At 48.9% G+C, this 56,951-nt stretch overlaps 3 protein-coding genes across 6 annotated transcripts; all 3 read left to right on the top strand.

Annotated features, from left to right (window-relative positions):
- Positions 1-4,488: 4,488 nt before the first annotated feature.
- On the top strand, positions 4,489-16,586 carry KRT36 (keratin 36). Of its 3 annotated transcripts, none has more exons than XM_043904563.1 (9): positions 4,489-4,625; positions 9,408-9,918; positions 11,565-13,085; positions 13,979-14,061; positions 14,325-14,481; positions 15,032-15,193; positions 15,295-15,420; positions 15,591-15,811; positions 16,198-16,586. In XM_043904563.1, the coding sequence occupies exons 3-9, from the start codon at positions 12,627-12,629 to the stop codon at positions 16,367-16,369; spliced, it is 1,380 nt and encodes a 459-aa protein (XP_043760498.1). In that variant the 5' UTR covers positions 4,489-4,625; positions 9,408-9,918; positions 11,565-12,626; the 3' UTR covers positions 16,370-16,586. The 3 variants fall into 3 exon arrangements, with proteins under 3 accessions (XP_043760498.1, XP_043760499.1, XP_043760500.1); XM_043904564.1 differs by having other exon boundaries at positions 4,517-4,602; positions 16,198-16,575; XM_043904565.1 differs by lacking the exons at positions 4,489-4,625; positions 9,408-9,918 and having other exon boundaries at positions 11,543-13,085; positions 16,198-16,575.
- A 7,896-nt stretch (positions 16,587-24,482) lies between these two features.
- On the top strand, positions 24,483-28,801 carry KRT35 (keratin 35). Its single transcript, XM_043904566.1, has 7 exons — positions 24,483-25,013; positions 25,818-25,900; positions 26,091-26,247; positions 26,499-26,660; positions 26,952-27,077; positions 27,493-27,713; positions 28,296-28,801. Exons 1-7 carry the CDS (start codon positions 24,543-24,545, stop codon positions 28,441-28,443), a joined length of 1,368 nt encoding a protein of 455 aa, XP_043760501.1. The 5' UTR covers positions 24,483-24,542; the 3' UTR covers positions 28,444-28,801.
- Positions 28,802-29,680: 879 nt separating this feature from the next.
- On the top strand, positions 29,681-41,779 carry KRT32 (keratin 32). 2 transcript variants are annotated; one of them, XM_043904570.1, is made up of 9 exons: positions 29,681-30,133; positions 31,978-32,089; positions 33,685-34,027; positions 34,590-34,672; positions 34,857-35,013; positions 36,521-36,682; positions 36,763-36,888; positions 38,465-38,685; positions 41,325-41,779. In XM_043904570.1, the coding sequence occupies exons 3-9, from the start codon at positions 33,689-33,691 to the stop codon at positions 41,452-41,454; spliced, it is 1,218 nt and encodes a 405-aa protein (XP_043760505.1). In that variant the 5' UTR covers positions 29,681-30,133; positions 31,978-32,089; positions 33,685-33,688; the 3' UTR covers positions 41,455-41,779. The 2 variants fall into 2 exon arrangements, with proteins under 2 accessions (XP_043760505.1, XP_043760504.1); XM_043904569.1 differs by lacking the exons at positions 29,681-30,133; positions 31,978-32,089 and adding an exon at positions 32,854-32,918.
- Positions 41,780-56,951: the final 15,172 nt, after the last annotated feature.

The following is a 56,951-nucleotide window of genomic DNA, read 5'->3' as shown; positions in this document are numbered from 1 at the left end:
CACCTGTCTGGTCTTAACTTGCTGGGCAGGTTGCTATGGCCTCCCTGCCTCTGGTTTGAGCTCCCCCTTCATCCATGCTCCACACACTGGCTGGGGCGATTGCTGGAAATGAAAAGTCCTCCTGGCTTAGAGATGCTGCAAGGGCTCCCCATGGGCCACTGAGGAAAGTGCAGATTCTTCACCAGCCAAGAGATCACCTGGCCCTGGCCTCTTCTGGCCTCTCTCTGACCTTGAACTCCACACTAGCCTCCCCCTTGTCCACCTGGAGGTCCTGCCACTCCAAACTGCTCTCAGTGACCAAGCCATGTGGCTGGACCTCTCGGGCCCTTGTTCAGTGAGGGATCTCGGTCTAATCTGATCTTTCACCTCTGTACTCTATTATTGGAGACCAGGTGCCCCTAGTGGTAAAGAACCCCCTTGCCAGTGCAGGAGACATAAGAGACATGGGTTCCATCCCTGGGTCAGGAAGATCCCCTGGAGAAGAGCATGGCAACCCACTGGAGTGGGAAATCCCATGGACAGAGGAGCCTGGTGGGCTACAGTCATAGGGTTGGAAAGAGTCAGACACGACTGAAGTGACTTAGCATGACACGACCAGGTGTTTTATTCAACATTCCGATGGAGATGGCCACCCCTTCCTCCATGGTGCGGGGAGAGAGTGGGGTGTACTCAGGTGTTTGCACATCTGTGCCCCCTCCACTCCACCCCACAGTTGATCGTTGACCGCATGCGCCGAGGGGGCAGGGCTGTGTCCAGCCAACTGCTGGGCTTGGCCAATACTTACTGAAGGGAGAGATCAGTGAATGAACAAGGGGGAGTGCCTCTTAGATGCTTTCTGAGTTTCGTCGTGCGGTTGTAGGCCAGAAGGTAGGGGTGCTTGGTGCTCTTGCCAGCTGCCCTTTCTCGGCTCCCTCTTCATTTCCTCCCTCTGCCTCCCCTCCTCCTATAGTCACTGCCCTCATTCATCATCTTCTTCTTCCTCCTTCACCCCGAGCCTGTCTGAGCTCCGGGCAGTTGGTTTAGTCCACAGTGGTCGCTCAGAGGTGACCCGCCCAGCTTGCTAAGGCAGGGGAAAGCTGTGGCCGTCCACTCATCCCAGATCCCAGCCCCCTGTGGAATGAGGTGCGGTTCCATTCTCGTCCACACACCCAGAGCTGTCCTAGGAGCTCAGACGTCAAAGAGGAAGAGGACATGACCTCCACTCCCAAAACTCGGCTTCTTTTTTTGGTTAATTTATTTCATCAGCAGCTGTTTATGAAGTGCACTGTGTACCAGATGCTATACTGGATCCAGCAGAGAGAAAGATGCACAAAAAGGCAGCCTCCGTCTTCAGGGAGTTCACACACTGACAGGCAGTATGAGGTGACGCCCGCAGCAATAAATTATTTCCATCTTCAAAGCTTAGTTCAGGGTTCAGCTTCCGCCACAGATCTCTGCTCTTTCCCCACCACTGCCAGCCTCCCGGGTCTATCCCCAAGGCTCCCTGGACTGATGGCCATCACAGTCATTTGTAGGAGAGCAGGCTGTGAAGTCCACGGGCTCTGGAGCCACGCTACCCTGGCAGGTGTCCTGACTGTCACCGGCTCCGTCTGTAACCCTGGCCAAGTCACTTACCCCTGTGGGCTCATTTTCCTACCTGCCAAGTACAACCCCCCTCGCAAGTTATGAAAGTCAAATGCTTAGAACAGTCCTGGTAAGTAGTAAGTGCTCAATAAATTAAGCTTTGTCATCCTCTTCCCTTCAGGGCAGGGATGGTTTCATCCTCCTCCTTCTCCTCCTAACTAGGATGTTATAGGAGCTCAGTAAATGTGCTGGGTGGAGGAATGAGAGCTGAATGAAGATAGGTTCTGGGAGATAAAGAGGTGGGCAAGCACTTTGTCCTGCAAGCATGAGAAAGGGGCCTGGACCAGAGGAGACACTCAGAGCTGAGCCCCATTCGCTGGTGCAGGGGCCCCTGGGGTCTGTATCCCAGGTTTGTTGGGCTTGGAGTAACCCCTCTCCCCGAAACCCAGACCAAGGATGTATGGGGGCAGCCTCCTCCTTTTCTGAGCCAGTGCTGGGTGGTCTGGTGGGGTGTGGGGTTAGTTGTCCACGTGAAACAGCAAAATGAACTGAACTCTGGGCCTGGTAGGGGCTCTGGCCTGACCCGTTCATCAAGACCCCAGGGAGGAGACTGAGAAGCTGGGCTCCATCCAAGGACCTCTGTGGCCAATCAGAAATCCTGAGGCAGCTGAGAGGGAGGCTAGGGGAGGGGCTCAATGGGAGGGGGAGGGGTGTTACTGTCAAAGCTGACTCCAGAGTCTTCCTGAGCTGGACAGGAATGGTCGTCCCAGGGCTCTGGCCCAAGATGTGGGAGAGGCTTGGGGGTGTAACTGTGCTAAGTTCCTTTAGTCGCGTCTGACTGTGTGACCCTATGGACTGTAACCCGCTAGGCTCCTCTGTCCATGGGGATTCTCCAGGCAAGAATAGTGGAGAGGTTTGCTGTGCCTTCCTCTAGGGGATTCCAGACCCAGGGATCGAACCTGCGTCTCTTACATCTACATGCATTGGCAGGCAGATTCTTTACCACTGAGATGTGAGAGAGGCTTCAGGGAGGGGAGGGCAATCTGCTCTTTGTATCCAGGACTCATTTCATCCCCTCAGTCATCTGCATGGGGTGACCACTCAAGGGGGGTCAGCTTTATCAGGCCTGTTTGGTCAATACTGCCCCTTCCAGGGATTGGCCAGGTGCCCACCTGCCTCATTGCTCCCCCAGGCTCATACTCCTGCTTCCCAGAGCTGTGACTGTGAGGAACAGCCCTGTCCATGGAGCCTGACTAACCTTTATGTCAGTGATTGGCAGTGAACACAGTTAATACAAAAGATGCCAAAACAGAGAGGGTGCTAATAAAGGAGAAAGTAATAATGTGTCCAGCATTTGTCTAAGGCTCCTTTTTAACCTTTACTTTGTTTCATCTTTACAAAAACCTGAGTTGGCCCAATTGTACCCATTTTATACATCTGAAGACTGAGGCTCAGACTGGTTAAGAGACCTACTCAGCAGGGTATCTGGGATCCATGTTCCAACATGCTTTCTGAGACCATGGCTGACCCTTTGCTAAAGTCGAGCACTCAGGTCTGGAATCTGGGGCAGCAGCCAGACTCTCACCTAAGCCCCAACACTTAGGGGTCAAAGATGTCCCATGGAATGTGCCTGTGGTGTCCCAGTGCCTCAGCTCAGAAAGGATGCACCTCCCCATGGCGCTGATGCACAAAGGTGGCTAATTGCTGCATGACTCTGGGCTGACAGTCACATCCCCAACCAGAGGTGCCTCCCTTTCCCAAAGCCTCTGCCCGGGGTGGAGGGACCAGTGCACTTCTGCCCTCCCTAATACCTCTGCGCTCCCTAATGGGGTTGTGTGTCCTGCCTGGGCCCTGCAGGGGGCAGGCTCACTCCAGAAAGCTGGTCATGCCACTTTGGCCACTGGCTGGGACAGAGTGGAGGGTCAGGGCACTTGACCTAATCCCAGCATGAGCCCCTATCCATTCTCTACCCTTCATGGAGCAGTGGGCCAGCAGGGCATGGCTGAGGGCAGAGCCACAGCCCCAAGACCCTCGGGTGCCTGTTGTCCCTTTGTTTGGGAGGGTAGCCTTGAGGCTCCACAGAAGACCCTGAATATGAGATGAGCGTGTCCGGGGCTTCCTAGCAAGGGGAATCTTGCTTGAGGGAAGTGGGAGAAGAGATGTCACAGGAGGGCTGTGGTCCATGGAGTGTGATGACGCACTGTCCCAGCTTCCCCATGTCAATGACTGGTCCCTTCTTTCCCCCTGGCTTGGGTCAGTGCATCTTGGGATGGCTGGGACCTGCCCCCTGCTGGAAGGTTTTCCTGGGGCTGTTGAGGGCTGGAGTGGAGAAGGGTATGCAGGATGCATCACTCTGAGCAGCTTGTCTGGGGGGAGGTGCTCTCAAATTGCTGAGCACACATCAGACTTTACATCCTCCTGCAGAGCTTGGGAAGGATCATGTGGGTGGGCACCTGTTGGTGGGGGGAGGGTTCGGGGGAGTTGGCAAAGAGCTGATATTCACTCTTTTGGCCCATTTTTATGAACAACCATAATAACTCTGTGGCTTCTTTCATCTGAGGATCTCAGATGAGTTTGAAAGTAGAACCCCCAGTATAAAGCTTGGTTAATTACTGCCTGGAGCCCATAGTCTGCTTTGCAGACACGCTGTTAGCAGGAAGAGAGTGAGGCCGACTGCACATCAGCCCCTGTAAATGCAGACGCTGGAATCCAATCAAACAGGGTGTTTGAGGAATTTGCTTTGTGGTCCAGTTAAGTGGTATCTGAATCAAGGGGACGCGGGAGACTGCAGTACCAGCATCTCTCCCATTGGGTCTGGCTCTGTGTCTCCCACAAACCACAGATTCTCCAAGGACTTCAGGGAGAGCAGTGACAGCTCTGGAATTCTCCATAAAAGCTGGGTGGGGGGAGTTAGGGACTGAGTGGATTTGAGCGAGAAGCTCTGGACTCTTCCAGACAGGAGCAGTCAGCCAGTGCAGCCATGCAGGAAGAGCTGGCCCGTGGGCAAGAAGGAAGTGGCCTAGGATGCGGAAGGCAGAGGTTGGTATGAGAGAACTGGAGAGGTATGGTTTAAGATCGGGGTCAGGGTGGCTCTCTGGCCCTCCCACAGGGCAAGAGCAGTTTGGAGCAGATTCCTAGACAATTGTCAAAACCATATTCCAGGGCAAGAGAAAGTACTTCTGTATTTTGGGGGAGATGCGAGTTCCACCATGAGACCCTGTCCAGTCTCCAGCCCTCAGGGGGGCAGTTGGGCAGCAGGGCATGTCTGAGGGCAGAGCTGCAGCCCTAAGACCCCCTTGGGTGTCTGCTGTCCCTCTGTTTTGGGGGGCAGCCTTAAGGGTCCATGGAAGACCCTGAGTATGAGATGAGGGTGTCTGGGGCTGTTCCAGGGTGATGCTGGGCCTGGTAACAGGATTGGGTCCTGGCCCAGCGGGGATTCAGAATCATCCACAGAGCAGCATGTTGGGAAGTTGGGTGGCCAGGAGCCTGGCAGAGCCCTAAGTCTGGGGAGGAACCAAGGGTCACCTCGCCTGCTCTCCTGAGGCCCCTAGCACAGGCTCTGGGCCCTGGAGAGGGGTGGCCAGGGAGTGGGGATGACCTCCATGGTCACTGATCCTGTGCACTGAGTCTGGTGAGGCCTGGAGACAGCAGGGGGTATGTACAAGTTTGGGGCACAGGCTGGGGGAGCAGGAACTGATCTTAGAGAGGGACTGAGCAGAGAGGGACTTGTCAAATCTTGCCGAGGAAGGTCTGAGTCAGCCGGCTGAAGGCAGTTGCCATCAGGTGGAATGTCACTGAGGTGGCCATGAGGGAGAAAAGACACCTTAGCTCTCTTCTGAGTCCTGCTCACTGGGCCGGTGAAGGCAAAAATGGCAGCCACTGAGACTGGGGTACAAAGGAGAGAAAGTCACGATTTTCTAGGGGAAGCTGGATACGCCTGTTCCTGAGACCAGCCAGTCATGGTGACAAGTCACAGGGGGAGGAGGGAAGGAACAGCTGTGTCTTGTTGGGCCAAAGTTCTCCACCAGTGATGCTTCCTTATGGAGGATTACCAGAGAAAATGTAGGACGCCTAGTTAAACTGGAATTGTAAATACACTTGAATAATGTTTTAGTATAAGCATGTCTTAAATGTTGCATGTATTTTTATTTGCTGAATCTAGCAACCCTACCCTCAGCAGGCTTGCTAACTGCCCTGAGTCTTCCACCACCAAAACCAAAGAGGCGAGACCTTTCTCTGATTAAATTGGTGGCTCAAAATGTCATAATTGAAGGTTTCCCCCCACCTCTCATAATGCTTCCTCCAGCTTTGTGGACCTGTCCCTGCCTGTCTGTACTGGAATTTAACATCAGCTGGCGGCAGGTTTGGCAGGAGCTTTTGATGTGGTTACTTGACACAGAATATATAGTCACCCTGCTTTTCAGGGAGGAGCCAGGAATCCTGAGTACTTGGTTGCTGGGACAAATTCTTTGTTCCAAGGAAAAAGCACTTGTGTTGAAGGGGGTGAGATCAGTGGGGGTGTCCCTGTTTCTGGGTGGGTTCTGGGTAGGAGTCTAAAGAGGTGAACACGCCGACTGGGTCAGCCTTTTTTAGATGCCTCTTATGGTGGGAAATCTGTAGGACTTGCGAGTGTGGATGCCAAAGATGGGATAGGGAGCAGGAGAAAACCTGGAAGATGAAGCCTAGGCCACCAGGACACTCTAAAAAAGACAGTCATTGGCCTTTTTGAATGGTCTCATTCCCCCTTGCCGCCCAGTGAGCTGGCTGTCCACGTGGTCCACGGTTCTGCTTCCGCCATTGCCACTGGGGCATTGCGGGCCCTGGCACTTCTGGCACCAGCTCAGAGGCGCAGGGCTCCTTGGGCACACTGCGACAGGTGGTGCTTTCTCCGTCAAAGGGACAGGTCAGAGCTTGGGTAGAGGAGACTCAGGCTTGATTCCTTGGGTCTCTGCCTGCAGAGAACTTTAGCTTTCACATGGAGGCTCATTTGAAGGTGGAGATCTCTTCTCACCAAAGAAGGAGCTGCAACTCAACCCCTGATTTTGAACTTGGTGCCATCCAAGGTGGGCTTGGGGAAAGTGGAGGTGTTTTCTGTCCCCGTAGCAGCATCTTCCCTCTTCCCCTTGCCCCCCAAACTAGGGTCATGGTGGTCAGGGAGCATCCTGTCAGCTCTGTAGCCCCCAAGGTGGCATTTGTGCCTGCAGTAGTGGGTCAGGCGGCTTTTAGGAGTTTCTAGAGTAGAGGTTCCTTGGTAGCTCAGCTGTTAAAGAATCTGCCTGCAATGCAGGAGACCCGGGTTTGAGCCCCTGGGTTGGGAAGATCCCCTGGAGAGGGGACAGGCTACCCATTCCAGTGATCTTGGGCTTCCCTGCTGACTCAGACGGTAAAGAATCTACCTGCCGTGGAGACCTGGGTTCGATCCCTAGTTTGGTAAGATCCCAGGAGGAGGGCATGGCAACCCACTCCCGTATTCTTGCCTGGAGAATCCCCATGGACAGAGAAGCCTGCTAGACTACATACAGTCCATGGGGTCACAAAGAGTTGGACACGACTGGACGACTAAACACAGCACACAGACTAGAGACCAGAGGCCAGAGAGTCCTGGACACAGGATTGGGCTCCTGTAGCTCTGGAAACAGTCCCAGCCACAGTCTCTCACTCTGTTTTTTTTTTTTTTTGGATGCACTGTGGGGCATCCACAGTTCCCTCACCATGGATTTTTCAGTCTTGCCCCTTGCAGTGGAAGCACGGAGTCCTAACCACTGGATTGCCAGGGAATTCCCCCAGCCCTAACCTCTTTAGGTGGCTGTCTTTCCTTGAACAGCTGGGCTAGGCCTCTGAATCAGTATTCTATGAAACCAGAGTGAGTGGTTTGTGCCCTGGAAATAGCGTTCATCTGAGGCTCAGACCACATGGGATATAAGGAGAGTTTTGATCTCTTAAAATCTGTGAAGTGAATTCCTGTTTATCAAGCATGTTTCAATTTAGTTATCACAGTCCTGTGAATATGGCATTATGAGCTTCATTCACCTTTTAGAAAAATGGAGGCTCAAAGGAATTAAGAAGCTTGAACCATGATCTGGCTGAGCCCAGGCCCAGGGCTCCTGCTGTCCAGCTCAACTCTGTCTAAGCCCTTCTTCTGCAAAGCCAAGTCTCAGTTGGCTTCATTAGCCAGCAATGTTATTTCAGCCTGGACATGCTGGGACTCCTGACAAACGTCCTAGTGACACTGCACCTCTGAATGGGCCCTTCTGGCTACCATCTAGGGAGGTGGGTTTGCATTGCCTCTGCCTATGAAGGGATGCTGGGAGGAAGCCACACCATTGTGCTCTCCTGGTTTGGAGGTGTTTCGGGGTGGTGAAGGATGGCAGGAAGGAAAAGTTCCTTCCAAACTGAAAAGGCATCTTGAGACCAAAAAACCAGGCAGGCAGCTCCAAGTAATCAATGGATCGGTTTATAATAGGGTACCTTACTCACAGCGTGGGATGGGGGCTGACAGCCATCTGGAAGCATCTGCAGCTATATTCCATACCACTGAGGGGCCGTTGGACAATTTTATAGTTTACTTAGGGCATGCGGGGAGGTACTCAGAGACAGGATGGGCATCCCTAAGGCAAGGTTTATGAATGGGTAACGTCTCATGGACGCTGGGAATATGTCAGTGAAGGTTTTCATCATTGAGGTCATCTGGTTCAAATGATTATTAAGCAGTAGCAATTAGCTACAAAGTCCTTGACCACAGAGAAGTGAGTTAGTGTCCAGTACAGTCCTGGGTAGGGTCAGCGGAAGGACAGGAGGAACTGTAAGGGCCCAAGATGGCATCAGTTCAGAGCCATAGAGAAGACCTGGAGGCAAAGTGAGACTGAGATCCATGCAGGCTTGCAAAGAAGAGAAAACCCAATTGTGTTGTGGGCTGAACCTCTGCAACTTGTCTTTGTTATGTGGTCAGTGATAGAGAGGGGACAGTGGCTGGTGAATGAGTCACAGACACATCCAGATGACATTTGGCTGGCTCCATGGGAAACACTCCTCAAAGCCTACACTGTCTGAGATGGAAGGGTCTTGAGTTCACGTTGTCCAGACTCTTCCTGTTCAGATTGGGGCTCTGGAGCCCAGAGAGTTTGAGGCAGAGCTCAATCTGGAGTCCAGGTCCCCTGACACTTAGCCCAGTATATTTTTAGAAAACTTTTTGATTTTGTATTGGAGTATAACTGATTAATAATGTTGTGATAGTTTCAGATGAACAGTGAAGGGGCTCAGCCATACACACAACATGTGTCCATTCTTCCCTAAACTCCCCTCCCACCCAGGCTGCCACATAACATTGAGCAGAGTTCCAGGTGCTACACAGTAGGTCCTTGTCCATTATCCATTTTAAATATAGCAGAGTGTACATGTCCATCCCCAACTCCCTAACTATCCTTTCCCCCCACCAGCAACGGTAGGTTCGTTCTCTAAGTCTGTGAGTCTGTGTTTTGAAAGTAAATTCATTTGTATCATTTCTTTTTAGATTCCACATACAGGGGGTGTTATATGCTATTTCTCCTTCTCTGTCTGACTTACTTCACTCAGTATGACAAACTCTAGGTCTATCTATGCTGCTGCAAATGGCATTATTTCATTCTATTTAATTAGCCCAGTGTATTTTTGATTCAGGTTGGAGAAGACAGTCTCAGAATAGAACCTTATTTTGAAACAACACCTGGTGCATGGGCACCCCTGATGTATTTAACATTGTGCAGCTGGATTTTCTCCAGGGCTGGGCCACCATGGGAAGGGGTGAGCTGAGGTGGCTTCAGGAGATGAACAGACCTGTGAGTCCTGGGTTCTCTCTTCTGATACAGGAAGAACATTTTTTCCAGTGGGGCCTCAATCCATCCCGTGATGGTCCAGACTTCTGAGGTGAAAGAGAGCAGAGGAGTTTCTCCCATGAGACCCCTTCCACACTTCCTTCTGAGAGCTGTCCTTGCTGCCTACACCATGGAGAAAAGCAGCAGACCAAGGGCTTCCAAAAGACTTTCTCTGGGCAGCTTGTCACCCACTCCAGGAGACGTCTGTGCCACCCCTCGCAGCCCTGGGGACACCTGCCTGGACTCTGACCCACAGTGGCCCTCTGGATGTGTGTGCTGAGTGATGGGGACACAGCCAGAACAGCAGAAACCTGCTCATTCAGTTGTCCTGAGAAAAACCTAGAATCAGTTTCAGATACGGATTGCACAGTGGAGGGATTTAAAAAAAAGCACATGAGAACATTAACTTCAGATGTCCAGCAGCCAGAGACCCCAGTCAGAGATGAGCTATGTTAGGGCAGGGGAGCAGCTGCCTTTTGGACCGGCATACTGTGTCACAAACAAGGTGAGTTGGGTCATGCGTGCATTAAGGACCTGCCTGATTGGGCCCTACAGTGACAGTCAGACTCTGCACTTGTCATCCTAGAAGACAAAGGAGGGGCTGACAGGGGGTCTGGTCACAGCCTCAGTCCCTGTCCTAATAGTCCAGTGGGTGTCCACTGGGAGCAGTTTTTCCATCAGGAGACATTGGGCAGTGTTGGGAGAGTTTCCGATTGTCATGACTGGGGGAGGGGTTGCTACTGGCATCTGCCCAGGGATGCCGCAAACACTGTATGGTACACACGAGGCCCCCACACTAGGAATTATGTAGTCTACGATGTCCACAGTGCTGAGCTTGAGAAATCCTGAGACAGCCCCATCCCGGGCCCTGCAGGGAAGGTGGGCAGCCCAAAGGCACCCTTGCTGGGCAGTCGAGCTCTGGAGGCCTGGAGCCTGGAGGCCGGGAGTTGAGCTCCTTCCCTGGAGGGGCAGCACAGCAGGTGTACCCCCGGGAGCCCATCAGGTGGCTCTCGGGCATCCCATCTAGGTATCCACTGGACCAGGCAAGACTGTGCACCATAGCCAACCCTCTTGAGTAATTTCAGAGAGAAGCTTATAAAGTGTTTTAAGAGGTTGGTAAATTGCAACTTCAGACGCACATAAATGCTTCTATAAACGCCAGCCTTGCTGTGTGTGTCTGTGTGGACAAAGAGTGAGCAGGTTGCTCAAGCCTTGGGAAAACCCATGTTGAGGGCGGAAGACTGAGTTTACCTTTGTTCCTTAATCCTCAGGCTCTCTTCTTGGGTTGCTTAACTCTCTGTAGTGTCTCATCTGATCCTCTTATTCCTTCTCTGTCTGAAGGGTCTGCATGGACCATTTCTGTACCCTGTTTAAGCACCAGTAAGTCTTAAAACTCAACATTCAGAAAAATAAGATCATGGCATCCGGTCCCATTACTTCATGGCAAATAGATGGGAAAACAATGGAAACAGTAGGAGACTTTATTTTTTTGGGGCTCCAAAATCACTGCAGATGGTGACTGCAGCCATGAAATTAAAAGATGCTTGCTCCTTGGAAGAAAAGCTATGAACAATCTAGATAGCATATTAAAAAGCACAGGCATTACTTTGCCAACAAAGGCCCGTCTAGTCAAAGCTATGGTTTTTCCAGTAGTCATGTATGGATGTGAGAGTTAGATCATAAAGAAAGCTGAGTGCTGAAGAATTGATACTTTTGAACTGTGGTGTTGGAGAAGACTCTTGAGAGTCCCTTAGATTGCAAGGAGGTCCAACCAGTCAATCCTAAAGGAAATCAGTCCTGAATATTCCTTGGAAGGACTGATGCTGAAGCTGAAACTCCAATACTTTAAAGGCCATGTGATGCAAAGAAGTAACTCATTTTTGAAAAGACCCTGATGGTGGGCAAGATTGAAGGCAGGAGGAGAAGGGGACGACAGAGGATGAGATGGTTGGATGGCATCACTGACTCAATGGACGTGAGTCTGAGCATGCTCCAGGAGCTGGTGATGGTCAGGGAAGCCTGGTGGGCTGCAGTCCATGGGGTTGCAAAGAGCTGGACATGACTAAGTGACTGAACTGAACTGAGGGCAGGAGTGGGGGTGGGGTTGGGGAGAGGGGACTGCCCAGCAATCTGATTATTCTACCCTCTTAGGTTCAGGTAACTAGAGGCCACAAAGGAAACTGCCCTCCAAAGCAGCTCCACCTGAGGGCTCACAGCCACAATCCTTTGCCAGCCACAGCCACAAACCATCATCAAAGACTGTCCTCTTAGCCCAACCAACATTTCTACAGCACCTGAGGTGTTTCAAACCATTTTTACTTCTGCCCTGGTTTCGACCCTCCTTGGATCTGCATGAAGCAGGCCCGTGAGGACACTGAGGATGCTCAGGATGGAGTGATGTGCTCAGCATCACAGGACAGATCAACAGCAGAGCCGGGGTTTGAACCTAGGTCTTCTGTCCCCAAATTCTGGGTGCCTGCACTTTTGACTTTGGTTGTGTTGGAAAAGCAATGGGAGAAGAGTGTGGGATTTGGGGTCCCAGAGCCCTGGTTTCAGATCCTCTGTACTCACTACCTGTTCTTCTCAAGCAAGCTTTCTCTTTCTTTCCTTTTTTCTTCCTCCCTTTCTTTCAACCATTCTGAGCCCCAGTTTCCACACTGGTAAAACAGAGATGATACTGGCCATTTCCCAGGACTGTCGTGAGGTGTCCATGAAATAACTATAAGCCTGGCACATGATAGGTGTTCCATGAATTTTAGTTCCCTTTGCTCCCTTCTTAGCATCCCAGAGGTGAGCAGCTATGAGGGGTAGGGGTAGTGGTCAGAGGTGATAAGTGAGCAGCTTGGGCATCTGGAAGAAAGCTTGCAGAGAGGGCAGGTGCCAAATGTCATTCGTGAGGCCACTCCCAATTTATGGGTTCTGGTGCAAGGACTTTGAAGAGGCAATAAAATTCATATTCCACCAGGAAATGACAACAGCTGAGAGTCCTGACTTAGCAAATGAAATTCTACGTTATTTTTTATTTTTACAAGGCAAGGGATTTTGGATGGGTAGCAAAAATCACATTCTAATGAGATTCTCCTGGAATAGGAATGGGCTTTCCCAAGTGTAAGATGGCAACACCCCACAGACAGTGTATATAAATGCCCCAGAGAGGACACGAGAGCCAGAACCTGAGCTCCTTGCTAAGCTGCAACCTCCTCTGCTAGCATCATGGCCTCCCAGCTCTGCTCCCCGATCTTCTCCTCTGGGTCCCTCAGGGGCCACTGCGGCACAACCAGCGGCATCTCTCGGGTGTCCTGTGTCCGCTCCGTGGGCTCCTGCAGGGTGCCCAGCCTTGCTGGTGTTTCGGGGTCAGCCTCCTCCGTCAGGCTGGGCCTCTCCAGCCTTGGGAGCTGCTTGCCTGGTTCCTTCCTGTCCTCTGGGTTCCATTCCTCTGGCTTTGCCGGGACCGGGGGCTGGTTCTGTGAGGGCGCCTTCAATGGCAACGAGAAGGAGACCATGCAGTTCCTGAATGATCGCCTGGCTAACTACCTGGAGAAGGTGCGGCAGCTGGAGCGGGAGAACGCAGAGCTGGAGAGCCGCATCCGGGAGTGGTACGAGTCTCAGATCCCGTACATCTGCCCCGACTACCAGTCCTACTTCAAGACCATTGAGGAGCTCCAGCAGAAGGTAACTGGGGCCTGGTCCCGCTCCAGCCCAGCCACCCCAACCCTGGGAGGGGTCTGTCTCATCTCACTACAGATGAGGCTGTAGCTCTCAGAGGATTCTCTCTCCTATTAGGGCCAGCTTTTCTCTCTAGGGGTTTGGTTTCTTGGGGGACCCAGATCTCTCTCTGCTTGTAAGCGTCCCTCCTTTCCAGCCAGTCTCAGCTATAGGAAGAGCAATCACACTGACCAAGCCCTTACTGGACACAAGCTCTGTGCCTAATGCCTTCCCTTCCTTTTGTTTGTGTATTCCTCATCTTGGAGAGATGGACATTATTGGTTCCATTTAACAGATGCAGAAGTTGAATTTTAGGGAGGTTCGGCCACTTTCTCAAGATCCCATAGCCTGTTGGTGTTGGATGTGGAATCTGAATCCAGGTTGGCCTGGTTCTCTCCGCTCACCTGAGTGTGACCCACTGTGCCTTTGGGGCTTCAGGTGTCAGGCCTGATGGCCACTGTGATGTCCTTCCTGGGACTATTATTGCTGGTCATTTGTTAAGTCGTGTCCAACTCTTTGCAACCCCACGGACTATAGCACACCAGGATTCCCTGGCCTTCACTATCTCCTAGAGTTTGCTCAAACTCAGGTCCATTGAGTTGGTGATGCCATCCAACCATATCCAACCATCTCACCCTCTGTTGCCCCCTACTCCTCCTGCCCTCAATCTTTTCCAGCATCAGGGTCTTTTCTAATGACTTTCTGGGACTGACGATCCCTCTATATCTAGGCTCAGAGCTCAGGGCTGGAAATGCCAAAAGTACTTAGAAGTATGGCCTCTGAAAGCTGGGCTGTCCCCTCCCACCTGCCCCCACACTGCTGAGCCTTCCCCAGCTCACAGGACGGCCCTGATTCCCCAGATCCTGCTGACCAAGGCTGACAACGCCAGGCTGGTCCTGCAAATTGACAATGCCAAGCTGGCTGCTGACGACTTCCGGACCAAGTGAGTGGCCTGATCCCAGAAGGTAGTTCTGTGCTACTCCCTTGCCTCTGTCCTCCTCCTCTGGGAGCTGGGAAAGCGAGAGTGAGGCCAGATGCAGCTGTAAGTGGGAAGTGCAGCATCAGTCCTAAATCTTTTCCGGGTCAAGGGAGAGAACCACAGTGATGCTGACCCCAAATCAGCCACTGCAGCTGGACAACAAGGTGGCAGGCCCTGCCTGTGAGTGGCTGCCTTGCCGCAGACTCAGCAGGGCTCTGTGCTTGCAGGTACGAGACGGAGCTGGGCATGCGGCAGCTAGTGGAGGCCGACACCAACGGCCTGCGCCGGATCCTGGATGAGCTGACCCTGTGCAAGGCTGACCTGGAGATGCAGGTGGAGTCTCTGAAGGAGGAGCTGCTGTGTCTCAAGAAGAACCACGAGGAGGTGAGGCTGGTCCCACATACCCTCCTGATGATTCCCACCCAGCAGGGACCCACTGCTGACCTTTGGGTGTAACAACAGTGACAACCACCTCCATAGTAACCCCAGATGACCTTTACTGAAGGCCCACCATGTGCCAAGAACTCTACAAAGCAGTTTGTATTTTATTCTTGTTTTATGTCATCCTCACAATAATCCCAGGAGGTATATACTATTACAAGCTTCATTTTACAGATGAGGAAACTGAGGCACAGAAAGGTTAAGTCACTTGTCTAAGGTCACATGGATCCCACACTCCTGGGCATGATACTAAATCTCCATTTGGAGGGTAGTGCCTGATAATGATTCTACTTACCTGGTATTTGCATCATCTTCCAAATTCTTCAAGGAGGCAGGTCAGGGTGCATGAGGAGGCTGAAGCCCAGAGAAGTTAAGCATCCTGTTTAATGTCACACAGCTGACAACTGAAGGAGGAGGGTTTTTACCCAGGTCAGTCAAACTCACATCTAACACCCTTGTCACAACCTTATGTCATCTTGCCTGCTCTCTGCAGGAAGTCAATACACTCCGATGCCAGCTTGGGGACCGGCTGAATGTGGAGGTGGATGCTGCTCCCCCGGTGGACCTCAACAAGATCCTGGATGAGATGAGATGCCAGTATGAGACCCTAGTGGAGAATAACCGCAGAGATGTGGAGACCTGGTTCAACACCCAGGTGGGGCTGGGCCAGCCCTGGAAAAGCTTGTGGGGTGGGGACACCCTTGACAGTGGCTTCACTTGCTCTGACCATTCTCTGGGTCCTCTTACACTTTTCAGACCGAGGAGTTGAACCAGCAGGTGGTGTCCAGTTCGGAGCAGCTGCAGTGCTGCCAGACAGAGATCATCGAGCTGAGACGCAACGTCAACGCCCTGGAGATCGAGCTGCAGGCTCAGCACAGCATGGTGAGTGGCCCCCGCCTGAGGGGCTGGCCATGCTCGTGGCAGGTGCCCCGATCCCTGCCTCGGTTATCACGGGTGGTGATCACTAGTGGTACGGAGATACCCAGGACTGTGGGTCTCTGGTGGGGGGCGGGGGTCCCTCCCATTGGCAGTGCTTCTCTTTCCCTTTGCAGCGGAATTCCCTAGAATCCACCCTGGCAGAGACTGAGGGCCGCTACAGCTCCCAACTGGCCCAGATGCAGGGCCTGATCGGCAACGTGGAGGCTCAGCTGGCCGAGATCCGCTGCGACCTGGAACGGCAGAACCAGGAGTACCAGGTGTTGCTGGATGTCAAGGCCCGGCTGGAGTCAGAGATCGCCACCTACCGCCGCCTGCTCGAGGGAGAAGACTGCAAGTGAGTGGCCATGGGTCCCAGGGGTCCAGGCTTGGGGAAAAGGCTCACCTGGACCCAAGGCTTAGTACCACGGTGAGGGTTACTGTGCAGATGAAGGGGGGGGGGGCTTGATCACCGCCTCTGGAGAGACATTCCTTCTAGCTCTGGGCTTTAAGCATTTGCAGGTGGACAAGCTGGCCCCACTCACCATACTTCTCCATCCATTGTTTTTGGCTGGGAGTTTCTGATCTTTGTCTATGCAGCCCTCAAGGGATTTCAGAGAGGCACTGTCTGAGCCATTTGTCATGGTCTCCCACCCATCTCACTTGACCCTCATGTATGTTTGACATGCTGGTCAGTTCAATGGCCAGTGCCAAACATGCCCTGACGTGATCTCATTTCCTCAGGCTGCCTGCCCATCCTTGTGCCACGGAATGCAAGCCTGCTGCTAGAGTTCCTTACGTCTCGAGCGGGCCCTGTGCCCCGGGCCCCCAGCTCAGCACCCAGATCCGCACCATCACAGAGGAGTTCAGAGATGGGAAGATCATTTCTTCCAGGGAGCATGTGCAGCCACTGTAACTGGGCAGGCCCTGGCCCACAGGAGGGAGGACACCCCTGTGGGTCCCGGCTCTAAATGACCCCCACCTCTCCTTCCCTAGAGGGACTCCCCGCTCAGCAGATTTTTCTACCAAAAAACTTCCTAGATTGTGTTTCTGGCTTTGACTGCTTTTACGCCGGGTAAAACTAAGCTTCCCTGGAAATTTACCCAATAAAGTGTGTTCTCTTGGCATAGAAATCTCGCCTCTGTCTATTCTCTGTGGTTAGTTAGTGGGGTGTTTGAGGCTTGTTGTGAACGTGTGGATTTTGGTTTTGGGTCTCTCTCTTCTGGCTCTGAGTGGTAGGAAGTGACAGGGTGATTCAATATATTTCATAACAGGGATACCTGGGGGCTTGGTCCCCAAGAACAGACACTGACCCAATCCAAATGGCTGCTGGCTGTAACCTACAGGCTTGGCCCTGCCCATGGGGACCACCCAGGGTGACCCCAGAAGAGGCCAAGGACCCCAGCTGTCCTCCTCACTAGCCCTGCCCTTCAGTTTATCCTCCCTTGTCCAGCTCCTGCTGTCACCTTGCTGGCCACCTCCAGGCCTGACACTGGGGGACAGTCTAGGAGAGGGGGGTGCCACCCAGAGAGGCAAACTTCAAGCAGGCAGCCTGGGTCAGCCAGTGACAGAGGGAAGTCGGGTGAACTGGGAGATGCAGATGAGAGGGCCGGGAGAGTCTAAGTCCCTAACACTGGATACAGGGCTGAAGTGGAGTGAGGAAGGGGGGAGGGTGGCAGTCAGACTTCATTGTGGAGCAGAGTTCAAAGTGCCCTGGATCCCACTGGCTGAACCATGCTCATATAGGCATCAGGTCTAATAGTGCCAGGCTCTGGATGCCCCTCTGATTAGAGAAGTAAACCTGGAGCAGTCTGAGAGCCCCACGCCTCCTCTGTCCCTGTGACTCATTTTTCAGTTGAGAATATAAGCCTAGAGAAGGCAGTGACTTGCCCCAGGCCACATAGCAGTGAGTGGCAGGGACCAGGCCATCGCTTGGCTATTTTGACCCTAATCAGGTGCTCCTCTCAGCCCACCGGTTCTCTGTCTCTGTCTCCTCCCTGCCTCATCCCCCACCTGACCCCCTTCCCTCTCTTCTTTACCTCTGGGCTCTTACTTGAGCCCAAGATCCAAGGAAAAGAACTAGTCCTGCTCTATGTCACCAGGTGTGCTTAGCTGCTCCGTGTCCAACTCTTTGTGACCCCATGGACTATAGCCCACCAATCTCCTCTGTCCATGGGGATTCTCCGGGTAAGAATACTGGAGTGGGTTGCCATGTGCTCCTCCAGGGGATCTTCCCAACCCAGGATCAAACCCAGGTTTCCCTCGCAGGCAGATTCTTTACTGTCTGAGCCACCAGGGAAGCCCATGTCACCAGGTATTAGTTGCTGAACATCCATCTTTGACCTGCTGGACCAGCCACAGGGGCTTCAGATATCTCCTGGACCATGGGTGAAGATGCTCTCAGGCGAACTGGAGAAGCGGGCGCCCTAGCCGTGTCACGTGACCTCCCTGGTCCTGCATCTTTGAGAAGGAGCTGCGGGAGACTCCATTGTGTGCACAGCACCTGGGAAGTGGTAGCTCCACGTGCTGGTGTTAAATGAAGAGTCCCCAGGCTGAGAGCGGGGGCTGGGAAACCCTACGGTGTGGGCTTAGGCTCTGTGCTCGGTTACACGGTGGTACACCAGTGGGGCCAACACTGCTGGCCAGCAGCACCCTCAGAGCTGGACAGTAAACCCAACGGGCTCAGCTTCAGACCCCCACTCTGCCCAGGACTCAGGTGATGAGAGGAGGGTGGCCGGGAGGCTTAGAGAGTGCACCACACCCTTGTATGCTGCTCCATAGAAATAGCCAGGAGTCGGGAGTGGGTTGAACCTCCATTCTTGCCATGGTTCCAGCTCCCCGGCTCCTGCGTGGAAGCGGTAGACAGACTGTGCAGACTTGTGACCTGATGAATAATCATGTTGTCAACTCCTCAAACCACGCTGTTTATGCAAACTCTACAGTTTGTATTTTCACAGCCTCATCACATGCATTCAGATGGCCTGCGTGTCAGGGGTGCTTGACTTAGGTAGCTTTGTCTAACATTTTATCAAATTGTTCAGAGCATCTGTGTTGGTTAAGGAACCCCTGCTCTCAACCTCACACACACACCCGTTACCAAGTCCAGTGTACCTCTCCAGCCATTCACACTAAAGTTCAACGCTGTTTGGAGTGGGTGTTTGCACAGCAAGTGGCAGACTCAGGACCCCTTCTCAAGTGTTTTCCATCAACAGAGAGATGATAGAAAGTCTTACCTTTGATCAAATTTCCCCAGAGTGAACATAAAACTTCATTTCAAGGCATCTGATCTTGTTTGCACTTTCTAGCTAAGACATCTGGCTGCTTTCTCATTCACATGTACTCAGATCAATTAATCAATCAACAGATAAGTACTGAGCACCCTGGGCCTGGAAGATGCTACTATAGGAGTTTATGTTAGGCAAGCAGGGGTGGGGGGAACAACTGGACCAAACAGTGGTTAATGGGCACTGTTTGCTAGTTACTGATGGTTCCGTTATGAAGATACCACCCATGCACTGCCACACAGCTTCAGGGATGGCAGGTGTGGGTGAAGGGCTGGTTTTCAGGTTCTTAGGAGCAGGGAGATCATTAAGAGCTGGGGAGTCTAGGGAAGGCTTTAGAAGAGATTCAGAATTGATAAAGAACCTTGAAGGATGGGCAGTAGTAGCAGGAAGGAGGGAAAATGGTATTTGAGGACATGGCCAAGTGTCTTCATGGTATGTGCTGGGGATAGCAAGGATCCCAACTGAACAGAGTGCAAAAGTCCTGTAGAGAAAGTTATTAGGATACTTGCTAAAGAACATTAGTTCTTGCTAATGAGGTCCTAAGTGATTATTTTGTTGTATTAAAAAGAATTCTAAGAAAAATGGGAATAGATCAGAATAATTTCATAGCTTTAAAAATATTGATGCTCAGAAGAAACATGCAGCCCAATGTTCATCACAGCACTATTTCAATAGCCAGGACAGGTAAGCAACCTAAATATACATTGGCAGAGTAATTAATAAAGAAGATGTGGTACATATATACAATGGAATACTACTCAGCCATAAAAAAGGAACGAAATTGTGCCATTTGCAGAGATGTAGATGGACCTAGAGAGTCATACAGAGTAAAGTAAGTCAGGAAGAGAAATATAACTATCGTATATTCATCCATATATGTGCAATCTAGAAAAACGGTAGAGATGAACTTATGTACAAAGCAGAAACAGAGTCATGGACATAGAAGACAAGCATATGGACATCAAAGGAGGAAGGGGAGATGGGATGGACTGGGAGATTGGGACTGATATATATATACACCACTCTGTGTATAATGGATAACTAAAGAGAACTGACTGTATAGCACAGTGAACTCTGTTCTACGGTGACCTAAGATGGCAACCCACTCCAGTATTCTTGCCTGGAGAATCCGATGGACAGAGAAGCCTGGCAGGCTACAGTCCATGGGGTTGCAAGAGTCGGACATGACTTAGCATCTAAACCACCAGCTGGGAAAGAAATCCAAGGAAGAGGGGATATATGTGTGTGTGTGGCTGATTCACTTTGCTGTAGAGCAGAAATTAACACAACATAGTAAAGCGACTATACTCCAAACAAATCAAAACAAAACAAAAATACTGCAGCTCAAGGCATCACACAATAAGATGGAAGAGAAGGGGGTTCCTGGGTGGACAAGGAACTTGTGAAAAAGACTTTTCCTTATAAAAATATTACTGATATGTTTGATAAAATTATCTAAAAACACCTATCAAGAATTCTTAGCCACACCTTTGGGGGCGGGTTGGCTCATGGGCCTACCTCCCTTTGGCTTTTGGCCGAGAGAACACTTTGCTCTTTGCTGAAGGGCTGGTCACTCTGGGCAGGTGCTGCACCTCCACAGGAATGCCTGATCTCTCACCATCCTGAGCCTCAGTTTCCCAATCTGTCAGAGCAGGGATAGTAAGGCTGACTCTGAAAGTATCTTTCACTCCCTGCTCTCTACTTACATTTTCCCTTCTTCCTTCTTCTTTCTCTCCTCTTCCTCTCAAAAAGAGAAAACATCCTTTCTTTGCTTCCTTACTTAGCACAATTCACCATACGAAAAGCACCCATCCATCCATTTGCTATGACACATCTGGAAGCCCAGTGCTTGACACTATGGAGATTTCATGAGAAGTACGAGGTCAGCCTTGGCCTCCAAGCACTCACAGTCTCCCTGGGCAGAGAGGGCTGGAACATGAAACAATTAGAAGATATCAATGAAAGTGGAAACAGTGACAGATTTTATTTTCTTGAGCTCCAAAATCACTATGGACAGTGACTGAAGCCACAAAATTAAAAGACGCTTCCTTCTTGGAAGAAAAGCAATGACAAACCTAGACAGTGTATTAAAAAGTAGAGACATCACTTTGCCGACAAAGGTCTGTATAGTTAAAGCTATGGTTTTCCAGTAGTCATGTACCGACGTGCGAGTTGGACCATAAAGATGTCTGAGAGCCGAAGAACTGATACTTTCAAAAGTGGTGCTGGAGCAGACTTTTGAGAGTCCCTTGGACAGCAAGAAGATCAAACCAGTTAATCCTAAAGGATATCAACCCTGAATATTCATTGGAAGGACTGATTCTGAAACTGAAGCTCCAATACTTTGGCCACCTGATGCGAAGAGACGACTCATTGGAAAAGACCCTGATGCTGGGAAATATTGAGGGCAGGAGGAGAAGGCGGCAACAGAGGTTGAGATGGCTGGATGTCATCAGTGACTCAATGGACATGAGTTTGAACAAGTTCTAGGAGACAGGGAAGGATACAGAAGCCTGGCGTGCTGCAGTCCATGGGGTCACAAAGAGTTGGACATGACTTAGCGACTGAACAATAACAAGTGAATGGAGGACCAGTGGGTCAACCACTGGTCACTGCCTTGTGTGATCAGAGCTGGGAGGCACTGCAGGGCTGGGGTAAGCTGTGGGCTCTAGGGGGAAGGTCAGGCTGGGGCTGGGTCCCCAATGACAATGTGGTGGGCCTCGGTCTGGAGCCGGAAGGCTTAGGCTTCAGTCTCCCTGGGAAGACTGTATGAATGTTGGCAAGCAACCCCCGCCCTGGAAGTCAGAGTCCTACTACCCACGCCTGAGTTGCAGGGTGTGTGGGGGGCTAAGGAAAGATGTACCTGGAATGCTTGTACGAATGCTAGTTCTCAGCTGCTCACCAGCTGTGTGACCTCAGGTCGGCTCCTAGAACATTCCAAGCCTCAGTTTACTCAACTGCTAAAGGGGGATATTGGTGATGCCATCTCATGAGGCTGTTGAAAGGCTGAGCAATGAGAGTTTGGTGAACAATGGCTGGTCCCTTTAGCCTCATTAATAACAGGGCTGGCTGGGCAAAGGAACCGCTTCCAGGCGGCACAGCTGTGGGGCCCTGCCTGGGAAGCCATGTGGCCCCCAAGCTGTGTAAACAGCCTGAGGCTTCCTAGGCCTTGGCAGCTGCAGTTTCTCTGGGTCCTGTGGCTCCAGGGCGGCCCTTGCTGAGACAGAGCACGTCTTTAGGAGGCTGCGGCTTAGGAGGGCTTGGGTGGGGCCCTGTACCCCCATGGGTGGGAAAGGCAAACACCCAAGGAGGTGCAGCCAGGCTTCCAGCTCAGCTGTGTCCTTTGCACTGGAGCATGGATTTCCAGACAGGAGAGGCTGAGGCAGCCAATGGGATCCTGGGGCTGTGCCGGGCGGGTGCTGGTCACACCAGGCCCCTGAGTGTGGGAAGGGCACAGTGACTCATGGGAACTCTACACCTGAGGGCCCCAAGCACACACACCTGGCCCATGGGATGGTGGCCTGTGTCCTCAGAACGTGTCCATACTCCCCCATGACATGAGCTTAGCATCACTGGTCTGAGGACAAGACTCCACCCATGTGGGGACTGGCAGTCATAGCAGCTGCCATCACTGAGAACCTACCATGCCCAGGGATTGTTAACTAGTTCTTTAAACTCACGTAGTCCTGACAGCAGTCCTAGGAAGTGGGTATATTATCCTCCTCCCATTTCACAGGGAAGGAGACGGAGAGGTGGAGAGATGTGAAGGCAAGTGGTTGGGGACGTGGTGGGGCTGGGATCTGAACCCACAGGATTTACATGTAAACTCAATGCTGTGCTGCTTCTCCTGGGACAACAGAGGCTGCTGACCATCCCTATGTGAAGGTCATCTCATTCTGTCCTTTCCATTCTGCATGAGCCCAACCATGTCCAAGAGCTGGTTCTAGAGCGGAGGTGCAGGTGGGCAGTGTAGTGGAGAGGGCTCAGCTGGATTTGGATTGGCAGCTTGGCTTTGTAGCTGGAGGCCCTCGGGGGAGCTCTAATTAACTCTGGGTCTTGGTTTTTACAGTTTTGAGATGGAGATGATACACCGGGGCTCACGAGGCAATGTGAGGACTAATGCAGCACTTGGCTGATGGTCACTCTCCTGGTGGAAAGAATTATTTGTCCTTCGAAGAGTGACTGGGCTTGGCTCAGTGGTAAAGAATCCACCTGGCAATACAGGAGATGCAGGTTTGATCCCTGGGTCGGGAAGATCCCCTGGAGAGGGTAACGGCAATCCACTCTAGTATTCTTGCCTGGGAAATCCCCGTGGACAGAGGAGCCTGGAGGGCTACAGAAGGTGGGGCTGCAAAAAGAGTTGACTGAGTGACTAGACAATAACAAGAAGAGTGAGCAGGAACCAAGACTGCAGGGCAACCCAGAAGGCAAGTCCTACAGAGCTCTTCCTGATACTCCCAAACTGACTCAGTTCCTGGTCCCACTTATGGGTCTCTCTTGCTTGCAGATCGGATCTGCTGAAAAGTAATCCACTCTTGTCAAGCTCTCAGCATCAGTCCAGACAACTATGAAATGAAGTGAAGTGAAGTGAAGTGAAGTGAAAGTTGCTCAGTCGTATCCAACTCTTTGCGATCCCATGGACTATAGAGTCCATGGAATTCTCCAGGCCAGAATACTGGAGTGGGTAGCCTTTCTCTTCTCCAGGGGATCTTCCCAACCCAGGGATCGAACCCAGGTCTCCCACATTGCAGGTGGATTCTTTACCAGCTGAGCCACCAGGGAAGCCCAAGAATACTGGAATGGGTAACCTATCCCTTCTCCAGCGGATCTTCCCGACCCAGGAATTGAACTGAGTCTCCTGCATCACAGGTGGATTCTTTACCAACTGAGCTATCAGGGAAGCAGACAACCATAGCAGAGATAAAACCAATAATCAATCTCTATGTGCTTCTGAGGAGGCTGTGAACAAGACCATTCCCCTGTCCCCAGGCAACCAGAAGAAAAGCCTTCTCCATTGTTCACCCAGGGCCTGGAAAGGCATATCTTCCTACACATGGGAGGTGTCACCACGGGCAGGTGCTCAGCCGACTTTTAGTGGTTTTGGCTAGCGCTGAGGCTACACAACCAGAGGAGATTTCCTAACAAGAAAGGGAGCAGGAATGTGTCTCTCGAGGCTCTGCTGTATCTGGGGTGACCAACTGTCCCATTTTGCCCAGGATTAAGGGGTTCCTGGGACATGGGACTTTATCATAGAAAACAGAACAATCCTGGAGAAACTGAGGGAGTTGGTCACCAGAGCCATATTTCCCAGCCCATTCTAGAGCCTTCTGTGTCTCCCTAGGGGCTAGGACCCCGCCTTTCTGCAACCATCAGGCTTGCTCGTCTGTCTCCCAGGAGCCAGCCCGAGGCCTCCTCTATGCCCTAGGGCTCATCAAAGGAGCCGCTGCTGGAGAAAGTTGAGAGGGCGGCTGGACTCCCACACCTCTGGATGCTGATGACAGGCTCCTTTGAAGAACAGATGAAGACTTGGTCCTCCGGGGGACATGGGGAGCTGGAGATGAGTCTTGATGTAGCCCCCGGTCCAACGGGGCTCTTTTTTTTTACGAGGCCGGGAAATGTTCACGGGAAGCTAAACAGGTTAATGAGGGGTTCTGATGGAAAGTGGTATTAACTTTAACAAGGAGAAAATACTTTGTAAAGAACAACGCCCACTGGGGTGGAGATATAAACCCAGGGATAAGGAGCTGCTTCTCTGTATTGGGGGGTTTCTGGGCTCGAAGCTCCATCACGTGTGCTGTCCAAGTCATGGCTTCCAAATGCCTCAAGGCCAGCTTCTCATCGGGGTCTCTCAAGGTCCCAGGAGGGGCCGGCGGGGGCTCGGCTCGCGTGTCCACAATGTTCTCCAGCAGCTCTTGCAAGCTCCCCGGCTTCTCCCGGGGACCCCGGAGTTTCTCTGCCTGTTCAGTCGGGCTGGGCAAGAGCAGCTGCAGGGCCGCCAGCTGCCTCCCTGCTCTCTGCCTCCCCTCTGGAGGCTTTGCTACCAGCTACAGCCTGGCCGGGGGCTGGTTCGGCGAGGGCATTCTTACTGGCAATGAGAAGGAGACCATGCAGTTCCTGAACGACCGGCTGGCCAGCTACCTGGAGAAGGTGCGGCAGCTGGAGCGGGAGAATGCGGAGCTGGAGAGCCGCATCCGAGAGTGGTGTGAGCGGCAGGTGCCCTACCTGTGCCCCGACTACCAGTCCTACTTCCAGACCATTGAGGAGCTCCAGAAGAAGGTGAGTGGGTCTGAGACGGAGCCTGGGGCCACCAGCACTAGCCTGGTAACACTTCAGAGGTCACAAAACTTGGTCACATCTGCGCCCTCCTTGGCTCCTCCCAAGGAGGTATCATTTGGCCATTTTACAGATGAGAACACTGAGGCTCAGGCTGGTTAACTGACTTACTGAAGGTGATCCAGGGGGTGGTTAGTGGAGTCAGAGCTTGAGTACAAACTCTTCGAACTAACTGGTTGTAAGACCTTTAATGTAATACCACAAGCCACCTCTCTGGATTTGAATTTATTTTCTTCTTCCTTTTCTAAGGGGAGGGGATTGGGTTTGAAGTGTTTGGTGCAGACCAGGTTTCCTATACCTAACTCTGGGAGAGCCTGTCAGAAGTTTCCTTCTTGCCCAGCCTGCATCCCCAGAAAGTCCTAGTCAACTCTTGAAAGGGAGCATTTGTGTCCAGGGAATCATAGAGTATGTTCTTGCTAATGACCTGCTGAGAGTGCCCTCCAGTCCTGGGAGACAGGAAGACAGGAAGAAGCCACCATGTCAGGTCTTCCCTGAAGCATTTCCCTGTCTCTAACTCAGGTTACAGGTCCGAGATGCCCTGCGTTGCTAGGGACCTTAGGGTTTCCCGCTCTGATCCCTACAGCAAGCCCATAAGCTTCATGGAGCCTCAGCTGCCAAGAGCCCAGGGATGGGGTGACCCTCTCCCTCCAAAGGCAATCCATGCCAGCTGAACTGGGCGGCAGAGTGGGGAACTCCTGCCAGCAGAATGCCTTTTCTTTCCCTGAAGTCACTTCTTTATTTTCCCAGACCCTGTGTACCAAGTCTGAGAACGCCAGGCTGGTGGTGCAGATTGACAATGCCAAGCTGGCTGCAGATGACTTCAGGACAAAGTGAGTTGTCCTGCTCGCCTGTTGGTTGGGGCTGGTACAGCTGGACGTGGGTGGTGTCCAGACTCAGGGTTTGGGTTACCCTGAATCACTGAGGCATAAGGTAGGAAACACAGCGCCAGGCCAGTCTGGGATCTGACATAGATATAGAAAGAAAAAAACAGCTTCAGGTGCCCTGCTGTGTGCCTGCCAGGTACGAGACCGAGGTATCCATGCGGCAGCTGGTGGAGTCAGACATGAATGGCCTGCGTAGGATCCTGGATGATCTGACCCTGTGCAAGGCCGACCTGGAGGCCCAGGTGGAGTCCCTGAAGGAGGAGCTGCTCTGCCTCAAGAAGAACCATGAAGAGGTGAGCATGGGGAGCCAGGGTAGACCTGGGGAATAGGTGAAGCTGGGGGAGAAGATGAGGCTGGGGGATAGGTAAGCATGGAGAATGGAAGAGCATGGGGGGCAGGTGAGCATGAGGAACAGGTGAAACTGGAAGAGAAGGTGAGGTTGGGGGTAGGTGAGCACGGGGAGCAAGTGAACATGGGGAGCAGGTAGGCATGGGGGGAGGCATCCATCTGGGAGAGTTAGTGCTGAGCCTGGTCTGTGCCACAGGAAGTGAACTCACTGCGCTGCCAGCTTGGTGATCGACTCAACGTCGAGGTGGACGCTGCCCCGCCCGTTGACCTGAACCGTGTTCTGAATGAGATGAGGTGCCAGTATGAGACCCTGGTGGAAAATAACCGCCGGGAGGCTGAGGACTGGTTCAACACCCAGGTGGGTACCTGGAAACCGTCAGTGCAGTAGAGACACATGGTAGGTCACAGAAGTGAGCTTGAGGCTCTGAATCAAAAACCTGAGCTTGAGTCCCCGCCCTGTTTCAGCCTCACTGTGCACCTTGGGCACATTGCTGTCCTGAAGGCGACAGTGATCTCAAGGGTGAGATGAACGGGGTAGACTGGGTGATCTGGGCAGTCCTTCTTGGCTCATGATTCTAAGTGGCTTCTGTCGACTTCTGAAGCTGAGTCCCCGGTATTTCTGACTGGGTCCCATGTGTGTGTGTTTCAGACTGAGGAACTGAACCAGCAGGTGGTGTCCAGCTCGGAGCAGCTGCAGTCCTACCAGGCGGAGATCATTGAGCTGAGACGTACGGTCAATGCCCTGGAGATTGAGCTGCAGGCCCAGCACAGCATGGTGAGCCTGAGGCTGGCTGGGGGCTGTGGCTGGACCTAGCCTCACAGTGCAGGGGCCCGCCCGCCCCAGCCTCCATGCTCTGACCACGTGGGCAGGTTCCAGAGGGTCAAGTTATTGAGTGTCAGGGATTTTCTGTGCAGGGAAGAGGAAGGAGGGCCCAACTCCCTCCAAGGTCCCAGGGGTAAAAGACAGGTAACCAGTAGCACCCGGCCTGTCCTGGCAGCATCTCCTGTATTTGTGAGAACAGATTCATTCTGAGTAATTATCAGTGACTCAGAGATATCATTAACAGGGGAGCTCCTCTCTAGATCAGGAAGCTAAAGGGCTAATTGACTCATCTCAGATGAGATATCTGATTGTGGCTCATCCAGGCTTGAAGTGATTCTTCCTTCCTACACAATCCTTATCCTCACAGAGAGATGCTTTGGAATCCACCCTGGCGGAGACGGAGGCCCGCTACAGCTCCCAGCTGGCCCAGATGCAGGGCCTGATCGGCAACGTGGAGTCGCAGCTGGCGGAGATCCGTTGTGACCTGGAGCGGCAGAACCAGGAGTACCAGGTGCTGCTGGATGTCCGGGCCCGGCTGGAGTGTGAGATCAACACGTACCGGGGACTGCTGGACAGCGAGGACTGCAAGTGAGTACCTGCATGCTCTCTCGTCTATGAAGCCCTGGAGAGACAGTGTGGTGGCCTGGGAAGAGCCGGGCATTTGAATTCAGTGGCCCTGGGTTTTGGTTTAGGTCTTGTTATATAGTCACCATGTGACCTTGGCAATGTCCTTTTCTTTCTGGGCCTCTGTTTCCTCAATGGTAAAATGAGGGGGCAGGATTAGAAGACTATTTTTCTTCTTCATCCATTAACTTAAAAAATTATTAAATTAATTCTTGAATGTAATTTATTATTCTTATGTATTTCATTTTCGTTAAATCAATATTTAGAGTTTTCATCATTATGACTTCATTGTATTTTTCATAGCTGAACTACATGATGCATTATAATTGCTTCTTTCTTTGACAAGTGTGACTGAATGCCAGTTCAAGGCAAAACATCAGAGTCAGGAGCAGAGAAAGGTTAATTGCAGGGCCCAGCAAGGAGAACAGGTGGCTCATGTGCAAAATCCCTGAGCCCCAGGACTGGAGGGATTTTTAAGGGGCTCTGGGTTATTGAAAAACAGCAATTGGAAAATCATAGTGATCTGACTTTCTTTTTTTCTCCTAGGCTCCCTTGTAACCCGTGTGCCCCAGACCACTCGCCCTCTAAGTCTTGCCTCCCCTGTCTTCCTGCGGTCTCCTGCGGGCCTGGCACAGCCCGAACCACCTGTAGCCCCCGCCCCATCTGTGTGCCTTGCCCAGGAAGCCGGTTCTGAGAGTGACTAGTCCAGAAAGCCAAGGCCACTGCATCCAGGGCTTGGATTTGGCCTCGGCCTCAATTCAACCATAACCCTAAAGCCCAATCCCCTGTAACTTTGTGCCTAGCCCAGGCCCAGACAATTACACACTTTATCTTTCTCAAAGCCTGCTACTAAGGTCGGAGGCCTTAGTGGCAATAAGACCTCGAAGGCCTCAGCTCCTCATTACTTTGATGGAGGCCAGAGATTCTGTTCTCAGGCTGCCTCCTAGGTCAGGTTTTCCTATCCGGCGCTGTTTCGGTGGTGTCTGAAATGCAGCACAGGGCTTTTATTGTATGAACAATAAAGCATGTTTACTCTGGTTCTCAATGCCCTAGCTCTGTTCTGATATTGTTGGTTTGGGTCTCTGCTGGGTGAAGAGGGGTGACTCTTAGGCAGATGAATGGGGGAGGTTGGCCATGTATGACCCTGGGGATGACAGGGTCCTTATGTTCCTCTTTGGGGTGGTTAGGGGTATACAGTGGGATGTTTAACTCAGCTTTCTTGTTTAAGACCCTTCTCCAAGGGCTTCTCTGGTAGCTCAGTTGGCAAAGAGTCTGCCTGCAGTGCAGGAGACCCGGGTTTGATCCCTGAGTCAGGAAAATCCCCTGGAGAAGGAAATGGCAAACCACTCCAGTGTTCTTGCCTGGAAAATCCCATGGATAGAGGTGCCTGGTGGGCTGCAGTCCATGGGGTCCTGAAGAGTCAGGCACAACTGAGTGACTAATACTTTCTTTCTAAGGTTCTACTGTGGAGACATGTGTTACAAGCCCCTCATACCCCCTTAGTATACATGGTCTACTTGGGGTTCTAGGGGAAGATGGTTAACACTGAGATCAGTATAATGTGAAGCATTTTAGGCCACTTCATTAGCCTCATGCCTGTGGTTCTTATAAGAGCAGCAGTATGGAATCTCACACCCATGGGACTCCATTAAAGTCCCATGCTTTTAGAAATGTGGTGTCTTCAATCCTTCACACAACCCTTCCAGTTCAGTACCTCTCTTAAAACCCCACAGCCTTGGGACTTCCCTGGTGGTCCAGTGGCTAAGACTCTGTGCTTCCAAGGCAGGGAGTCTGGGTTCAATCCCTGGTCAGGGATCTAGATTCCACATTCTGCATGCTGCAACAAAGATCAGAGATCCTGAGTGCCACAACTAACATCTGGTATAGCCAAATAAATAAATAAACAAAAAAACCAAACCAAACCCCACAGCTCATCCAAAGCAGGAGATGGGGGAGTGAGCCTGCCATTGTGACTTCCTCCCACAGTTCAGAGTCTTGTTCTTAAGAGACTCATCATGCTCTGGAGTTCTCTTGACCTCTGATGAGGTACATGGTACCTTTGGGTCCCAAGGCATTTCCACATGGAAGTGGGGGCTCTCAGTCTCTTGGACCAAAGACTCATTTGTGTCCAGAATGTCTTTCTTCAACAGACGAGGCAAATTGCAAGCTCTGCCAATCCAAGTCGGAAATGGAGAAGGATGAAGGCTAAAGTCTTTGAGACAGAAAGGAAGAAAAGTTGTCCCCAAATAGCCACATGCTCTTCATAAGATGTGAACTTCAGTGAACTTCAGTGAAGATGTGAACTAAGGAACTTCAGTGATGTCAAGAGACATCAGTTGTGACAATGCCAGAGGTGGAGAGCAATTCGATGAAGGATCTGACAGGTGATCCTGAGACTCCCTCAGCCTTTAAGAGTACCCAGTAGAGTCCACCTAATGCTGTGTGTACGTGCTAAGTCACTGCAGCCATGTCTGACTCTATGACCCAATGGACTGTAGCCTGCTAGGCTCCTCTGTCCATTGGATTCTCCAGGCAAGAATACTGGAGTGGGTTGCCATGTGCTCCTCCAGGGGATCTTCCCGACTCAGGGATCGAACCCACATCTCTTATGTCTTCTGCATTGGCAGGTGGGTTCTTTAGCACCACCTGGGAAGCCCCAAACATAGTACCGGCAGGGACATTTCTGAAGTGAGCATTTTCGACATCTATGTGCTTCCCAAGCTGGATGTGTAATTACACTACCTTGTGAGTTGCGCCATTCACACCAAGGTAGTCAGGAATCATTTCTTGTGAAACCTGGAAGGACCAAACACCTCCACTCCCATTTAGACCTATGGAGCTAAGCTAAGCCTTTAAAGACTGAAGAAATACTGTTCTCTGAAAAAACAATAAAATGGAAATTATACTTAACAAAGTTAGAGATATTTATGTTCCTGTCACTCAGTGGTTCTCAAAACCACCTGGAGGATTGTTAAACATGGATGACTGGATCCCATTCTCAGAATTTCCAATTCAGCTGGTCTGGAAGGGACCTGAGAAACTGTGTCATTAACCTGTTCCTGAGTGAGGCTGATGCTGCTAGTCTGGAGGTCACCCTTTGAGAACCACCATTACACATTATTATAATAATGAATACAGGTGGACCTCATTTTCTTTCTTTTCTCTCCTTTTTTTTTTTTTTAAGATTTTTTGATGTGGACCATTTTTAAAGACTTTATTGAATTTGTTACAACATTGCTTCTATTTTATATTTTGATTTTTTAGCCTTGAGGCATGTGGGATTTCAGCTCTCTGACCAGGGATTGAACCTGCACCCCATGCATTGGAAGCTAAGTCTTAACCACTGGAATACCAGGGAAGTCCCTGACCTCATTTTCTTGTGTTTGGCTTCATTGTGCTTCACAGACACTGTTTTTTTTTTTTTTTAAACAAACTGAAGGTTTGTGGCAACCCTGCATCTGGCTAGTCTATCAGTGCCATTTTTCCAATAGCATCTGCTCCCTGCGCATTTCTGTGTCACATTTTCATAATTCTCACAAACGTTTTCAGGATTATTATATTTATGATGATGATCTGTGATCAGTGATTTTTGATGTTACCATTATGACTCTTTGGAGTCTCAGATGATAGCACTTTTTAACGAGAAAGTATTTCTTACTTAAGGTATATACAATTGTAAAAAGACATAATGCTATTGATACTTAATAGACTACGGTATGGTGTAAATGTAATGTTTCCATGCACTAGAAAACCTAAGGGCTTCCCTGGCGGCTCAGCAGTTAAGAATTGGCCTGAGCTTCCCTGGTAGCTCAGTGGTAAAGAATCCACCTGCAGTGCAAGAGACGGGGTTCAATCCCTGGGTTGGGAAGATTCCCATGGAGAAACAAATGGCAATCCACTCCAGTATTCTTTCCTGGGAAATCCCATGGACGAGGAAGCCTGGTAGAGTTGGACACAACTTGGTGGCTAAACAATAGCAGAAAACCTAAAAATTCATGTGACTTGCTTTATTTTGATATTGACTTGATTACTGAGGTCTGAAACTAAACCTGCAATATCTTTAGGATACAACTATATCTTATATTTTGGGAATGAGGATTTTTAAAAAGATTTTTTTGATGTGGACCGTTTTTTAAAGTCATTATTGAATTTATTACAATATTGCTTCTGTTTTATGTTAGTGTTTTTTAAAAACTATATTTACAGTTTTTGGTTTTTTGGCTGCAAGGCATGTGGGATTTTAGCTCCCTGACCAGGGATTGAACCAGAATTGACCAGGGATGTGTCTCCGCATTAGACGATGAACTATTAACCAGTGGACCACCACAGAAGTCCTGGGGGTGAGGATTACGTGGAAAATTTGATGCCAAACATCCAGCACAGTACCTGGTATTTGCACATATTGCATAAGCACTGGTGATGATTTTGAAGGCTGGTCTGATGTGTCTCATTCCATGTAGTTGGTATTTTTATCACCTTTACTTCTGTCTTCTTCAACTAGAATTTCTGGTTGCTGCAAACAAATCAAACTGAGGGATGATTTAATCTAATTCTTTCAATTTGCTGAAGGGAACTGAAGCCCAGAGAGCTAGAGTGAGTTTCCCAAGGTCACACAGTGAGTTAGATCTCTATCTTGACTTTTCTTAAGCAGCACATTTCAGGGAATAGGGCTGGGTGGCATTTTCCCTTTCCTGCCCCTCCACCAAATCTTCTAGAAATACATGAAAAATAAGACAAATACTTATACTTCAATATTATATTGAGAAGGTGCATGAATAAGAAGTGACTACATAACACACACATTAAACACAAAGTGTGTGAGCCCAGGAGTTTTGCACTCAGGCCTAAAAACCACTGGTCTCTCCTTAGCTTGCTTTCTTGGGAAGTGCTCAAGGACTTCTAGAATCAGAGACACCTGCTCCTGGTCTCCTGGCTTCACTCATCCCAGTGCTGCAGTGTCCCATCTTGAGAGAGCAGATTCACTCTGCCTCTGGTCTCTGAGGTCCCAAAGTAAACCACCCCCTCCAACTGCCCAGTTTTTGCAGAAAGTGAGAGCAGAACCTGTTTCAGCCTCTTCAACAAATAGTAATCGAGCTCTCTGTATGTGGAGCAGAGATAAATGAAGAGGAGGATCCAGAGATGGTCTAAATTGAGCTTCTGCTCACAGAGGTACTCATGACATTGACCTCCTTTCCCAAGAGTAGGGTTCTCACCTCTTTCTTCCTCAGTAGTGTCTTGCTGAAATGATGTCCCTGAGTTTGTTCTCTCCTCTCATTTTTTTCTTCCCCTGGGAGGAAGATGATGCTCATGAATGAGACTCAGAGGCTGTTTTTCCTTCCTCCCTGGATTTATATCACTGCCAGGATCCATGCAGCTTCTGTCACCCACACATTTCCTCCTTAAGGGGCCAGGCTTCCTCTTCCCACAAAGGATGCTCTCATTAAAAGCAGGCGCCTCTGCCCCAGAACTGTGGCCTGTCTTTGGGCTGGAGAAGGTAGGGGCGCAGGGGACAAGGTCACTGGCAGCCCAGGGTCAGGCCCAGCAGCCCTGGCCTGGAAATGAGGGCCTGGGCCTGGAGCTGGTCCTTTGAAGATGTATCCTGGAGCTCTCTCCCCTGATCAATGACAGAAGACCAGAGTCCCGCGTTAGCCAAATGACAAGCTTGGCCTCTTTTATGAGGAAAGGAACTCCTTATTGGAAACCAAATTACAAATTAATTAGCAGCTTCCTCTGGGATTGAGTCTAAACATCAACACCCCTCCACAATGATTTGGTAGCAAAAGGCCCCTCACTCCATGAGTATAAAAAGGCTCAAACAGAATGCGGTTGGCAGACCACATTGCAATTCAGGTAGCTGCAGCCTTTCCGACACGCCATCTGACTGCTCCCCAGCTCCCATCAAGAGCTGACCCTGATCCTCCTCTTTTGGCTCCAGCTGCATGAACTGCCGGCCAGAACGGTGTCTGGGTTACATCTGCCAGCCTGGGACGTGTGTACCTTTTCTCCCTGTGTCTACCACCTACCACCCAACCAGCAGAATCTTCAGCTCCATGGGTTCCTGCAGTTTGTACTGTGAAAGTGTCTTCAATAGCAATGAGAAGGAGACCCTGCAGTTCCTGAACAACCGCCTGGCTGCCTACCTGGAGAGGGTGAGGCAGCTGGAGCGGGAGAATGTGGAGCTGGAGAGAAGACTCCAAGAGGCTTTTGACTTTCAAGAGCCCACCTTAGGTCCTAACTACCTGTGTTGTTTCAAGATCATTGAGGAGCTCCAGCAGAAGGTAAGGGCAAGTGGTGAACAGACTCCCTGGGAGGGCGACCGGAAGAGCGGAGATCCAGATTTGAATCTCATTAATTTCTTTAGCTACCTTCAGGGAAAAGAAACTTCCCTAGGGCGCAGCATTTTCTCATAATTCGAGGGCTCAGCCAGAGTCGTTCATGTGGAAAGAGGCTTGGGATCTAGTCTCAGTTCTGTCATCACTTCACTACCTGACTCTAGGAGGTCCCTTCCCTGGGCCTCGGTTCCTCATCTGGAAAATGGGAATAATAAGGGTCCTTATATCTAGAAGATTCTATGGCAAATACAGGTAAAGTGCTTAGCATAGCACTTGATATGTGGTGAGTTTTCAGTAAACGTGAAGACTTGTTAAGGACCCTTCTAACGTCATGTCTAATAAAGTCTATCCTTCCATGGTGCTCATTGCCTCCAAAACAAGGCATTTAGATTCAATGACTATCCCCCAGAGTTCCAGGGGTTTTGTCAGGGGTGGCTGAAGAACTCACTTGGGTTCTTTTTGCTTCTTCTTGTCCTGGACTGATCCCCTCTGTGTGCTGTGGCCCCAGATTCTGTACTCAAAGGCAGAGAACGCCAGGATAGTCGTGCAAATTGACAACACCAAGCTGGCTGCAGATGACTTTAGGAGCAAGTGAGTTTGGCCCAGGGGATGGGGTGGGGTGTGGGGTCGGGGGAGAGCCCTCTCTCCTGGCATGTGCTTGGGGACAGTGTTCTGTTATTTTCATAGACAGTTGGAAAAGTGCCAGCGGCTCCAGGTTGTCCCAGGGTCCAGTATTCAGTCTCAGCCCTCAGTGGCTGACCATGTTCTTACACAGGTATGAGACGGAGCTGGGTTTGCGACAGCTGGTGGAGGCTGACACCAATGGCCTGCGCCGGATCCTGGATGAGCTGACCCTGTGCAAGGCCGACCTGGAGATGCAGGTGGAGTCCCTGAAGGAGGAGCTGATGTGTCTCAAGAAGAACCATGAAGAGGTGAGGCTTGAAGTCCAACCAAGGTGGTCCTGGGGAGCCCAGTGAGGGGAACCTGGGGCTTGGGGTTGGCTAGACATGGGTTGAAATTCCCAGGCTGTCCAAAGATTGTATCTGTGACTTTGCCCAATTTATTAAAACTTTCTGAGCGTCCTCGTCTGTAAAATGGGGCTGACTCTATCAACAAGGCTGCTGTGAGAATTCCGTGAGGTTACGGGTCTTAAGGGCTTCCCAGGTGGTACTAGTGGTAAAGAATCAGCCTGCCAATGCAGGAGACCCAGGAGATGCAGGTTTAGATCTCTGGGTCGGGAAGATTCCCTGGAGGAGTACTTGGCAAACCACTCCAGTGTTCTTGCCTGGAGAGTTCTATGGACAGAGAAGCCTGGTGCGCTACAGTTCAGAGCGCTGCAGAGTCGGACATGATTGAAGTGACTTTGAATGCACAGGTTCTCAGGCACCTGTCCCTTGGTTGGTGCTCAGAAATGCTAACAACCCTCCCTTCTGCATTTCTTGGACTTGTGTGATTGCCAAGGGCTTGTGGTGGCTTGTTTTCTCACGAGAACTGCATACCGGGAGTAGAGTGGCCCAGTAGGGATGGGGAGGGGTTATTTTCCAGAACTGACACGAAATGGCTGTCCAACTCTGCTAGGCTGGATTGTGAGGCGGCCCCCACCTCTTCTAAGGGATAGGCAGTGGTTTTCTTCTGTTTTCTCTCCCCATCGTTCTTCTTCCTTTCATCTGTTTGTACATAATATACTTCATCCAAAAGGCATTGGTCGCCCCTCTGCTTTCTGACTTTTCCTCATCTACTATAGGTCCTTGGTGTGAAACCCCTCTGCCCTGGGCACCTGTGTGCTGCGAAGCTCACCTGAGTTCAGGTGTTTCTTCCCTCGTTCCCTGGGTTGACACTCAACCTCTTGACTTGGGATTTGAAAGCACAAGTGTCTCTGAATCCTGGCTGGGTTTCCTAGGCTGAAGTGAAAAGTAACCACATACTCACCGAATGCCTGAAGGCACCTGACTCACCCCATCTAAATCAGAGAACTGGGAGCTGCCCCAAGAGGCCACTAATGAGGAGCTATCACCGAGTCTTGGCAGCCTCAGCGACAACTTTCTCTCCTTGGCTGCCAAGCCCGGGGGCGCCTTCTGTAACTGGGGCCTTGAACCAAGTAAAGCCAGGCTCCTGCTGCTCTCCTTCCCAGGCAAATGCAGGCTGGGATGGTGGCAGGGGAGACAGGGCACAGCTGTCCCATTTTAGTCTAAATGGATCAAGCAAACCCTGATGCTGCTCTCGGCTTCTGCTAAAGCAACAGGAAGCCTCTCCCATCACAGGGAGGTCCAGGTGGAGCTGAAAGATCCTTGGGATGCTGCAGAGTGGCTGCAGTCCCTACAGGGCCCCTCTAACATGGAGATCTTTAGCATCCTTTGCTTCATCTTCTCACATCTCCCTGGGTAGGTGAGCCAGGATCACGTGACTTCACATTTGTCTGGTGCTCTTGCTTCTTTTCAGGAAGTTGGTGCTCTCCGATGCCAGCTTGGGGACCGCCTTAACATTGAGGTTGATACTGTGTCCCCAGTGGACTTGAACACGGTGCTGGAAGAGATGCGATGTCGGTATGAGGCTCTGGTGGAGACCAATCGCAGGGATGTGGAGGAATGGTTCACCAGGCAGGTGGGTCTCTCGCAGGGGGGCTGGTCTCCCCAGGGTCCCTGAGAGGCACTCCCAGCCTTCTCCTGTCTCCCCCATTGCAGATGGAAGAGCTTAACCAGCAGGTGGTCACGAGCTCTGAGCAGCTTCAGAGCTACCAGTCAGATATCATTGATCTGAGACGAATGGTCAACACGCTGGAGATCGAGCTGCAGACCCAGCACAGCCTGGTGAGTGTGCGGATGGGCTCCTCTCCCCCAGCTCTGGATGCCAAGCAGCATGGAGAGTGGGTGCAGGCTTCCAGGAAGGAGGAGGGGGAGGAGCAGAAGGAGGGGAGGATGGGGAGGAGGTCCAGATTCAGCCACCACTGCTGCTTGCCCAGCTGACCTCTCCTGGAGGAATGTTTCTCCCAAGACCCAGCTCAGAGATAAATGGGCCATGGTTCAAATCTGATGTGGGCTAAGTGACCACTGTCAACTACTCTCCCCAAGAAGGCTTGACCTCTGCTTAGCCTGCTCTTCCAAACCCATGCTTTTCACCCTTATCTATAGAGTTTTAAAAGTGCTCCCTGCCCAAGTTCCTCCCCAGATAAATTTAATCAGAGTCTCTGGAGGTGGGGCCTGGGCCTGGGTGGTTTTTAGAGGCTTCCATGTGACTCTAACATGCAGCCAGGGTTGAAGACCACTGATTTCAGTGATGCTTGTAGGGGAGGAGCCTGGTGAACCTCAGATCTAAGGCCTGAAGCCTAAGGTTGAAGAAGGAATATGGAATTTAGGGTCACATGAATGTGGGTTCAAATCCTGGTCTATAACCAGCTGTTTAACCTTGAACAAGTCACTTGACCTTTCTGGGTTTCAGTTTCCTCAGTTCTGCAGAATGTCCCTGCCCAGTTTCTTCCTGGCTCCTTTTTTAAAAAAATTGAATAGAAGTTTCTTTAAATTCTATAGTGCTTCTCAATTTTTCGTAGTTTCCCACACATGATTTCATATAATCCTATAATAATCCTTTTATCCCCTACCCTTGTATTGCCTCTCACTTTTTTTCCTCTCCCCACTGGTAACCACTAGTTTGCTGTCTATATCTGTGATTCCTCTTTGTTTTTGTTTTATTCACTAGCTTATTGTATTTTTCAGATTCCACATATAAGAGATATCATGGGCTTTCCAGGTGGCACTAGTGGTAAAGAACCTACCCGCCAATGCAGGAGACATAAGAGATGTGGTTTGGATCCCTGGGTTGGGAAGATCCCCTAGAGGAGGGCATGGCAACCCACTTCAGTATTCTTGCCTGGAGAATCCCATGGACAGAGGAGCCTGCAGGGCTACAGTCCATGGGATCACAAGGGGTCAGACAAGAGTGAAGTAACTTCGCATGCATGCATGAGTGAAATCATACAGTATCTGACATATGACTTAGCCTAATGCTCTTCAAGTCCATCTATGGTGCTGCAGATGGCATTATTTTATTATTTTTTATGGGTAAGTAGTAGTCCATTGTGTATATGTTCCACATCTTCTCTATCCATTCATCTGTCAATGGACACTTAGGTTATTTCTATGTCTTGGCTATTGTATGTAATGCTGCTGTAAACATTGGGGTCCATGTATCTTTCTGAATTAGTGTTTTTGTTTTCTTCGGATATGTACCCAGGAGTGAAACTGCTGGGTCATATGGTAGTTCTCTTTTTAGTTTTTTGAGAAACTTCTGTACTGTCTTCCACAGTGACTGCTTCTTGGTTCTTTTTGAGCCAGGCCATGGAAAATAGGCCTATTCTTATTAGTTATTTTGTTTTTCCCTTTGCCTTAGAGAGACTCCCTGGAGAACACTCTGGCAGAGACAGAGGCCCGTTACAGCTCCCAGCTGGCCCAGATGCAGGGCCTGGTCACCAACGTAGAGTCCCAACTGGCGGAGATCCGCTGTGACCTGGAGCGGCAGAATCAGGAGTACCAGGTGCTGCTGGACGTGCGGGCCCGGCTGGAGGCGGAGATCAACACGTACCGGGGACTGCTGGAGAGCGAGGACTGCAAGTACGTGGCATATGTGAGGTTTGGGAGAGGTTATAGGAAGTAATTGCCCATAAGATAGAGCCATGATTAAGAAGCAGTTAGGATGCTGGCATGATCTGAAGACATCAGGCAGGTATTCATGGTGCCATCCCACCCCTGGCTTATTGGGACCATTCTGCTCCAAGCTGACAAACTCCTTCCAAGTGTCCATGTGTGCCAGGTGGCACAGGGGAACTCAGATGGATGATGACAGAGCATCTATTCTCAGGTTGTTTCCATCTCCAGGGAGACAGACAGGCCACTGGAGATCATACGGCTGTGTGTGGGGGATGTCTTTGACACTTGAGAGGGTGATGTAACTTCATGTGATAAGCTGTGGTGGGAGGAAGGACAGGAAAGGTCAGTTGGACCTCATTTGATGGAGAACCACTAATGTCCACGCTCGGGAGGGAGGATTTTATTTAATAGACAGTTGGGAGGGCTTACTTTTTTGTGGAGGAAATGATAAGATTTGCTTAACTGACTAATTCACTTGAACTCGAAGACAAGAGAAAAAAAATATTTACTTATTTTTGAATGCCTATTTTTATTTATTTATTTTTGATTGTGCTGGGTCTTTGTTGCTGTGGAGGCTTTTCTTTGTGGCGAGCAGGGGTGATTCTCTAGTTGCAGTATGCATAGCTTCTCATTGCAGTGGCTTCTCTTGTTGTGGCTCCTAGACCCTAGAGCACAGGCTCAGTAGTTGTGGCTCACAGGCTTAGCTGCCCTGAGGCATGTGGGATCTTCCCCAGTCAGGGATGGAACCTGTGTCTCCTGCATTGGCAGTGGATTGTTTACTACTGAATCACCAGGGAAGCCCAAGAGAAGATATTTTCATTCCCTGTATCTGGTACAGGGTACAATGTACCTGTACCTGGTACCTGGTGTAGTGAATGCTCAGAAAATGACCAAGCCAGTGAGAGCTCAATGCTACTTTTCAAGAAGATGGCAGCAGAAAGGACTGAGTGGAAAGAAGGAGGAGGGGCAGGCAGGGGAGCCATTCAGGAGGCCGTGGGTGTGGTCTAGGTAACAAGAAATGGGGAGGGTCTGAATCCAGGCAGTGGAGGCATCCACTCCCAGCCGTGGTACAGGTATAACTGGCAGGGTTGGTGGCTGTCTGGATGCAGGATATCTCTGGGCCTTGGAAATCAGGTGGGCTGATGACTGTAGGTAGACATTCAGCCCTGCTTTTCGATTATTTATAATCCTGTCCTCCAGAGCAAAGAGTTGCAGAGTCAAATCTTTTTCAAAGACCAGGCTAAGAACATACCGGAGTGATGTGGGTCACTGAGGGATGGTGGAGAACCGGGGAGCTCTATCCTGTCCAACGAGGATGGTGCTGTCCCCCTCAGGGCCATTTCTACCACGTGAGATGAAGATTCAGAATCGTTGGATCTTCCCATTTTTCAAGGGAAGCTGGTTTTCTTTTAAATGTTAAGTTCTCATGATTTTTAAATATTTTCAACAAATTAAAAAAAAAAAAAAAGCCCAGTGCTGGCCAAATGGAACACACTTCACACTGGATGTGGTCCTTGGGCTGCCTATCCAGTCTCTGGGCTATTTGGTCTCCATCCTATGTCCAGTGTATTGTTGCTGGTTTTGAACCCACACCTGTCAGTCTCTGAGATCATCCTTTTGTATTCCTTCTCTAACAATTGATGAATTCATCTTATTCAAAACATTCTTATCAAGTCCAGCTCTAGGCCAGGTATGCAGGGTGGGCATTGGGACTGCTGGTCTCTCTGGCTAGTGGGGAGACAGACAACAGTAGAACAATGACAGAAAACTCTGGAAGGAGGGATATGGTGCCCTGGGGGGATCTCACAGAGATCAGGGGAGGCTTCAGGGTGGCTGTGGCAGTTGGGTTGAAGGAAGCTGCTCTTCCTCCTGGCACAAGGGGGAGCCACTTAGGTTTTGGGCAGAGATTGTTGTGCAGTCGCTAAGACCTGTTTGATACTCCTTGAACTGAAACAGTACTTTGGCCAACTCATGTGAAGATTTGACTCATTGGAAAAGACCCTGAAACTGGGAGGGATTGGGGGCAGGAGGAGAAGGGGAGGACAGAGGATGAGATGGCTGGATGGCATCACCAACTCAATGGACATGAGTTTGAGTAAACTCTGGGAGTTGGTGATGAACAGGGAGGCCTTGTGTGCTGCGATTCATGGGGTTGCAAAGAGTTGGACACGACTGAGCGACTGAGCTGAACTGAACTGAAACATGCTGGGTTTCCTTGTCCTTCACTATCTCTGAGTTTGCTCAAACTCATGTCCACTGAGTCAGTGATGCTATCTAATCAACTCATCCTCTGCCTCCCCCCTCTCCTTGGTCAGGGGAGGGGCAAGTTAGAAGATCACTCTGGCTAAGAAACTGAGGATGCTTGGATGGTTAGGAGGGGTAAGAGTGGGGTTGGGGAGACCAGTTAAGAAGCTGTTTGGCTCACATAGGTGAAGACAATGAGGTTATACTAGGGAAAACAGTGGAGATGGTGGCCACTGGGAGCCCCTGGGAAGCACAAAGGTTGGGGTTGGGTGAGGTGGGAGTGGGGAATGCAGAATTGACAGGACTTGTTGCCGAGCTGGGCTTCTTTCTAAACCTTGCCACATGCCTTTCTTCCGCAGGTTGCCGTGTAACCCATGCTCCACTCCCTCCCAGCCCCCTTGTGCCCACTCCCCCAGTGTGCCCCGGACCCTCTGCGTGCCCCGCACCGTCTGTGTGCCTTGTGTGCCCTGCCACCCAGGCTGCCACTGAAATCCCTCAGCGATGCTGGATCCTGAGGGATGCGAACTCGGTGGCTGGTGCTTCCTGAGGCTGCGCCTGACTGCAGTTCAGAGGCCACAAAAAGAGCAGGGCCAGCCCCTGGGGGCAAGGAAGGCCACTAGCAGTTCCAGGAAGTGAGCCGTCAGCAACTGCGCCCTGATACTGCAGGGGGCGCCCTAGCTCCCGCCTCTTAGAAATGGCTGCTCTTATTTCTACGGGTAAATGGCTCTCTTTGCGGGTGTTTCTGGCGCTCCGTGCTGCACTTTGGAGCATTGTTCTTAGTTAACTAGTAAATAAAGCCTCATCCAGTGTCCTGCACACCCGTTTCCCTCTCCTTGTCACGTATGCTGCTGTATCCACCAGCCAATTCTGCTCAGTTGGGCTCTAGAGGAATGTGGCCAAATTTTATTTTATTTTTATGCCCTTTCTGCTTCAATAGAGACTTGAGCGGCATTTACTAAAAAGACATGCATGCCACAAACCAGTTAAAACCAGGCCACCCATCCAGAGCCAAGTAATAAAAGAATAAAGAGGAGGGGGAGGTGATGATGCCAGAATCCTATGCCAGACTATTGTTAATTGAGTATCTGATAACCCCACCCCCAAACCTCATTACACCTGGTACAATGGGATCATTCATTCATTCAAAAAACCTTCATGCAGGTTCCATATTAGGGACTGACAAACCCACTGTGGTAGTCCTCCAGAACCTTGTTAATGCTTCATTTAACCCTTGAAACAGTCTGTGAAAAATGTACCATTATTGAGGCCAGAGAGATTAAAAAACTCGTCCAAGGTTACACAGCTCGTAAGTTGTGAACCCAGGACTCACATATAGACTTTCAGGTCCCAGAGATACTCAAGCAATTCATATTCTCTGTCCCCACTAATCACAAACACAGCTGAGTGCAGGGGACACAAAAAAAAAATGCAAGCAAAACAATTTTCACAGTCCAGACACTTATAATTAGAGCTTACCAGCATGTGTAAGGCCACACTCCTTCCACAATAAGCCAATAAAAAAAAAAAAAAAACTATTACTACCACTTATTGAACACTTATATTGCCCCTGGTGGGCTTCGCTGGTGGCTCAGTTCAGTTCAGTTCAGTCACTCAGGTGTGTCCAACTCTTTGCGACCCCATGGACTGCAGCACGCCAGGCTTCCCTGTCCATCACCAACTCCTGGAGCTTACTCAAACTCACGTCCATTGAGTCGGTGATGCCATTCAACCATCTCATCCTCTGTTGTCCCCTTCTCCTCCCACCAGTGGTCAAGAATTCACCTGCCAATGCAGGAGTTGCAGGAGATGTGGGTTTGATCCCTGAGTCAGGAAGATCCCCTGTAGTAGGAAATGGCAACCTGTTCTAGTACTTTTGCCTGAAAAACCCCATGGACAGAGGAGCCTGGCTGGTTAGTCTGTGGGGTCACAAAGAGTTGGACATGACTGAGCATGCACACATTCTTGCATGCATGCACAATGCACCTGGTATTGTGTTGAGCACCTTACGTAAATTGATTTATGCAGTTTTCACAAACGCTCTGTAAGGTAGGCATCAGGCATCATGTTCATTTTACAGATGGGAAACTGAGGCTCAGAGAGTGGTTTAGTCAGTTGCCCAAGGTTATAGGCAAGAACAAAGATTTGAACCCAGCTCCACTGCAGCCTTATTCTAGCCACTCTGCTACACCCCCAAATTCCTACCTGGAAAGAGTACAAGCTGACAAAGATTGGGAGAAGTACTAGCTTGAGGAGAGCGGAAGGGCTTCATGTAGCTTGTGGTGTTTGAGATGGGTCTGGAAAGTTGACTAGGATGTCTACAGAGCAAAGGACAGGAATAGGTATTTGGGGTCCATAGGAAAACAGAAATCAGGCCTAGGAGGCTTTGAATGGATCTGCTGACTGAAGCAGCAGTCTCATGGAAAAGACTGTTGGGAATAAAGTTCAAATGGTAGGAAGGCATCAGCCCTTGGGAGGCCTCAGTTACCCTATGAAGAGCCTGGACTCTATTCTGAAGGCAGTGGGAGGGCTGTAGGATTTGAGCCCAAGGATGATATGACTGGAGTGGTATTTTAGAAAGTTCCACCAAGGAGTATAAAGAAGGTGGCTGAGAGGCAGGGAGAAAGTGAGTGGAAGAAACTAACAGGGTCTTGGCTAAGGAAATGACAGTGAGAATGGAAAAATGAAGGGTCAATCTGAGTAACTCAGTGAAGGAGCCAAGTAGGCAACAGATTGGCCATGGCAGATGAAGAGGAGAGAGCTGGAATCTTGAATACCTTTCTGAACCTCATCCTCCAAATACAAAGTCCTTCTTTAATGAGCTGAGGTGATATTTCTATTAAGGATCTGCCCTCGAGACCTGCCAAGAAGTGATGAGAAATGGATTGGATCCTGAAGCTGCCTGGGACTCTCCGGACATGATCCTGCATGCAAGCCTGGCAGACTGGGTCATGAGCTTGGCAGGAGACACAAACACACTGCTTAGCCAGCTGTGGTTACTGGTTGGAGTAACTTCAAGTGAGCTGCAATGTCAAGAGAGAGGGGCTTCTACCTTACTGGATGCTCCAATAACTGAGTGCAAACAAGACCTCCTTCTGACTTTCCGTGTGTGTGTGCTAAATTGTTTCAGTCATGTCCAACTCTTTGCTACCCCATGGACTATAGCCCGCCGGTCTCCTCTGTCCATGGGATTCTCCAGGCAAGAATACTGGAGTGGGTTGCCATGCCCTCCTCCAGGGGCTCTTCCGGACCCAGGGATTGAACCCACATCTCTTATATCTCCTGCCTTGGCAAGTGGGTTCATTACCAGTGCCATCACCTGGAAGGCCCTTTTACTTTCTATTGCTGTGCAAAATTTATCTAGAATGTGCTTAGCTTGATAAACACAACAGACTGAACAGAACCAAATCTTCATTCAGTTCCGGAATCCTGGGCCTTTGCTGTCCAATACTGTAGCCACTACCTCCATGTGGCTGTTTAAGTTTTAATGAAATAAAATGGAAAAATTCAATTCCTCAGTTGTGCTAGCCACATTTCAAGTGCTCAATACTTATATGTGGCTGGTGGTACCACATAGTGCAGAAAATAGAATATTTCCACTATTGTAGAAAGTTCTTCTGGATGCCACAGTCCTGAACTGTCAGAATCATAAAGAGCCTTACAGATGAGCTGGTCCAAGCTCTCCCATGTACAGACAGGGAGTCTAAGGCCTAGGGGAATGGAAAGATGTGCTCACAGATACACAACCAACAGGTGGAAACTAGAGCCAAGGGTTTCGCCGCCAAGCCTAGCAGGTCTCTCTGAGCTCTGTATGCTTTCTCCAAACACTAAGTTTTATTATTTTTTCAGGCTAATAAATATTTTCCCCTTTCTCCTGCTTTTACATCTCTAAGAATAGAGAATTTTTTCCCCCCTGAGACGCTGAAACTCTTTCCCAGGAATATAATTCTCCTTTCAAAAAGAGCTAACAACTATCTGAGAATTCTCTTGCAGTCCAGTGGTTAAGACTCCACGCTTTCACTTACGAGGGCATGGGTTTGATCTCTGGTAGGGGAATTCAGATTCTGCAAGCTGCGAAGAGCAGCCAAAAATTAAAAGCAAACAAAGAAACCACTAAACCCAGAATCTCCTCATCCTTTTTTCTTTTTTAAAAATTAATTAATTTTTTTTATTGAAGGATAATTGCTTTACAGACTTTTGTTGTTTTCTGTCTCTCCTCATCCTTTTAACACTTGACTCAGTAGGTGCCTGGACCTTAGGCTGTAGCCAGTGCTGCAGCAGAAATAATCACACAGGGAGTTGAGGACCAGGAGTCCAGGCCCCAGACATTTTGGGGGCCGCTGTAGGTTCCTTGTCCCCCATCACATATTGTCTAATCCAACCTCATCTTTGTTTCCACACTTGTGTGTCACTCTGACTTGCCAAGACCTGTCTGACCACTCAAATGCTCATTCAAGCTTTTTAATATGAAACCAAGCCCCACAGCCCAGGGCCAGGAGTGCTACCCCCTGCTGGTCACAGATGGCCACCATCTTTCACGTTTGGATGGTCCTTCCAATGGGCTTGCCTGGTGGCTCAGATGGTAAAAAATCTGCCTGTAGTGTGGGAGACCTGGGTTTGATCACTGGGTTGGGAAGATTCCCTGGTGAAGTGCATGGCAACCCACTCCAGTATTCTTGCCTGGAGAATCCCATGGACAGAGGCTACAGTCTATGGGGTCACACAGACATGACTGAGCAACTAAAGCTTTGGATTTCCAAGTTAGAAACACCACAAGTGATCCTCCCAACCAACCCATCTCTCTTGTCTGATGGATGAGGAAGCCTCAGGCGTTAACTCTGGAAAGGCTTTTTTGCCCACCAGCACCAGGACCTCCTGGAGACTGGACCCAGTGCTACACATGTGGGGATTCTCAGAGGAACTCATATCAAAGCCTCTGGATTTAATTAACTCAGGTTTATAGGAAAACCTTGGCAGGGCCACAGCAAAGTAATAAAGCCTCTGGCATAATTGATGTTTGGGAGAAACTCCCACGGGTAGCAGGATACTCCCTGAGTGGGGATTAGGAAAGAAAGGACCTGTGTTTCAAAGATGCAACTTTCCCTGAGAATATTAAAGAGACTGGGCCTCACATCTGCCACCACTCATGGTCCTAGAACAAGGCCTCCTTCTGGGGTGGGAGTGGGGGCCCACTGGGGCAAAGGAGCCATTCAAGAAGCCTGGCCAGAAGGTGATACTTGCAGAGAGAAGGGCCCAGGAGTCAGACACAGTGATGAAAAGGCCGGGTGATTTGTGGACTGAATTATGCTTAATGGTACCCTGCCTATTTTGTTAAGAAAGCTTTCACAATATGATCAAAACAGGATATGCTAGGTGAGAACTGGGAGAATCATTCACAATGAAACATTTCTCTTTTTGGGTTTCATAAATTTTAGCCTGTGAATGCAGTGATCTCAGTTTGGCAAAACAGGAAGTTCCTAAGATCGTTTGATGTCTATCTTCTCGAACAATTGGTTGAGATAAGTGTATTTCCAAATAGTCCTCTTCTTTAGCCATCAATAAGTAACCAGACAGACACACAAACTAGCATCTTGCCATAATGGAAATAACCAGTGACTTTGGCTTTAGAAGACCTGGGCTAGCGTTCAAATTCTATTACTAACGTGCTGTGTCATTTTGGCAGATAGCCTAACCTCTGTGCATCTCTGTCTCCTTCTCCCCTGTGGTAATGAGGATAATTCTACCTCCCTCACAGAGTTGTTGGGATAGAATGCATGTGAAAATGCCTATCATGATGCCTGGCACATGGTAAGTGCTCGGTAAATGTTGCTTAAAGAAAATCTGCTTTGCTTTTATATAGAGAGTGGATAAACAACAAGGTCCTACTGTATAACATAGATAACCATATTTAATATCCTATGATATGGCCTTCCTTGGTGATCCAGTGGCTAAGAATCTGCCTTGCAATGCAGGGAACATAGGTTCGATCCCTGATCGGGGAACTTAGATCCCACATGCCGAAGAGCGACTAAGCCTGTGCATCATAACTACTACACCTGGGCACCACAGCTGGAGAGTCTATGTGCTGCAATGAAAGATCCTGCATGATGCAATGAGGATCCCACATGCTGCAACTAAGACCCCGCACAGGCAAATAAATAAATATTAAAAAATTCTTCCTGTAGAATTAAAATATCCTATGATAAACCATAATGAAAAGAATATTAAAAATAATGTATATATATATATATATATATATATATATATATATGTGTAACTGGATCTCTTTGCTAGACAGCAGAAATTAGCTGTCTGCTTGGCCCTGGTCACTAACTCGCAGCTGGGCTTTCTAGGACCATGGCTTCTAGTGACTGGGACAGCACTAGAACCCCTGCAGAAGGAACCCCTGCTCTTCAGGCTCTGTGAAAAGTTGTATTTACTGCAGGGAGGCTGGGGCAGGTGCCTGCCCCAGAGAGACCAAGATCTAGTGAGACCCTCAGCCTCCAGCATTGCATGGGGCCTACATGAGAGAGTAACAAGCCTAGTAGGAATCTTTCCAGAGCCTGCGGTTTATGGCCAGGCCTGCCTGGTCCTTCTAATGATCACCCAGGGGTTGGTGAAGATTCTCCTGTCACTGCAGATGAGAGTAGGGTAGGAAGCAACTGAAGCCGATTTTATAAGTGGCTCATCTCTGATGGGGGGCAGGGGGGATTCCCTGTGGCTCAGCTTGACTTTCAAGTTTTCTTAGTGGGGCCACTTTCTTTCTGCAGCACATGGGGAGCTGCATCTCTCTTTTCTGGATCCTAGCTGATAAATGAAATGAATAATTTAGTGAGGTTGCATGTTGAATCTGAATCTACCATTGTTGGGTTGTTTCAGTGAGTTACAGTGGGCACTGGTCCAGTGTTTTTTAAATGATGGCTGTGGGTCACTGATGGTGTATGAAGTCATTGTACTTGTTTTTAATCAGCTTGAGATACACACACACACACACACATATACACAGATTGAAATGAAACAATAGAAATTAGAAAGAAGCATTTTTATGGGAAATTGAATCTCTATGTATATGCACATAGTCTTGGGTTGCAAAGCATACAGTGTAATTCTTCCTTGGCTTGTGCTCAGGAATTCAAGTCCATGGTCTGTTCCAGAACTTGCCTTTTCAGATGAGAAACAAGAGACCAGAGAGCTCACTGACTGGTTTTGGGCCACTGGTTTTGGTTTCTGGCTAGTGAGAGACCTTGCTGGGAGCAGACCCTGTACAGAAATGCCCCCTATTTAGTGAGAACAAAACCCTAATCCCGCCCTGTCAGCCCTCAAAGGAGACTTTCCTCTGTGGGGAGAAGTGGCCGAGTGATTTGGTTGTGCCTGTCCGGGGAACTGTCAATAAGCATCCCATCCAGGACTTGGACAGAGGATCCAGATTCCCCAGATTGCTGGAGGAGGGTGGTGGTTGAGAGGAGACTCAGGCCCACACTGAGGATTAACAAAAAGGGTCTATGGATCCCAAATCTAGATAAGCTGGCTCGATGCTGTCTTGTCCTAGTCACTTGGTCCTTCCAGGAAAACAAGCTTGTCTTAAGACCTACCTTCTTCTAGCTCCCATTTTCCTCTGTGGGAAGGAAACAGTACCCAGCCCAAGGTGCTCCCAGGAGCTCCGTTCCAGAAACAAGACTTCTGGGTGTCTAGAAAATGCCTCTTCTGTTTTGGGGAATGACCCTTCTCTGCAGGTGAGGATGTGTCAGGGGGGCCCCCACATGCCACAGTGTGTGGGTCTACAGCCACAGACTCATCCACACGTCGGAGTCAACACTCCAATCCCTGGGGAAAGAGAGAGTCAGTTCCTCACAGAGTCCCAGTATCTGTGCTCTCATGCTGAGCTCTTTCTCCCTCACCTTTGATGGGGCGGGGGAGACCTTGTAAAACATGACTAATTCTTCCATGAAGGGTGTGGCTAGTGATACAAAGTGGGTTAAATAAACACCATATGAAGACAAGGGAATTACCAGGAAACATCCAGTTTTCAGAATTTTTTAGATTTCGGAATTGCAGATAAGCTTTTCGTGGCTTTCTACTGTTTCAAGAAAAGTAGTTTTTTTATTTTAAAGATAATTAATTTTTATTTTATCAAATTAATACATTGCAAATATTTAAGATTTCAAATTATGCTAGAATACATATATCAAAATATAGCAGTTCACCCCTCCCATCAATTTGTCTTCCCAGAAGCAACTGTTTTCAGCTTTTAGCTCTTTTTTCTGGTGTGTATACATTTCTATAATGCTGAGTAATATGTGAATATGGTTAACTTTAGAGTCTTCAAGTTTAGATGCTATCTAGCCTTCCTGTTATGGTAAATAAGGAATTTGCTCTCTCTACTATACCATTATTTTCTCTGCTTCCCCTAAATTCTGCTTTCTGGGGTGTGATTCTTCCCCAGTAACTCTCAGGACAGATTTTATAATCTTCATTTTCTATAACAGAAAATGAAAGCTCTGTGGCTTAAAGCCAGAACCCACACTTCTGCTTGATTCCAAAGTGCTGGTTTTCCTTATATCACATTTCCATGGTCTCTTTTCTTGTTCTTCCAAGTCACTGCTTCTCAACCTTGGCTGCACGTTGGAACCACCTGGAGAGCTTTAAAAAGTACCGATGTCTGGGTGTCATGTCCAGGGATTCTGACATTATTGGTCTGGTTGTGGTCTGGGTATCAGAATTTCTATAAGTTTCCTAGAAGATCCTACTGCACAATTAAGGTTAGAAGTTATTCTTCATGGGGTTTTAAGGGGGGAGAATTTGCTCCAGATGTTTCTAACTGCCACATTCAGGAGAGTTGCCCCTTCTCAGAGCAGTGGTTACCAGACTTGAGCATCCTTCGGAATCTCCTGGAGGGCTTTTAAAACACAAATTGCTTGGCTCCAACCCCAGAGTTTTTGAATTCTGTGTATGTGGAGTTGGATCTGAAAATGTGTATCCTGACAAGTTCCTGGATGATCCTAATGCTGCTGGCCAGAGGACCAGACTTTGAGAACCACTGCCCTGGAGGCTGACAAAACTAGATTAGAAAATGTCCAGACCCTGTGTTTTTCAGCACAGTGTGGAAACCAACATAACTCTGGAGCTTTTTTTTATCAAAAAACACCACTCTGTGCCTGGTGCATCCCTGCCTTACCCTTGTCAAAGGCTCACTTGGGTTAGTACATTTCATGGGTCAGTGTCAGAATCTGAGAAATGCAGAAGACGACCCTTGCATAGAGCACATGGCACTATCAGAGCAAGGCTGTTCCTTGAGACACGCAGACCAACCAGTGGATTCTACCCTTTCCAGGCCCAGCTGGGATCTTGCACTCTAAGGGAAGCATGGCACGTCAGGAGGTGGTGAGATGATGAAGCAGTCATAACCGGCCCCATGGCTACACTGCCTTCTGTTTTTCTAAGGGCAGATCTGTTGAATGTGTCATTCAATGTGATCTACCTTTGACTTCTATGTAGGTTTATAAAATAAACGAATATGTAAGAAATATATTTTCATCAGTTTGGGTTGGGCAAGTGGCATTGAGTGGTACATGGAGTTGACTCTTATGGATTCTTCCCAGCTCCACCTTCAGGGATATCATATGGGTACCTGACGTTGGCTATTATAGAAGTATTTACAGCACAGAAATTGGCATACGCTACAAATCGGGCTTCCTACCCCTCCCGGAAAGCTAATTTACTGGTGCACCCCTGGTTGGTGTATATATTTTTCCACATTGTTTAAGAATCTCTGATTTTACTTCATTGGTTCAACATACAACTAACTACCTTCGAGTGGTCACCGGATGTTTCTCATTCTCTACTTAAATGCACATTGATGGGGTACTTAGTCTCTCCATAGACTCTAACCAGGCTCTATGCTGGGTTCTGGGGATACAGAAATGAAGGAAGAGAAGCAACAAGATAGACTCCCTGACCTCAAGGAGTTCCCCACTCAGTATCAGCAGTCCGGGGGGCACACCCATAATTTTCAGGGATGGAAGGAGTGTGCCAGCAAGGGGTGCGCTGCCTTCCTGGGAGGCTCAGGAAGGCTTCACAGGGAGTGTGGTTGAACCCACGAGCTCATTCATTTGTGATAGTCACTGCCTCTAGGTGTTTCAGACTCAGGATATTTAGTAATAATGGATCTATAATAAGCAAAATAAAGCCGTTTCCAGTACCTTTCTATTTCCCACCATCAGAATCTTTGATCTATGTCAAAAATCTATTTTTAGTCTAGCTGAAACACAATTCTTTGTTTCCTCCCTCCCTAGAGCATTGACTATTGAGGACACCCCAACTCTACCAATACACCTTCTGGAGCCTTTTTCCCAATCATCTTGGCCAGGGCAAGGAGGATAGATCACCTGGAGGAGCAGAGGGTGGACTCAGAGGCTCACAGACACCACCACATGGGCCCTGGTCCCTGTGCCTGTGAGCGGAGGTGCAAGCTCATGATTGCTCCTGTTAACTTTCCCATCTCCAGGATTCCATAAGACCTGTTTCCCCACACTCTCACCAACTTTGTGCACTATCCAAGTAAATTAATCCTATAAGGAGAAAGTAGTATCTCCTTACTATTTTGGTTTCTATTTTTTAATCATCAGTGAACATTCACTCATATATTAAGCCATTCTTATTTTTATTTTTCTGAAAACATGAAACTTTTTAAAGGGGGTGATGGTGATGGTTGGAGATCCTGAAGAGGAAAGGAACTGACATTATTAAGTGCTTACTGTGTGCTAGGTATTATGCTAGAGTTCTACCACCTGGTGTCCTTTATTCCTACCAGTAGCCCTGTGTATAAATATTACTGTAAATGTTCATAGGACAAAAGTGAAAAAGCTAGCTTAAAATGCAGCATTTAAAACTCTAAGATAATGGCATCTGGTCCCATCACTTCTCGGCAAATAGATGGGGAAAAAGTGGAAACAGTGACAGATTTTTATTTTCTTGGGCTCTTTGGAGCCCACTTCGCATAGTGATTGCAACTACAGAATTAAAATATGCTTGCTCCTTGGAAGAAAAGCTATGACAAACCTAGATAGCATATTAAAAACCAGAGACACTATTTTGCCTACAAAAGTCTATATAGCCAAAGCTATGTTTTTTTCCACTAGTTATGTGTGGATGTGAGAGTTGAACCACAAAGAAGGCTCAGCGCCGAAGAATAGATGCTTTCAAAATGTGGTGCTGGAGAAGACTCCTGAGAGTCCCTTGGACAGCAAGAAGATAAAACCAGTCAGTCTTAAAGGAAATCAACCCTGAATATTCATCGGAAGAACTGATGCTGAAGCTGAAACTCCAATACTTTGGCCACCTGATGTGAAGAGCTGACTCACTGGAAAAGACCCTGATGCTGGGAAAGATTGAGGGCAGGAGAAGAAGCGGGTGACAGAGGATGAGGTGGTTGGATAGCATCACCGAGTCAACGGACATGAGTTTGAGCAAATTCTGGGAGATAGTGAAGGACAGGGAAGCCTGGCGAGCTGCAGTCCATGGGGTTGCAAAGAGTCAGACACGACTTAGCGACTGAACAACAACAAAGGGCAAAATGGATGCTTTTAAAGGTTAGGTAATGTGGTTGAGTCAGGCAGCTCAGAAATGGAGGTTTTGGTATTTTCTGTTTCTGTTGCTGTGAAGTAACAGGAAACACATATGTTGATCTCTGTCCCTGGTTTCTGGCAGAGAGCTCCTAAAGCTCTTGTGATTTTCCATGTGATAAGAACATTGGGCACATCTTTTGTTCTACTATTTGATCTTTGACTCCAGTTACTGACACAGAGCTCCTAAATCTCTTGGAATTTCCTGGGTGATAGGAGTGTTCTTTGTTACAATGATGTGACTCTTGTCGGGTTCCTGCAAAACTTAGAATGGTGGCTAGTCACAAGCAGGACCAACCCATGATTAGAAGCTTGGAACTTTCCACTTGATCCCCATGCTCTGGGAAAGGGAGAGGGACTGGAGACGGTTAATAATTGATCATGCCTACATGATGAACCCTCCATGAAAATCCCAAGAGTGTGAAGTTTAGAGAACTTTCAGGTTGGTGAACACGTAGAGGTGACAGGAGAGTGGTGATCTGGAGAGGGATGGAGGCTTTGTACCCCTTCCTAGCTACCTTGCGCTCTGTACCTTTTCATCTGTATCCTTTATCATATCCTTTATAATAAACTAGTAAAGGGAAGTGTTTCCCTGAGCTCTGTGAGCCATGTGAGCAATTTATTACACACACAGAGGAGGCTGTGGGAACTCTGATTTCTAGTTGTTTGGTCAGAAGCACAGGTAACAATCTGGGACTTGGAATGAGTGTCTGGAGTGGGAGAAGTTTTGTGGGATTGAGCCCTTAATTTTTGGGATCTGACTTTTAACTCCAGGTAGATAGTATCAGAATTGAATTGAATTATAAGGACCTCTAGTTGGTGTTGCAGAGAATTGCCTAACGTGTGGAAAACCCATACATCAGGAGTCAGAAATATTATAAGTGGACAAGCAAAGAAAAACCAGGCATATTTTCTCTAGAGAGTTGCAAAGAATGTTAGGTTCAATCTTGATCTGCTCTTGGGCCACCAACAGAATAATGGGAAGAAAGACAATGACATGTCTAAAGACTTCAGACTAAGTGTGGCACTACCCCCATGGATCCAGGGTGGAGACTTGCTCCTAATGTCTCCCCCTCAACTAAGGGACCATGTCTTTTGTAGATACACTCCTAGTGTCTAGGCTATTTCATGGTAGGTGGAAAAACAACATTGATAAATGACTAAACTTTGTGGATTATGGGGCTTGGACCTAAGACATCAGATGGCAAAGTTTTATCTAACTGAAAAAAAAAGTGTCTTTTCCATCATCGAAGTCTCAATTGTCATATACCTAGAATAATAAACTGATATGCTCAGCCTCTTCTATTGAGTCTTCATGGATTTCTTGACCTATGATTACCTTTGGCACCATTTCGTAATACCTAGGAGACATGGCATGCAAAGTTCTCCATATAACAGTTGTCTTTGATCTTTACATCCATCACAATGTGTGATGGTGATGTCCCTATTCAGAGAACAAGCCCCTTGATGCCCTCACGCATCTTCCTGCAGCAAAGGACAGGCCTAGAAAAGGCAGGTTTGTGGGTGAGGCACATTTCCAGGTTCTAGCCGGTAACTCCACATCCTTCTCTCCCATTGGTTGAGATACATCCACGTGTATCAATGTTGTGTTTGAAGATAGCACCCCAAAGACACAGCTCCTCACTTCTGTCTGCAGTAGACTTCCTGCCTCTGGATATCAGTATTCCTAAAGTTAGACTCAGTGCAGAGAACTTTGTGCACATAGGTGAAAGAAGGAGGGCCATAATCTCCTCTTTCATGCTCTGTGTTCACCACTTCTTGTCACTGAGCCTGGTTCATATTTGATCACCAAGGGCCACAGGAACTCTTTTTAAAGAACTGGGAAGGAAGGCAGTCTTAGGTATGAGAGCTAGGATCCTCACCCATACTCACTTCCTTTGAGAAAAATGCAGATCAGTGGAATCAAGCAACTTTACAAGGGAACATCAGTGTCATTATACAAGATAGTGTATCCAGTAGAAACCCATGTCAAGACCATGATCAAACTCCACCAGGGAGGAGCATCATCCAGACATACAAATCTTCAGAAGTGATGTAATGCAGTAATAAGTATGCTTTGAGATGAAAGATATTATGCATTTTAGCCAATGGAATGAATCCTGTCAGAGCATAAGGTCAAGATTCCTTCTATTTAGCAAGTCAAATGAAATGACTTTAAAAGTCTAGTTCTCTGGTTTATAGGGAAGCGAGTTGTTATGTGATGAAGTGGAGGAGAGTAACAAAGGAGTGTTTGAAGATGTAACCTATGCAGATTGCATCCAGAGACCTCTGAAGGATGGGATGGCCTGGCCTGGTGATACCTCCTAATTATGGTGTCTGGAAAGGGCTATTCATTAAGGAACTTTGAGTGACTCTTAGGCCAGAGCTGACCTTTCTGGGGAATGTAGATGGAATTCTCGAATTCTGTATCTCTTCTTGATAGAACCCAAAGTAGTAAAGAGGTTTCATTCTCATTTATTTCTTCCTAAATTTCCTTCCAAGTCACTTTACTTAGTAAATTGCATTTAAAGATGTTAAGAACTTTTAGAAGTGAATTCTTTCTCACCTACTGAGACACATTTCAGAATAGTCTGAAGCTCTGATATGTGAATACCTGACATTGTGAGTCTAATTAATAATAACAAAAAAATAAAAAAATAATAAAAACCTTACAGGAGATAGGTTTAAACTCACTTTGTTGTTGTTGTTTAGTCAATAAGTTGTGTCTAACTCTTTCGTGACCCCATGGACTGCAACCTGCCAGGCTCCTCTGTCCATGGAATTTTCCAGGCAAGAACACTGGAGTGGGTTGCCATTTCCTACTCCAGGGGATCTTCCCAACCCAGAGATCAAACTCTCATTTTCCTGCATTGGCAGGCGGTTTCTTTTGCTAGTGGTAAAGAACCTGCTTTGCCAGTGCAGGTGACCTATGAGACGAAAGAGATGTGGGTTCTATATCTGGGATGGGAAGATCTCCTGGAGGAGGTCATGGCAACCCATTCTTGCCTGGAGAATCCCACGGGCAGAGGAGCCTGGCAGGCTATAGTCCATGGAGTTGCAAAGAGTTGGACATGCGTGAAGTGAGTTAGCATGCACACATGCACCTGGAAAGCAGATACATATTCATATGAATATATATATATATATATATATATATAGAGAGAGAGAGAGAGAGAGAGGGTTATCTAGTCCCTATAGATGTCTCTATATATCTAGTCTCTACTCTATATATCTAGTCCCTACAGAGATGTCTGTTCAGCTCTTGTTTAATGCTCAGAGCCCTGCCTAATATTCATTTTCTCAAAGATCCAGTTACAACCACCTTGGGGGCCCATGTTAGATCTTTCTCAGTACTAGGGGCCTATAGTCTGCCAAAAATTTTGAGAAAGTTTGAGTCCTTAGCCATCAGCTGTTTTGGTTCCCTGGTACTAAGAGCTAGTGATGTGTTTGATATGTATAACCCTTTTGGAGATGGAACTTTTCCCCTGAGCATTTCCTGCATAGCCCTTGGAGAACCCCTACTACTTTAGTACCCCAACATTTGTATTTTCTGGGAGAAACAATTTAGAACAAAAGAGAAAAATATAGAATATCAGATTGTTGTTTTCTCTCTTAATTTCAACTTCTTGCTCAGTTTCTGAGCCTTTTAATCCTTCTTCATCTAGCAATGACACAGTTGTTCTCCTCTTGGGGGCTAGGGTGGGGGATCAAGGTGAATAAGAAGAGGCTCTGGAGTGGAAAGAGGCTTTGACATTTTACAACTGGCCTGATCAGAGAAAAACAACTTCACATCTCTGGTCCCCAAAGCTTTATTTATTTATTTTTGTAAAATTAAGATAAGAATACCTACCTCACATAATGTAGGAAGGATATAGACAATATAATCGATAAATTCCCTCAGACACGTGATAAATGCTCCATAACAGATTTTAGAATCAAGGAAGTAAGACTGGAAGAGAGATATCAGTGACTTTGACTCTTGCATTTCATGGTCAAGTTCTTGTATGCAATTCAAAAAGATTATTTGAATCTCTTATATGAGATTCAAAAAGATCATTATTATTATTAATAATCTTTGTTATTGTTTTTTTATGTTCACTTTTCTTGGTCTAGATCATGTGTTCAGAGTCACGCTCATACTAATGAGTTTCTCAGACACTATTGAAAACACCCATGGCTACCCACGTTATAGTGCTTCTTGATGGACAGAAATGGTATCGTGCCTAACCAACTGTGTGTCAGGTCTGAGCCTGGCACATAGGATGTGTCAGGAGATGTGCGTTGAATGAATGGACTTATCAGAGAAATCTTATTGCCCCTCAGAGTGGAGCAGAAAGGCAAACAGCTGAAGAAAGAAGAAATATAAAA

The sequence above is a fragment of the Cervus elaphus genome, chromosome 5 (assembly GCF_910594005.1).
Source record: "Cervus elaphus chromosome 5, mCerEla1.1, whole genome shotgun sequence".
NCBI classification, from domain to species: Eukaryota; Metazoa; Chordata; class Mammalia; order Artiodactyla; family Cervidae; genus Cervus; species Cervus elaphus.
Note: the sequence above shows the minus strand (reverse complement) of the source record. Positions and strands in the feature narration are given on the sequence as shown.

Excerpts from the sequence above, each read along its gene's own strand:
- KRT32 (XM_043904569.1), top strand. The coding sequence starts at position 32,869 with ATGAAGAGGAGGATCCAGAGATGGTCTAAATTGAGCTTCTGCTCACAG. Across the intron at positions 34,673-34,856 it reads GCAGATGACTTTAGGAGCAA|GTATGAGACGGAGCTGGGTT; the intron begins GTGAGTTTGGCC and ends GTTCTTACACAG. Across the intron at positions 38,686-41,324 it reads CTGGAGAGCGAGGACTGCAA|GTTGCCGTGTAACCCATGCT; the intron begins GTACGTGGCATA and ends TTTCTTCCGCAG.
- KRT35 (XM_043904566.1), top strand. The coding sequence starts at position 24,543 with ATGGCTTCCAAATGCCTCAAGGCCAGCTTCTCATCGGGGTCTCTCAAG. Across the intron at positions 25,014-25,817 it reads TTGAGGAGCTCCAGAAGAAG|ACCCTGTGTACCAAGTCTGA; the intron begins GTGAGTGGGTCT and ends TTATTTTCCCAG. Across the intron at positions 26,248-26,498 it reads TCAAGAAGAACCATGAAGAG|GAAGTGAACTCACTGCGCTG; the intron begins GTGAGCATGGGG and ends TCTGTGCCACAG.
- KRT36 (XM_043904563.1), top strand. The coding sequence starts at position 12,627 with ATGGCCTCCCAGCTCTGCTCCCCGATCTTCTCCTCTGGGTCCCTCAGG. Across the intron at positions 14,062-14,324 it reads GCTGACGACTTCCGGACCAA|GTACGAGACGGAGCTGGGCA; the intron begins GTGAGTGGCCTG and ends CTGTGCTTGCAG. Across the intron at positions 14,482-15,031 it reads TCAAGAAGAACCACGAGGAG|GAAGTCAATACACTCCGATG; the intron begins GTGAGGCTGGTC and ends TGCTCTCTGCAG.